Source organism: Hypanus sabinus, chromosome 11, assembly GCF_030144855.1.
Source record: "Hypanus sabinus isolate sHypSab1 chromosome 11, sHypSab1.hap1, whole genome shotgun sequence".
Classification (NCBI taxonomy): domain Eukaryota; kingdom Metazoa; phylum Chordata; class Chondrichthyes; order Myliobatiformes; family Dasyatidae; genus Hypanus; species Hypanus sabinus.
Window position 1 is genome coordinate 75,151,391 of NC_082716.1, and position 72,089 is coordinate 75,223,479.

General features: G+C 41.2%; 1 protein-coding gene across 1 annotated transcript; it reads right to left on the reverse strand.

Annotated features, from left to right (window-relative positions):
- Nucleotides 1–14,382: 14,382 nt before the first annotated feature.
- On the reverse strand, nucleotides 14,383–30,598 carry LOC132401507 (regulator of G-protein signaling 21-like). The gene is made up of 4 exons (XM_059983532.1): nucleotides 30,474–30,598; nucleotides 24,202–24,263; nucleotides 20,996–21,162; nucleotides 14,383–14,568 (listed from the first exon to the last, which is right to left on the reverse strand). The coding sequence occupies exons 1-4, from the start codon at nucleotides 30,596–30,598 to the stop codon at nucleotides 14,383–14,385; spliced, it is 540 nt and encodes a 179-aa protein (XP_059839515.1).
- Between the last annotated feature and the right edge of the window lie 41,491 nt (nucleotides 30,599–72,089).

A 72,089-nucleotide genomic window follows, 5' to 3' on the forward strand; every position in this document is an offset into this window, starting at 1 on the left:
GGATTGTCATCAGCTCATGACAGAGAGAGGCTTACAGGATGTGATATACATGTAGAGGACAAGGAAGGAGTAGAGATTGAAAGAGTTGCAATCGCATTCCCAGAGCAATGAGTGCACAAGTGGCAGAGCTTGCTGCTATAGCTGTTGTTGTCAGCCATCCAGGGAGATATCCTTCAGTGGCAATCATACACCCAGGCAGTATATATGTTTGTAATAGTTTGACGGATTTTTTACTGTTATGGGAATGTAGAGGCTACATTTCAGCAGATCATATTCATTTACCATCAGCACACTTGTTGAAGTATACCGTATATTTGAGAGGGCAAGAGGGAACACTTAATAAGTAAAAATGATGGAGGCTCGCTCAAAAGTATCTCTGGAAGGGAACATGAAGGCAGATGAGTTAGCCAAATTCACAGCAAAGTGTGGGGAGAGACAGAATCCAGATACTGAGGGAGACTTTGGTAAATTGGTGGAATGCTCAGATGCAGCAGCCTCCCCAGGGCCAACCAAATGTGCTTTTGTCTTTTTTATGTTTGATAGACACTACTGGGCATTAAGAACTTCAATTACTACAGGTCTACCCCATCAGCAAGTTGCTCGTTGGCGGAGGAGCTGAACTTGATGCGAACCATGTTGCTTCCCACTAGAGAAAGGCTTTAGTGCCAGTGTATGCTGTCTAACAGTGAATGATTGCCTTAGACACTTTTCTTGTGATCACAAGACCCTGTTGGCCTTTGGTATTGTAGAATACTGCAAGTCCAGTTCACCGGTGAGATCAACGGTGGGGAGTTGCGTGGTCTTTGTTGTGACATGACATCCATGCTGGACTAGGGGGGAGGCCCCTCCTGTAGGTGCTGCCCTCCAGTGTTCACTCAGTGGAAGACAAGTTGGATTGTGTGCGTTCATCTGGACTGATGAGGGCTGGTTCTTGCTGACAACATTCACGCACCATCAAGCTATGGAACGTGTCATTTTGGGACTCGGGCTATATTTTTCTGTGTGACTGAATTTTACTGCTTATTTATTCAATTCAATCAGTTCAATTCAAGTTCAATTATCATTCAATCATACATGAATAACCATGAATATAGCCAACCGAAACTGTATTACTCAGGGACACAGTGCAAAACACCGAACCAACAGTCACACACAGCACCAAGCAGACATTGCATTTACAGGACAGCCAACATATGTAAGACATCAGTAAAATATCACCATGTTAAACAAAAAATACTCCAGATCCTGAGTCTATGAATGTAGCAGAAATCTGCAGTCAACTAGAATACAGCTTGTCTTCTTCCGAGTGAACACTGGGGGGCAGCACCGGTTCCAGCCTGGACACCACACCACACTGCCACTAGTGGAACACACTGGCTTTACCGCCTTATTGGTGCTATATACGCCTCATGCTGTGTATGATTCCTAGTACTGTGTTTTGCAACTTTGACCCAGAGGTATGCTGTTTCATTTGGCCGTAATCATGCGTATTCATGTACAGTTGAATGATAATTGAACTTGAACTTGAGTGAAGACACAGAGAGCAGCAAAGAGTAGACCTATAGACTTAGTCAAGGTATAGCAACAGGTTCAGGAGTTAGCAAAGGAGAGAATTTTGAAGAGCAGGGGAAAATATTCGGGTATACAGGTAAGGAATGGGATTTTAATAATGGTAGATTAGTGGTGCCAGAAGTGAAAGGAACCAGATAATATATTGGTATCATGACATTTTTGGGCATCAAGGAGCAGATAGAGCTACGGAACAGTTGAGGAATCGGTGCTGGTGGCCAAAACATGGTTTGATCTGTTCCCAGTATAACTCATATAAATGGGCTGGAGAAACAGTTTTCAGACACACATACCCTGTGGAAGGGCCATAGGTTAACTTGCAGATTGATTTTGTGAGACCTTTACACCCACCCCCCGTAGAGCTGAAATATATCCTAATGATAGTGAATACTTACACCAAGTGGATAGAGGCTTTCACAACTCAAAATAATACCACTAAGGTAATAGCTAGGATTTTTTTTGAGAGAGAGTTTTTACCTATTGGGGATTGCCAAAGAGTCTAGAATCAGATGAAGGTTCTCATATCACTGTAAAATCTGATGAAGCTGTTTGGGCAAAAATAGAGGTTCTGCATCCCTTATTGACCTCAGTCCAGTGGAATTGTTGAATGGATGAACAGAACTTGAAAGACAATGTTGCCTAAAATGGTTAAACAGCACAGAACCTTATGGGTCTCTGTCTTACCCTATGTCCTTATGATAATCTATACCAGCAGAGCTTCTTCAACTGGATTAACACCTTTAAATTGATGACTGGGAGAGAAATAAAAGTGTTAGGATTCCTGATTGGGCTAGATTTATCAGAGCCTGAGTATGATGGTATTGTAAAGGAAAAATGTGTACTACAATTAATGGACAGTATCAAGGAAACCCATTATGTTGCAGCCCTCAATATGGGACAGAAGAAACAGCAGAGTAAAGCTTACTTAGACATGCAAATAAAACATAGGGAGTTGGAAATAGGACAGAAGGTTATGATCTCAGTACATTAGCCAGGTTCCTTGTCCTCTCCAAGGTTTGCAGGGCCAGATGATGTCCTTGGCAGAAACAATCCATCTGTCTATCAAACCTAGACTTCTCCTAATAAATTAGGTTGGATAGTATTAGCCAATGTAGCCCCTAGGAGAAAGTCAATGTCTTCTTGTAGCTGAGGTCCATAAAGCACACTGTCAATGGGATGTTCTGGACAGAGATGATAATTATCTTAGACTTATTTTTCAGTCAATTGATGATGATGAAGATGAAAGAGCAGTTGCCCCACTCAGTGAGTTGAGCAAGAGATGGAAGAGTTAAATTTAGAGGAAGTATCAGATAGTTAGACAAATGCAGATTTTTTTTTTCCTGGCGCTCTGAAGTGATTTGTGTTGATATACTACTGATGAGTGGCCTAATCATAATTTCAATATATTTCTGAGGAAGTGACACTTCTGAAAAAAATTGCTGTCCAGTGTAATCAGGGGCAAGTAATGGTGATATGGGGGAAAGATGGGAGTGCTAGGCTAACAGTGGGAAGCTATGTTTTTTGTGTGTCCTATTTCAGGAAAAAGGGAGCATATAACTTGTTAACTTGTGAATGTAATAATACTGTTGGCGTGGACACAAATCAGAAATGAGATCATCGGTTAACATGTGCCCCAGGCAACTCAATCCCAGTTGCTCTAGAGCCTTGAGATCTTCCATGTATAGCTTATCCCATGACAGAGTCGACAACAACTGATACCACAGCCATTGAGTGCCAAGTGTTACTAGCGCTATATTGTGTGTTGAGCTTCAGACATAAAGAAAGGGAGTTGCATTAGAAGAAACAGAAGATTGAATTATTCAAGTGCTGGGATAGAGATATGTGCAAGTGTTGTTCAACTTGACTTCACTCCAAATTCCTAGCTGGTGTAGATTAAGACTCTAGGAGCTTTCCCAACATTTACTAATTGAACAGTTTACCCATTCAGAATTTAAAACACAAGAGAGGTGAAGAAGGGGGCTTATTGAATTGGCTGTTGGACTTTCCACAATAAATACACTAGATATTGCAGAAGTAAACTCTCAGTTAAACTTCTCTAAGGCAAAAAAAAAGTGAAAGAAATTTAAAATCAAGATTGTGAGACTATGGGAGGAGTTAGCACTTTAGGTAAGCTACAATCAAATGTAGTTTCGGAAATCCTCCATATTTTACAACACTTGGGAGATATGACAAGCCAAATTATTGACAGAATTAACAATGAAACTACTCAACATATGTTGTTCGTCCTTAGGAGTCGATGACAACCATGACTTCTGTCAGGTGGAGGGTTTGTGACTGTGGGTCCGGAGGTGATTGGTGAGGCCAGTCTGGGCCCTGAAAGCTCACCCACATGTGTAGCATCTGGTGCTCCCTGTGTGGTCTTTTGTATATTGGTGAGACCTGATGCAGACTGGGAGACCGTTTTGCTGTACACCTACGCTCAGTTTGCCAGAGAAAGCAGGATCTCCCAGTGGCCACACATTTTAATTCCATGTCCCATTCCCATTCTGATATGTCTATCCACGGCCTCCTCTACTGTCAAGATGAAGCCACACTCAGGTCGGAGGAACAACACCTTACATACCGGCTGGGTAGCCTCCAACCTGATGGCATGAACATTGGCTTCTCTAACTTCCGTTAATGCCCCTCCTCCCCTTCTTACCCCATCACAGATATATTTAGATTTTTCCCCCTACTCCCTTTTTTTTCTCTCTTTCTGCCCATCACTCTGCCTGTTCTCCATCTCCGTCTGGTGCTCCCCTCCCTCTTTCTTTCTCCCTCGGCCTCCCGTCCCATGATCCATTCCCTTCTCCAGTTCTGTATCCCTTTTGCCAATCACCTTTCTGACTCTCAGCTTCACCCCACCCCCTCCTACTTTTAAATCTCTTGCTATCTTTCCTTCCAGTTAGTCCTGACGAAGGGTCTCCGCCCAAAACGTCAACAGCGTTTCTCCCTATTGATGCTGCCTGGCCTGCTGCGTTTCACCAGCATTTTGCGTGTGTTGCTTGAATTTCCAGCATCTGCAGATTTCCTTGTGTTTGCTTTTCAGATCTAGCTAGTGATGTTTTGCAGAATCCACCCTTCTGGAGTAAGGTTTGGAACTGGCATCTGAATGCTAATATATATTCTTGGATTAATTTTATTTAACATGTTATAGTTCTGCACTTTGTTTTAATGGTATCCAACGTAATTTGCTAAGTGGTTTTCAATGGCAACTAAAACAGCTTAATTGTTTCGAATCAAGTCTCCTTTTGGTGATTTTGTCTGACTTTGCACCATGATGTTGTCTTACATAGTACCATGTACTTATACATCATTATACTTTATTCATTGTTATATACGGCAATGTATGGTATGAAATTAGGTATCATGTTTTTTTCCTTCCTGACGAAGGGTCTCGGCCCGAAACGTCGACAGTGCTTCTCCCTATAGATGCTGCCTGGCCTGCTGTGTTCCACCAGCATTTTGTGTGTGTTGTTGATCATGTTCTTTTATATGCTTTGGTACTTATATTATTTCTAAATATGCTGGCTTTGATATTTATGCTTTACATCTGTGATATTTTGCTAGTATCTTTGTCAGTATTATTTGGCATTGTCATGAATGCTGGTGTTCCTTCTGTTCTGTATTCACTCAGGCTCAAACAGTAGTGTGTTCCCTTACATTTTCTGTGGATCAAAGGGTGGGGGGGAGGAGATCTTGGCCATGAAGGAATTGAAATATGAAAGAAAACATCTAACTCAGTTGAGTCAAGGATAATGGAAGTAGACAAAGCAATTGTCTTCGTTTTTGCCATGTGGTTGAAGGAGTGGTGGCTGCCATTTTGTGGAGCTGCTCTGTTATCTCCCTTTTGTGAACTGGAATAGTTGTATCAACGTATTTTAAAGTGGACATAATGGTGATCCTGATAATCTGCTGAACTACCAAACATTTCTGAATTACAAGTTATTTGTGAGGTGTTCTTTGCTAAGATAAAACATGCATTTATGAATAAGAGAGTCTGTGTCTGACCTGAGTAATCCGAGCTTGGTAACTGGCTGGTCTGCCGTGATTCAGAACAAAGAGACATTAATTATGAGTTATTATTTGTGAGTTGGGCAATAAAGTGATGCTAGCTTGGACCAGAGCCAATGGAAAGCTGATACATGTTAGCCGGGTAGGCCAGGGCTAATGAGATGGAAACACAGCATTTGAACTGATAAGGAAACTGTATAAGAATGAAGGGATTCAAATGTGAAGTGGCTAGAACTCTAGCGACTAACTATCACAAGGAAGACCCCCATGCCGAGGGCTGGGAGAAGAAAGATCAGTCATTTGTCCAATGGGAGATCCCCTTTTTCATCATTATAAATTGGAGAAATGGTCTGAGTGAGAGTATTGGTATACAGGGAACAGTAGATTGCTGGTCTGGGGTTCAACATGGTTATATTGATGTTTGTGCAGAGGCAATAAAGTTCAAGCTTTAATTAATTGACAATAAATTTCAGCCTCTAATTAACTAAGAGCTGTGTAGTGAATCACTGTTGATGATAGTCAACAGTGGAGGATGTGAAACTCTACATAGATGCCGTTGGCGATCAGCAGTGAGCTGGGTTTCAGATTTGTGAGGCACCAATTTTCCAAACTGCATCACAGTGCCGCCCATGCTTTACTGAGGGTTTTACAGAATGAAGTCAATTGAAAATGGTCTAACCCCAATGCAAATTTAGGAAGATCTCTGACTAAGAGCAGTAACTGAGTCAGCACCCTCTCTTCCTTCCTCATCATATCTCGTGAATGGCACATTCGGTGCCACACTATCAGGTATGATATTCCCTTGTGACTGGCCCTCATTTCAAAGTCGTGATCTTACAGAAGAAAGTAAGTAATACAGAAACCCACTCCCATTAATTCGGCACTAAAAGGAAGCATGGAATGAAAGAAGTTCTCTTACTTCATCATTTTGCATTTTTTCTACAGCCAATTTCGTAGACAAAACATATGGTGAGGAAGCAGCAGCTTCAGACCACTGATCACTGAAGACCCATTGACACAGATCCTACACGCATCTGATTTCACTCGCTTCTTGTTTTAGGGCACTGCATAGTACAGAAGGTAGGGCTATTATCTCACAGCTTGAATGATACAGCTTCAATTCCGACCTCCGGTGCTGTCTGTGTGGAGTTCGCACATTCTCCCCGTGACTGCATGCGTTACCTCGGGGTGCTCCAATTTCCTCCCACATCCCAAAGACCTGTTCGTAGGCTAACTGGCCATGTAAATTGCTCCTCATGTGTAAGCGAGTGAGAGGACTGGCAAATGCTAGGATTAGGCTACATAAGTGAATGCACACTAGAGGAGTGTGAGTGAAAGGGAGGAACACACCATCAGTTAAACTGGTGCAATGCTGACCCATCCACCCATCCCAGAACCGCAGGTCCAGAAGCTTTCCCCTAAAATGAACAGTATATATTATCATTGCCCTAATCTACCCAGCTTCACTGATATAAAGCATATCTTGAATGGGTTTGAGGAGAACCATTGATGTTTTTTGTGTTCATCAAAGGAAAAATCAATGCAACTACTCCAAAGGCAGTGATGTAACTTCTCAGAGAATATTGTATTTTGAATTTGATTCTCAAACTGAGCCTTCACTACTCATTGAGGGCTCACTATGATCACCTTTTCCTAAGGGCATTTTGCGTCTAGTCTAGAGGATACAGGTGCCAATGACATATCAACTCTTCAACCTGCCAGACAAACCCTGATTCCATCTATGCAGTTTATGCATCAATGTGAGTGTATGTATATTCATATAGGTAGATAGATAGATAGATAGACAAAGGCCAACTTCTGACTGGATATCATCCAAAGCTATTTCATTATCTGAGTGGGAAACATGAAGACCAGAACTTGTCAGTTTCCATTATTTGTGAGCTATAGACAATGTCCAAATAGAAAAATGATGTTTGTCGTATCTATGGAGCGATTTCCAGTGACTGCCACATCGGTGAACAGTCTGCAGAAGTGTGTAGGATCTGTCAGCACTAATTAAATGTTACTGCACACTATTAACATCAGGAGTATTGACCATGATTTACGCTAGGCTTACTGCTTACCGTTAGCATAATGGTTACAAATATCATTGACAGTGGGGCTATTACATATCATCAGTATTATGATTACAGAAACCTAATATTGTGATGAATATACTCCATTAGAATTGTGATCACCAAACAACATTAATATCAGGGTTGCAGGAAACCATGAACGTCTGGTTTACAGGAATCCATTAATAACTTGAGCTAAGAGGGTGTAAGGGTTCATATCACAAAACTACTGCTCTTAATAAAAAGGATTTGAAATTGCGATGTTAAACTGGTGAAGTGGGAAGTGGTTTGTTAACGCTGAGCAGGGTGAAAGGACATCTGATCCACACGTAATGACAGAATCAACTCTCTCAGTGTCATATTGGGTTATGCATGGCATTTAGAAATGGGAAAAAAACATTACTGTCACCAACAACACATTGTGGTTACTATGCCAACTGTCGAAGTGAAACAATAATAATTCAGACATTAATAGCTGTCTACAATTCAGCAGATATAATTTGGGAAGTAAAATTAGAACAGTGCCTGCAAAGGGTGATCATTACTTAACTTGCAGCCAAAACAAGTGGAAGTCTTTCACCTGACTTCTCCTTCTTAAACCCTTGCACATTCTCAGGGCTAAATATGATGCTCCTCATGAACTTGATTTATATAGGTATATTATGGAAAATCTGTAATGAGAAAACTTATAAAGAAAAGTTCATTCAATATGTTGAATTTTAGGTTCCTAAACAGTCATCAAAACCTGTTCCCCTGAAGCGAAGTGCATTGTGAATATTTTAGGGAGGGTGATTTGTTTAGTTAAATCTAAGCCATAATTCATAAACATAACAACTCGTGCAACCTACAACAAAGTTTCTGAAGTTCACTCCAGGCATTGATAAGTGCAGCTATATGACAAATGGTTTTCATATCTGTGTCACTTGTGGCTCGTTTGGTACCACTCTTTCTTCTCTGTGTGAATGGATAGGTAAGGTTTGCAGGGGTTCCCAAGCTGGGGTCCACGGACTCCTCAGTTAATGGTAGGAGTCCATGGCATAAAAAGGTGTTGGGAACCCCTGGTCCAGAGGGTTATGTGTCAAATGCAAACAAATGGAACCAGCTCAATATGATGGATTGGGCTGAAGGGGTTATTTCGGTGGTGTGTTATTATGACTTTATGAAAAACACAGGATTATTATAATTTATTATGTGAATTTTTTAATGGTTTGTGTTTAAAGCAAAAATTGTTTTAAGTTTTTCTTGGTGTTAAGTTGATTTAGGATTGAAATTCATAAAGTGAAAGGCTTTGCCCCCATCTGTTCAGGGTAATTGGTTTAGTTAAGTTATATCCATGGGAATGAGTGCAGTAGAAATAGAGGGACATGTAGAGCAACGTAATGGAAGCCAATAGCGATGAAAGGCTTGATGGGCATCTTCAAACTGCTACTCATGTATAATTCCTGAATTTAACATGGGTGGCCATTATATAAGTGGACTCTGAGGTGAGAAAAGCATCTCAGAGAATTGACCTGCAGATGACGTCAATTCCAAAGCTTCATCATCACAGTCCCCGGTCAGTGTTCATTATGAAACCCATTCTTGAATGAACAACTGAAGTGTTGTTCAAGTTGTAATTCAAAATTTCCACCAGAGAGCCAGCAGCTCCATGTGGAGTATTGGGAACTTCATGAATTTGAGGTGGAAAACCTACCTTGGCTTAAAGTCCCTATTCATTTCAGTAGCAAAGAGTGACTGCAAGAGGAAAAGGAGCTACAGGCAATTTACATTTTCAATAACTTAATTGAGTTAACATAAGTCTTTATAGACTTTAATATCTTACTTTATATATTTTAAATGTTGGAACATTTTTAATACATTATTTATTTCTTCACGGTTTTTTTTTTAATACTTGTGAGCTTTAGAAAACACTTACAAATATTTCTGTCCTTTGCTACTTTAACAGGTGGATCAGGATAGAGATATAATTCAACTGGTTGTGAAGGCATTTCTACAGCATCTTGATAAGTTTGCCCTGCATAGCCTGAAGCCTCTTCAAGCAAGTTAGGATAAGCTGTTTTGAGGCAGTTCTTACTGTGGGTCATATCCTCTTCCCATTACTATCATCTGGAAGGAGGTACAGGATGTTTGAGGTCCCACACGCAACAATTTAGGACCAACTCCTCCTCTGCCATTAGATTTATGAACAGTTTGTGAAACCACAAATACTACCTCATTAGTTCTTCCTTTGTGTTATTTATCTTGTTTTGTAATTTAGGAAGAAGGTACAGGAGCCTCAGGACTCACACCACCAGGTTCAGGAACAGTTACTACCTCTCAGCCATCAGGCACTTGAACCAAAGGGGATAACTTCACTCACTTCACTCAAACCATCACCGAACTGTTCGCACAACCTATAGGCTCACTTTCATCTCATGTTCTCAGTACTGTTTATGTATTTATTATTATTATTATTTGTTTCATTTTGTATTTGCAAAATATGTTGTTTTTTGCATCTGATTGAATGCTCGAGTTCGGCAGGTCGTTCATTGATTTTATTATGGTCACTATTCTATAGATTTATTGAGTAAGAAAATTAATCTTAAGGTTGTATATGATGACACACTACATTTACTTTGAATGTTTTAGATTTTGCATTCATGTCTTTCCAGTGCATTGCTGCCGTATGGCAACAGATTTCATGTCATATAAGACAATGATAATAAATCTGTTTCTGATTCTCCATAGGTAAGAGTTGGCCTCTGGGGTGGGTGATTAGTGAACGCAATCTATAAGCTGCCCTGTGGAAGTGTTGAACCATTTAATGCGGTTCTACCATCCACCAATTGCAAAATGTAGAAGAAGGAATTAAACATTACTTAAATCAAAACAAACTCAAAGTAACAATGCAAATTTGAAGTACGATTTTATTCTGTTGTTGAAACCAAAAAACATCAAAAGCAACTTTCACAAAGTGTATATTTTGAAATGAGGGTAGATGTTGAAAATAGTAAACTAAAAGCTGATGCTCGTTGTAAGTGATTTACAGACCCAGTGATGGTAGTAAACCAATGTGCATGTACTAGTCCTTCATTTGTCTTTCTCGGTAAATAGCTACTTTAATATTTTCATTTTATTTTAGAGATAAAGCACAGAAAAGGCCATGCCAGCACTTCAAGCTGTGTTGCCACAGCGGTCCTGATTTAACTCAAACTTAATCATGGGACCATTTACAAAGACTGATTAACCCAGGATTGGGCCAATTGGACTGTGGGTGGAAATCAGAGCACCTGGAGAAAACCCATGCATTCAGTGGGGAAGACATACAGACTCCTTCCAGAAGACATCGGAACTGAACTCTGAACTCTGACCCTTCAAGCTATAATCGCATTTGCACTAACTGCTATGCTACTGTGACACCCTTTTACATTTACTCTCCCAAATCACCTAAATGACATTATCATTAAATTTACTTTTTTCTGATACCTCTCTATTACTATGTTGAGTCTTTGTAACTTAAATAATTAAGTGCAGAAAGTAAACACCAAAAAAAATAGAAAGGAAGGTGCTGTTCATTGTGATGGATGCCTCTGTTTACAATGCTATGACTGAGTGCTACTCTTCTGAATTGTGCCAGGCTCTGAGAATATTGCATTACAAATCTGAGTTCATTTCTCGTAATCAGTGTGGTTGTCTCGTTAATACAAGAGGTTTATATCAATGAGCCAGCTGAGATTTGAGCCTGGATATCCTCAAACTTCATCGCTCTAACTAATACAAAATATTTTCTTCTGTGCTTCCTGGTAAAACTTGATTATTTTTAAGTGCTGAACTTAAACATGCGATCCAAATGAGGAGATCTACTTCACGCTCCTACATAACATGACTAAACACAAGGGTTATCTCTTTATTATTTAGTGTCCAGTTCAGTCTTGGTGAAAGAAATCCTCACAGTCAAATCATCTGAAAGTAACTAGGGTGTAGAAATTTGTCTTTGGTCCTGGTACTAAATGGGTGCTAATGCATCCAGTGCCTGGTATATCTCTCTTCCGACATGCAGTCATATTTTCAATAATGAGCAATGGAATTGAATATAGGCTGTCTTGCATTGATACTAACTGTTCTGTGCCATTTTCATATCCGTTTCTACTTCTAAGTACACTCTTCAAGATAGAGAAAATTCAGTAGTCCAAACCTCAAACCTTTACCATCATTTAATATGATCATGACTGATCTATGCTGCCTTCAGTTCCTCTTTTGTGCCTGTTCTCAACATTCTTCTAGTCCTCCATGGATCAAATATGTATATACAGATCCATCTCTACTTTAAATACTTCTAATGATCCAGCTTCCATCACCCATTGGGCGGACTTCCAAAAATTCACCATTCTCTTTAAGAAGAAATTTCTTTGTGTTCAGTTTTAAATGACCAGTCTCTTACCTTTTAGCTAGGTTACCTTTTTGGTGACTCTCTCACTATTGAAAACATTCAAATCTTTCACTTTTCCCCAGCACATCCGACACAAGTGATGCATTTCACTGTGCGAATAAACAGTTCACGGGCTTCCAGCCGGGTACAGGTATCGATTTTAATTGATGTTTCGATGAAAAACTCCCCTACCTTCATCAGGGGTGATACCTAGGTACAACTAGTCCAGCGGAGGTCAGTGGAGGTGTATCCTTTTGGGTTACCCAGAGAAATTAGTAGTGGCAGAAAATTGCATTCCCAATGGCCATAGGATTGACTTTGGTGGCACAAACTGCTGTGTCACGCCAGTGGCTTTTGGGACTGCCTGGTGAAGGAAGCCATTGAAATAAGACTAGAGAAAAGGAATTTTAACAAAGCCAAAGGTCTTGGTTGAAGTAAGAGCTGAAATTCAATTTAAACAAAGTGTGACAGTGGAAATTTGATTGGCTGAAAACTAACCAATCAGAAGGGATGGAATAAGGGGGTGTGTATATACAGTACTAATTTCTGCCTAGGATCATCCCTGATGAAGATGGTGGGGTTTGTCATCAAAACATCAGTTAAGATCAATACCTATACCTGGCTGGAAGCCCAAGAGGAATTTATTCATCATACACGGCAAGAAAGTACTGAATGCTTTTTCATTTCACTGTATGTTTTGTTGTTTCAATGTAAAGTACATGTGACAAATAAAGCTAACCTTTATAATCTTTCTTTCTGTAGTACCTTATATTTTTAAATAAGGTCTCCCTTTGTTCTTCAAAAGTTCAAGGAACATAGGTTGAAACTATTTAAGTGTCACCAGGAATTAGCCCTGTGAATCTCCTATGTACTGTCATTAATCTTCCTGTCTCTTTTTCAGATAAGGGGACCAAAACTCTGCACAGTATTACAGGTGAGGACTTGTTGACACCTCACAACTGTAACAAAGCCTCCCCATTCTTAAACTCCAATCCCATTATAATGAAAGCCAAAATGATGCTTGGCTTCCCAACTTCATATTGGACTGTCTGCTAGTTTTCTGTGATTCATGGCTTAGAACACTTTGATCCCTCAGTACTTCACTCGTTTGCACTCTCTCTAGTTATATAATTAGCCTTTTTGTAACTCTTGCCAGATGGTAAAATCTTATACTTCCCCACATTTAACTCCATTTGTCAGTCATTTACCCAATTGCTCAATCTCTGCCATTTATTCAATCATCCAGTTTGGAGAATGTACGCCTCAGGGACCGCAGCAGTTCAAGAAGGCAGCTCATCACAACCTTCTTAAGGGCAACGAGGGATGGGCAATAAATGCTGGTTTGCTGACGATGTCCACATCCTGTAAATGAATAAATGAAAAAAAATCCCTAGAAATTCCTGCACAGCCTGCACAACTTCAGATGTAATTTCTCAGTTGTGAAGTCATAAGGTACCTCATACTGTGATCAGAATCTCTAAGCCCCAATCAGACAGTGTTGCGGATGACATAAGGTAGCAGCACAGAGCTCTGAACACGTAAATGGATGGTTATGGGTTCGAAGAGTTTAGGAGAACATTAATATTTTGATGGTTGTCAGGTACATGAAATAGGAGACTGGCAATGACTGGAGGGTGGGGGGTGGACTTGGGCATCGGATAGGAGGAGGCTGCTGGGTTGGGAAGTGTCATATTGGGGACCATGGGATCTGGGACTCCAGTCATCATGGGATCACAGTTTTCCAGATTTGGAGTGGGAGCATTGTTTGCAGTGTGTGTTGCAGGGGATGAGGGATAGAGTTTTAGAATGAAGTGGTAGGCTAGTGATTTACATGACAGATATGTCACTCTGGCTCTTTGATAGGAAGACTATGTTGAGCTATGAGTGGCTAGGCTAAGCATTGCACAAGAAATTATACTATTCTCATCTCCATTGATGTAGAAACCACATCAAGTGTATGATTTGACTCATAACCAGAAGTTCTTAATCAAAAGTTTAGTAAATGCAAAACTTTCTAGAAGTGGTTTTTTTTAATGCATTCACTCCAGAAATCCAAAAAATTCTATTTTATTATTTAGAATAGCAATATTATATGGTTGGATTTTTAGGCTGAGAACGTTGAGAATATTTTCAGTGTACATCTCAGGAATAAATGTGTAAAATGCTCAGCAGGTCAGGCAGCATCTATGGTAGCAGAGACAGAATTCATGCATTGCTAAGCATCTTTCTTCAGAAATAGAAACTGTGAAAGATAATTTACACCTCTGACCTCTTTACCCACTAATTATTCAACATGACTGCGAGAGATGCATGGCTTCACTTCTGTTGGTTGTTTTTCTTCTTGTTTATCAGCTCCAGGTAGCTGTCTGATTTCAGGAACCTGGGGTAAGGGTCCTTTGCCATCAGGCTATAAATGATATTCTGCGCTGCATCAAAGCTGGACTGTGTGGGCTCATTGATGCCTTTGGTGATATTCTCCCGTGTTGTAAAATCAATGTTAATCTATCAGAAAGAAAATCGAAAGCATGAGATCATTAGCATTCGAGGTACTTTTCCTTGGCTTATCTATTGATCAGGTTCAAAGTTTCCTGAAGATATCCTGTGATGTGTGTATACGAACAAGTGGGAGCGTGTAACTGCAAATTAAGGAGCTACTCAGTTAGGACTCCGGTGTGTAGAAATTTCCTTTTGTGGAATTCTCTGGAATGCTCTGCCCTGTGTGGTGGAGGTTGGATTATTAGCTGTATTTGGGGTGAAATAAATGAATATCTGAAATATTAAGGAATTGAGCACGATGAGAAACTTAAGAAACTGAGGCCGGTATGGATCAGCCATGACAAATTAAATGGAGGGTCCTGGTGACCTATACATGTCCAATATTTTCTTAAGTTATGGAGTCATAGGTTCATACTGCTCAGAAGCAGGCCCAACTCGTTAATGTTAAACAAGATTCCCATCTCAACCACAATAGTCCCATTTGCTCTTGTTTGTCCCATGCCCTCTAGATCTCTCCTATCCGAGTACCTGTCCAAATCCTTACGGAAGACATTCAGATATTTATTTGCTTTCAGGTTAGTTCTGGTTGACTGCATTGCTACAATTCTAAGATTGTTTGGTGACGTCTAATGTACTGTTTTGCTTCAGTGGCTAATTTGCAGGAAGCATCGAGGTGCTGGTGTGAGGGTAACATGAGTAGACAGCAGCTTCCTGCTCAGTAGAGCCATTGTCATTCTGCAAGCCCAAGCAAAACAGACCCAAGAGACCAAGAGATGGGTTTGTTGGCTTGATTACTGAACAGTTGTGATGTCGTAGAGCATAGGACATCAAAGAGTACAGCATAGGAACAGGCCCTTTAGTCTGTTGTGCCTGGCCAATTAAATTAATACTCATGTCCTTCAATCCTTTTTGATTTCCACAGCCAGGACAGCAGCAATCTCCATTTTCTCTGCAACGTACTTGGATTACTTGTGTTGCACTGCAGGCAGAGACAGATTATGGCGTTGCCCACCACTTCTGTCCCTGAAAGAAGACTTCCAGCTTATGCAGAAAGCTTTTCAGGAGACTAGCACTGAACTGTTATCAGCTTTTGATATTTCAAACTAGTTTTCCAGCAAGCTTCCCAATGTACAAAATATGTCATTTTGCACTCCTATCAGTCTTCAGTAGCTTGGAATATGTCAAAACCCTGAAATAAAATGCTAGAAGCACCTAGCAATCCTCTGTGCATAGTGAAACCAATTGAACATTTTGAGGACCTTTTGTCAGATTGGGAAGGACCATTGTGACCTTAGTTTTTATGGTGTCTGTATTTGAAACCAAGGACCAAAATTATTAACATGTTGCAATCTGTATGTCTATTTCTGGGGTTATTTAATTATGTGTCCTCTACATGTCTTCAATTTTATTAGCGAGTTTTAACACCACAAAGAAAGATTATGATGTTTGGAGGAGAGGGCTTATGTGCTGGATTCTTTCATGATGCATTCAACCAGAGCTGGCTGTCCTAACTGATGGCTGTATGGATGTTACACCATCCTTTCTGGCAGAGCTGAGATGTACACAACAGAGAAAGCTGTGGTCACTTCTATATTGATTCTATCTGGCCAAGTGACCCTATCACATTCAGTTGTTTCCCATGGCTTTAACTCCCCTGCATTTTTACCCCTTACTTGCTTTGATGAACTAAAACAGGCAGATCAATAATCGTATCTTCAAACTTTACTTCACCACTCAGCTAGCGAAAAAGCTTCACACATTTAAATACATATAACCCAAAACTCCTTTCAATATTTAAAGATCTTTATCATTAACAATAATAATTGGAGTGGAATTGCAGCTAACATTGGATATTTTCCTCTGTTATTGGAGCAATGGGATCTTTCTGCGCACAAAAAATGAAGTGGCTCCTCCAAAGGGTGTGGGTCCTAAGGCAGGATTAACAATATCTCTGACTATTCACTAGATAACAGAGATTCTTAATCAAAATTGTATTTTTCTCTTGAACTGTTATGCAGACCTGCACTGGGAAAAACTCACAGACTAATATTTCCAATGCCTAATATATGCCTAATTTGATCATTAGTTCTACTTTAATAAGATTTGGGGAGTTGTGAATGTCAATACTGGATGTAGAATCCTAGCTGGAAGTCAGCCTACTACAATGTTGGAAATTGCATTAAGGACTACTATGTGGGGAGATGCTTGGAGATTTGAAGAGAACAGATCACTAAATACCCATGATTCTTGGAGCGGATGAAATTTGCCAGTCATTTCTGTTTCTTCCAGCTGCATGTTGAAGAATCTTTTTAATGGTACCCTCCAGCAGTCTAGTGTTCTGGTGGCTCTCAGAGAAGATTCAGTAGGATGATTCCTGGAATGCAGGGACTAACATATGAGGAGCATTTGTTGGCTCTTGGGTTGTAGAATTAGAGTATAGAAGAATGAGAGGGGATCTCATAGAAACATTTCGAATGTTGAAAGGGTTGGACAGAGTAGATGCGGAAAGGCTGTTTCCCTTGGTGGGTGAGTCCAGGACACGAGGTCAATCTTAGAATTAAAGGGTACCCATTTAAAACAGAGATGAGGAGAATTTTTTTTAGCCAGAGGGTTGTGGATTTATGGAATTTGTTGCCACATACAGCTGTGGAGGCCCAATCATTGAGGGTGTTTAAGGAGGAGATTGGTAGGTATCTAATTAGTCAGGGTATCAAGGGATATAGGAAAAAGCCGGAAATTGGAACTAGATGGGAAAATAGTTTAGCTCATGGTGGAGTGGCAGAGCAGATTTGATGCTCCTTTGTCGGGTGATCTTGGGATCTCCCTGTGGGTCTTCGTTGTTTTGTAGTAAAGACCACATGTATGTGTGTCACAAATTAGTAACAAAGATGGAAGATCAGTAAAAGGTAAAGTCTGTCACTGACTGTGAGTGAACGGTTTGTAGACTGAGTGAGCTTAGGACCAGTGTTACTGTGACCTTGAGCAAGAAGTTGTTTAGCCCTACAGGCACAAGATTTGAGTGAAACAAAGATATGTGGATAAAAAGAAATGACAGAAATAACACCATATATATCATTATTCTCAAGCAAACCTGCTTTAATATAGGAGCAGGAAAATATGAAATGATAATTTAAGTTCAAGCAGGTTCCATTGGGAGCTTCAGTGCAAAAAATTTAATGCATGAATCTTTTGGGATATACTCAGAACATTATTTTTTACAACAAATGACATAATGAAAATTAATAGTAGTGTTGAGATTGTGTCTAGTGAAATTTATACCATGGATGAGAAAAATAAAATCCATTTTTCTTACTCAAGTTATGCCACAGAAAGAAGAGGGTGTCAGCAGAAGTTGCAGGATTACCATTTTGATTCTTAAACCATCAAATATTATACAGAGCTACAAGATTGGATAAGGATCATAGGTCAGGTGAGAGAATCAGTAAATAAGTAGTCTCTTTGACGTTTCTGCCTCAGTTATAAACAATTGACATGACTTTGTGCTGCACGGCAGTCTTGTTTGTGGCTTAAACAATGAGTGTACTAAATCAGACACAAAATCTCTCCCATTTGCTCTTGCAGGCTAAGTGGTTTTGCTAGGGAAATGGCATCAAGGAATGGTTAAAATAAATTATCCAACGCAAGGTACACCAGCAACTGCAAAATAAAACATGAGCAGTAAATACTTTACAGGTCAGGCAATATCTGTTGAAAGAAAAAACAGAGATAACAGTTTCGGTTGAATTAACATCAGCTTCTGTTTCTATTGCAGGCTTTCAGAAACTGCAGTACTTTAACTTATGTCAGCGATTGTAGCTTATTGTTCTGGCACAGCATTGCACTGGAGTGGAGAAGCAGAATGTGAACTATTATGTATGTGTGAGATGAATTGCGATCGTTGATGTAATCAAAGCCACCTGCTCGTTGTATATTTGTTTAATGCAAAATGGCAATATATTTCTGATGTCAGAAAAGGGGTACTTAGCTTCTAGCATGCAAATCTGATGCCAAGATTGTTGTTAGTCAAAACAATTCTAGCAGTGTAATCTCCTTATAGAGAAAAGTTTTTATGGTCACAAGCCAAGGGAAGAAGTTTCCACAATATTGAAACCAAAGTGAGAAACGTGGACTGCTTTGTGTTGTGTTTTTGTCTCAGGTCTAGTTGAATGGTCAGGGCAGTGTACGGCATCAACACAGAAGGAGATTGCTTAATTATGGACAAGGACATATAATAAAGGAAGTTCAATTAGGTGCCACCAACAGAGCACAGAAGCAAGAGCAAGCCACCTAGCTCTCCAAAATAGTCCTCATGTGGGTAAATGTGATCAGTTCAGCATGGGCAAGGTGGTGCAAAAGGCTGCTTCTGCACTGCATGATTTGATGACTCTGTGCGTAAGAGTGGCTAATGGAACAAAGTTTTGCCTAATGGGAACACACAGTCAAAACGGGAACAAACATATCAAAAAGACGGATTTTGGAAGAACTTCACTCTGAACATTCCAGTCATGAAGCCAACTGATGAAAGTTTTGTTTACTGGCTAAGCTAAGGGAAAGATCTCGATGAGCTGCTGGACAAACGTACTACCTGTCAACCTTGCAAACCAACTCAGGAAAGAGTTAGGAACAGAAAAAGAGGGCTTTGCAAAGAGTATTCTTTGGAAAGAATATTGGGGGTGGTATGGCAGCAGAGAGGTTGGCATACGGCTAGTACAGTGCCAGCGAACCGGGTTCAATTTTGCGACAGATTGTAAGGAGCTTGTACATTCTCCACATGGCTGTGTGGGTTTCCTCTGGTTGCTCTGGTTTCCTCCCACATTCCAAAGACATGCAAATTAGTAGGTTAATAGGTCACATGGGTGGCACAAGCATGGTGGGTCCGAAGGATCTGTTACTGTACTGTATCGCCATATAAATAAAAATAAATAAATATTCATTGCTTGTTGTGTGGAGGAACTTGAAGATATCTCCTAAAAGAAGTCGCTGGATATGAACTGATATGAATCAGGCTGGGTCCTACAACAGAGGACCCTATTAAGGAATTGAAATCCATTATCTCATCCTGTCTTACTGGAAGGTCTGGGAAAATGGCCCTTTGTTATGTTCACTCCTACCTGGAAACAGTGGCATCAAACCCTTGCAACTTCCAGGCAAAAGCTTGAGATACTGACAACATTTGACAGTTTGTCATTCTCTGCTGGGTCGGTGGGTCAGCGAATCCATTCTAAGAAAGCTGACTGTTCTTTATACCTCTTGGCAAAGGGTGGCAAGCACTGTGATGCCATGAAGACTGCAGGTACAGCATGTCATTTTCTGGGTATCGCTAATCAACTCTGGAATAAACCTCACACAAAATGCTCCAGTTTGCCCTGTGTCACCATACCCAAGTTGGTCCAGATATTCTGGCAGTTGTCATGTGGCCTTCAGACTGCAGTGGTCGGCTGTGTTATCAGGACAAACGATATTTGACATTTGGTTGCTAAAGGCTAGCTGCTAATAACTGGGTTCTTGACCTTGATATGTAAGCCATGCATTTGTGGGTAATGCATTCAAAGAATGCCATATTATCATTGCAAAACACAATGCACCTTACCACTGACAAGCTCCAATGATGATTTTGCTGCCTTGACTGTTTGATGGACCTGCAGGCACAAGGCCTCATTTTTTAATAAATACTTGTCAGTGTGCCTCTCCTAGATATATTTTTGCTCACACCCTGAGGTAAGATGGTGAGTTGGCATCATTTATGAGTATGTATCTCCTGATCCTCTTAGAGGATTAGAATCCATGTCCCACCCCTCTCTATGTGTGGTTGGAAATAGACAGCTTCTGCTCTAGGCACCGTATGTTGAGGGAGGAGGCTGCTAGCTGCATGCACTTCCAAGGATGTTGAAATAATCTGTTGAGCAATTTCATGGTTTTCAAATTTTGTCAAGCTGTAACTTGTTAAAAAAATGCAAGTAAATATAATTCCCTTACATAACACAGAAAATCGAAACATACAACTTCCACTGAGATTGAACTTTTGTTTTGTTAAAATATCCCGAATTTCTTTAGATACTTAATGGAAATATATTTTAGTGAAAGAGTAAGTAAAGAAAAGCTTCAGGTGGGTAGCTGGCTCAAAGAATGAGGGGTTTAGGGAGCATCTTAAAGAGGAGGGAAAGGTGAATAGACATGTTGGAGAAGGAATTCCAAATCCAGCACCTGTCTTGCTGAAGGAATGACAACAAAAATGGGGTAAGTGACGCAAAGGAAGACAAGTGGCTGAAATTCATAGACAGTTGTTAGTTCAGTGGCATTTAGAAGGAGTGATGGAGAAAACTGGATAAGGATGTAAGTTTTAAAACTGTGAATTTAGAACAATGTGATAAAAAGACTCCACTTGTTACTTCATTTGAAGTTAGTGCTAAAGCAATCAAACCAAATTCCATACCTCTTTAGGGGCCTTAACTTTTATGAATTCAGAGTAAATCTTCCTGGCAGTAGAAGCCATCTTCTCAGGAGAATTGATCTTCCTGTAAGCCTCACAGGCAAGCCAGAAGTCAATGTTCTCCTCACTGAATTCTTTCCTGAGGAAGTTTCTGAAAACCACCTGGCCAGCTTGAGAACAAGGAATAAAGACTTAACAGAGTAATAGAAATGTGACTGGACATGCTACAAACAAAAATGGAAGGTACTGGTCACTTTCTGTAAGTCACTGTTCATCTGTGGATTCAAAATGTAAGTTCCGTGCATCTATAATGTTAGCTGTGACTCATTCAGTAGCACCTAGTCTTCTGAGCCACAATCTGCCTCCAGATAGATTTTGTGCAGTGGAAAACATTCTCACTAGTTGCATCTTGGCCTGCATGGAAACTCCAATGACCATAAGTCCATTACGGAGCTGGATAAAGTTGATTGGAATGGGACACTAGTAGGGATGATGGCAGAACAGCAATGGCTGGTATTTATGAGGGAATCTTGGAAGGCACCAGAAAGATACATCTCAAAGATGACAAAATATTCTAAAGGGAGGATGAGGCAACTGTGGCTGACAAGGGCAGTCAAAGACACCATAAAAGCCAAAAGAACCCATAAAATATTACAAAAATTAGTGGGAAGGTAGAAGATTGGGAAGCTTTTAAAAATCAACAGAGGGCAACTAAAACAGCCATAATGAGAGAAAAGTTGAAATATGAAGGTAAGCTAGCCAATAATACAATCGAGGATACAAAAGTATAGAACCCCAGGGATCTGAAAGAGGTGGCTGAAGAGATTGTGGAGGCATTAGATTGTGGATTCTTTTAAGAATCACTAGATTTTGGAATGGTCTGGAGGACCATATAAATTGCAAATGTCACTCCACTTGTTAAGAAGGGAGGGAGGCAGAAGAAAGGAAATTATAGCCAGTTAGCCTGACTTCAGTGGCTGGACAGATGTTGGAGTCCATTATAAGGATAAGGTTTCAGGGTAATTGGAGGCACATGATTAAATAGGCCAAAGATAACATGGTTTTCTCAAGGAGAAATCTTGCCTGACAAATCTGCTGGAATTCTTTGAGGAAATAAAAAGCAGGACAGAAAAGTACAAGTTGGTGGATGTTGTTTATTTGGATTTTCAGAAAGCCTTTCACAAGCTGCAACAAGTCAGGCTGCTTAACAAGATCTCATGTTGTTACAGGAAAGGTTGTAGCATGGATGTATAATTGACTGATTGGTGGGAGGTAAAGTGTGGGAATAAAGGAGACCTTTTCTGGTTGGCTGCCAGTGACTAGTGGCGTGCCACAAGGATTAGTATTGGGACTGCGTCTTCTCATGTTATTTGTCATTTATTTGGATTATGGAATTCATGGCTTTGCGGCTAAGTTTGCAGATGATACAAAGATAGTTGGGAGAAACAGGGTGTCTGCAGAAGGGCTTAGATTGGGGGAATGGGCAAAGATATAACAGATGGAATATAATGTAGGGAAAGGTATATAAATATTCTATATGTGCGTGTATATGTGATGACTGGGCCTCAAACCCATGGGTTTGCCTGGTGGGAGTTGGGCGTCAGGATGAGGACTGGGTCTCAGAGCCATGGTTTCACTTAGCAGCCATTGGGGGCCAGTTAACAGGCGGGCTCAGGGGCTGCAGACTGTATATGTACATGCATAATCTGTGTTGTTGTATCTTTACTGATATTCTCTATGGATTGACTTGTATACATCAAGCCATGATGACATGGGGGGGAGGGGGAGGTGGCCCTTGGGACCCTTATTACATGATTGTGATCTTGTATGTGACTGTTGGTAATATGTCTTTGCATGTTGTCTGGTTTGGCTGTATTCATGAGTATTCATGGATGGTTAAATGGCAATTAAACTTGAATTGAAATGGATTGAATTCTATTGTGTTTCTGTGTTTGACTGTGAATGCCTGCGAGAAAATGAATCGCAGGGTAGTATTTGGTAATATGCATGTGATTAGATAATAAAGTTATTTTGAATATGAACTTTGCACCTTTTTTATTAACTGAGCTTTTTCCCAACAGGTCACAAGGATGTGTGGTTGGATGTGGGACTGTATGTGGATTGGACTGATGGGAGATGGGAGAAGAGCTCTGTTACTACTACATGACATAACTGAATAAGATATACCTTTCTCAGGCTCTCTGTTCTTACCAGTTCCTGCACGTGTTTCCCCTGTACCATTCTCCTTTAGAAATTCTGCTGTTTAAGTTCTTACAATTAGATCACCTGCCTCCCTTCACAGGTGCTGCATGACCTGTTGAGTATTTCCACCGCTGCAAGCTTTGTTTCAGGTTTTCAGCAACAGTGGTAATTTTTTTTGTTCCATTTCTATTGAGTGCCTTATTGCAAAGAAATGTGAGGGTGTGGACAGGGTGTTAGGTGCACAGCAAAGTGTTAGCAGGGAGGGAAAGATAAAGGAAGTCCATAGTACGAGGGGTGATTGATCAGCTTGTGGCCTAAGGTAGGAGGAGACAATTTTAGAAAGCCTAGCACATTTATTTTTCAACATAGTCCCCTCCTACATTTACACACTTAGTCCAGCAGTCGTGGAGCATACGGATCTTGGACCTCCAGAAAGTGTCCACAGCAGGGGTGATTGATAAGTTTGTGGCCTAAGGTAGAAGGAGATGAGTTATACAGCTCTCTTTACATGCATGTGTAGTTCAACTCTGAGTGATTATGCAGAAAGTTTGAAGTTAATAACTCATCGGGATGATTGATAAGTTTGTGGCCTAAGGTAGAAGGAGATAAGTTATTAACTTCAAACTTTCTGCATAATCACTCAAAGAGTTGAACTGCAAATGTAATAAGAGCTGTATAACTCATCTCCTGTATCTCCTTCCGCCTTAGGCCACAGACTTATCAATCACCCATTCGTGGACACTTTCTGGAGGTCCAAGGTCCGTATGCTCCACGACCGCTGGACTAAGTGTGTAAGTGTAGGAGGGGACTATGTTGAAAAATAAATGGGCTAGGTTTTCTAAAATTGACTCCTTCTACCTTAGGCCACGAACTTATCAATCACCCCTTGTGATTTACAGGAGGAAACCACTCTCTAAGAGCAAACTTATAAAATGCTTTTAACAAGCAAGAAAAGAAATGAACTGTATATTCTCCATAGCTTTTCATAGTGGTTAATCTTCGCTTACCTTTGTGATAAAGTACATTATCCACAGACTCAGACCACAGCAATGCCTCTTCAAGAGTCACCCTATTAGATGAGAACAGGTTACAATTGCCAACTTTGAAACTACTTCCTCAGAAAAACCAAAATATAAACTAATTTTTGATCCATGCATCCCTTAATGGTAACAGAATTTTGGTATGATCATTGCATATGATTTATTCAAAGATACATACTCATCTTTCAAACAATAACACTGAGTCAGCAAATTTCTTTTGAAAGTGTTGCTTTATCAGCATTTTTTTGTGGTGATGATAGAACACTTGATGATGAGCATAAAAAACATTTCAGACTAGTCGCACGTAGAAGTCTGGAGACACAAGAAATTAACTTTTATTGAATATGATGTGTTTAATTGCATAATGGCGCTGATGCGTTGCAATAGTTCAACTGAGCTAAAATGTGTTATTGATGATTTTCATTTGTACTTGGTGTTAGTGTCTTCTCGCTTAAATGTCCAACAATATCAGCCAGCATTGGTGGATTCTAGTTGCCCTTATTACCATTTCTCCATGATCACATTGTCCCAGTGAAACTTTTCACCATGCTTGTCACTGACATTGCCAAGATTTGTAGCGAAGAAATCTAAATGATGTAGTAAATTAATCTTTAGTGACATGTTGCACTTCATGGTTTTGTATGCTTGAAGCATGTTGTCAATCAGCTGTACGTAGATTGTTGATCTGTAATTGCCATGAAATTTTTCAGCAGCATTCTTGAATGCCTTCTATTCAATTTTCTCTGGTCTCACTAGAGGTTTATCGAAGTGCCTGTCATTGATGACTTATTTGATTTGTGAACCAGCAAAAATGCCTTCCTTAATCTTGGCATCAGATGTTCTGGGAAACATTTGTCTCAAATATAGAAACCCTTTACCTTCCTTGTTTTTTCATGAGGAGGCAAAAATATTTCTGTTGGGTCTACAAGTGCCTTGTGTGCCACACTTTTCTGCCCTGGAACTATCTGCTTAATGAGTTTTTATCCCTGGTGACAGCAGATTTCATCCTTGCAGTCTTGAAGCCAGTAATTCTGTATTTAACAAACCCAAGTCTCTGTTTGCCCAGGTCATTTAACTCAGATTGCATTATCAGATGAGCCTCAGTCAATATAAAGGGTTCAAAATCTGCAACATTATCAGTGTTGTTTTCCATTTCTGGATCGTGCATTATATGGCATCTTCGTCTGCCTCTTCTGGACTCCATGTCTCTGGTGGCTTCAGTACCGGAAAACTATCACCATTCAGCACAAGTTTTATGGCTGAAGGGAGATTTGGCTATTCAATGGATTTCTTGTTTTTAGCAGAGAAACCAGACACATGGGTTAGACAGAAGTAGCAGTCTGTCACATAATTCTTCTGCTCTCATCATATCATCAGACAATGAACAGCATTGACTTCCAAGTACCTCTGAGCCAAGCTCTAAGATTGACAGCTCATGTTGCACCACAAATGTGAGGAGCCCAGGCTTTGTCTTGGTCGCCAATTTACACCTAAAGTAGAGCTCATAGGCTCTGTTAATAAGGGGAGTCAAGCTCTGTCTTACAGATTTAAGCTACAGATATAAGAGAAAGTATCACAGCTATTGCAACATTGGTGAGACAGTTTGCTATCAGAGATATTCCTGAAAATACAATTACTTTATTATAATGAATACACGCAATATGCTAAGCAGGCAGAGCATGTGCATCAATGTGACTGCAAACCAATATATGTAAACAAAATTCATAGAATGGTGTGTGTGTGTGATACTTCTATAGGCTTTCTAAAACCTGTCCTGCTCTGCAGCATCTGCCCTGTCTAAGCACGCCCAGGCATATATGGACAAGACAGAAAACTTTTCAGCTTATATTGTGGGCAACATTTTAATTGACGAATTATGAATTGAAATAACAAATACAGGCGATGTTTTAAAAAAAGGTGTGTGATAAGGAAATTTCATGGTGATTTTCATGATCAACAGGGAAGAATCCATATGATGCAGCCAAAAGTATTCAGGAAGCAACATCTTTATTGTCCAGTGTACTTCATGTAGAGGAAGAGTGTTAAGATAAATGCTGACTCACTCTATTGCCATCTTCTTAGCCTTCTCTTGGTCCTTAAGCTGAAGAGGCAAACCACTTGGCTGAGTTCTGTGGATGTAAAAATTCAATGTGTTTAGTCTTCAACCCTCACTTTTGTGATCATTTAAATATTAAATCTGCTGACTGGAAGTAAAATATTCACCTAACATTTTATGAAATGCACCCAGAGGAAGTAATCCCCGGTAAGTGAATATAGTAGCTGGATTTGAAACACATTTAAGGAACATTTAATGCGTATTTTATCACCACAGGAGACTGTGTATTGTGGATCATTTCAAAAAATTATGTTGAATTGATGCTACAAAAATAGGTCATTCAAATTGTCCTCTGTCCTATTTACTGTCCATGTGAGGTTCTTCCTGCCCCTACCTAATCTAATTTAATCAACATTTCATTTAATTCTTGCTTCTATCACACTTGCTCCTTTGTTGCATCATCATCATCATCATTAATGCTAAAATAGAATATGGTAATATAGAATATGACATTTCCAGACAGGGTGAGTGAACCAGGACGGTGGATGAGAGCTGGGTTTAAATAGGATGCAGATGATGAGCTGGAAACACACCACAGGTGACTTTGTTAGTTGGGTGGGGACTGTGAGGTGCCTGAGTGTGCAGGTCTTACAGGGACAGAATGGGTTTGCTCATCTAAAGGAAATCATCCGGTGGCACGAGCACACGATCTAGAATCGGTAGGAAACCATTAACCATCTGCTCATATTCTCTTCCAACCCTCCCTCAATACGGTAACTGCATGACAGTCAACCTCCTCCCTCCGCCCTGAATTCTGGTGCCCATTGCTTCAATGGATCCCCAAACTAATGCTGCAATCTCCAGTCCCAGTGCATCTTACACTTCGAGCTCTAGCCATTTTCGTACTCTGTGTGCTGAGCCAAGATTGCCTTCATCACCTCTTTCTTGACTGGGCAAGCTCTAGCTTGGACCACTGCTAACTGGGACCATAAAAGTACCATTTGCAATAAATATGAGGAATATACCAAAGAGTTACATTGTGTTTTTGATCATCCAGGAGCTGGAAAGTGGACGGAGGAACAGATACTCCGTCTGGATCAAAGTTCACGCTCGTTGCTAGATTACACCATGGAATTTTGCACCCTTTTAGCGGTGTGTGGCTGAAATGGAAGAGGGCCGATAGTCCCTTACCATCTCGGCTTCTCAATGCACTTGAAAGTCAAGCTATCCACCCAGGGACGCCCTTGACCTCAAAAGCCTTATCACTCTGGCTCTCCAAATTGTCCAGTGTCTTATGGAACGACCCTCCAGATCACCAGCCAGAATCACAGTTCCATTCCCAGAACCATTCCATGCTGCAGGCCTCCAGAACCCATGTAGTTAGGGGGAGCTCCCACAACCCCACAAGAACACCTGCACCATTGGAGAATCAACTTGTGCGCTTACTGTGGAGCCGCTGATCACCTATGCATCAAATGCGCCACCAGGTAGAGACTAGGGACCTTCTGTTCAGTAAGCTCCACTTGACCCCTCATTTCAGCACCATAGCCCTACTCACTCTCTCTGTCCTCCTCCACACTCTGACAGTTCTCTGCACACTGGAGGTGCTGGCAGATTCTGGCGCAGCAGGCAACTTTCTGGGCTGGAATCTGTGTGTGCAGCACGGACTGCCTACTGAGCCCCTTCTATATCACAGTCATTGGCGGAAGTCCCTTGGGGTCTGGGATGGTCAGAGTGCACAAGCAGTCTGAGCACACGAGCATCGTGGAAAACCACGAGTCCGTCAGATTCCTCTTTACCAACTCACCCAGAAGTCCTCTCATCTTGGGTCTCCACTTATGAGCCTCACTTTGCCTGGTCATCCGGTCCACCGCTAAGTTAGGGACCCACCTGTCTGCAACCTCTGTTGACTTCACCCTGTAAATCTGTGGAGATGGAGAAAACCCTTGACCTCACCATACTCCCACAGGAGCACCTCAACTTAGCCATGGCCTTCAGTAAAAGGGAAGCCAGCACCCTGCCATTTCATAGACCACATGTCTATGTGCTTCACCTCCTCCTGGGCACTACCCACTCCTCCCCAAAGTCCTCTGTTTTTCCTTTTCCCTCCTGAGACCCAAGCCATGAATGACTACATCACTGAAGTGATACAGTATGGCTCCATCTGACCATCCCAGTCCCCAGCTGGTGCAGGATTCTTCTTTGTCGAAAAATCAGATGGGCGTCACCATTCCTGTATTGACTACAGTGTGAAGCAACAAAATCACCATTAAGTATTACTACCCTCTCTCCTTGATGGATAGTGTATTCAAAATACTCCACAGGGCCCAGATCTTCACCAAGCTGGATCTGTGGAGCACGTGCAACCTGATCCACATCTGCCAGGGGTGGTGGGGGGGGGGGGGGGTGAGTGCAAATCCGCATTCATAATACTCACTGACCACTATGAATATTTGGTAATGCCATTCAGTCTTTCCAGGCTTTCATTCATGAGATTCTCTGAGACATGCTACAAAGCTATGTGTTTGTCCACCTTAATGATACCTTCATCTTCTACAAGGACTTCCAAGACCACATTTGTCATGTCCATTCAGTCCTTCAGCATCTCCTCGAAAGCCAACTGTACTGCAAGTTAAAAAAATGCCGGTTCCAATTCCCAGCCATTCTTTCCTTGGCTATGTCCTTCTACCCCAAGGCATAACCACAGAATCAGAGAAAGCTTGTGCCTTCATTAAATAGCCCTGATTACACTCCCTCAATCAACCAGAGTACTTCTTTGGCTTCTCCACTTCTACTGCTGCTTCATCAGGAACTACAGTCAAATCGATGTGGGTGCCAGGGCCATCCTCTTCCAACAAGATTCGGACAGGAAGATGCACCCTTCTTCTCATGCAGGTTCAACTCTGCACAGTGCCATCATGGAGTAGGAGACAGGGAGCTATTCAGCATTAAATAGGCCTTGCAGGAATGGAGGCAATGGCTGATTGGAAACACCGAGCCCTTCCTGATCAGGAGTGGCCAACAGAACCATACAACAGACCTGCCGACTCAACTCACGTTAGGCTTGCTGGCCCCCTTTATCGAGCAGTTCAACTTCACATTCACCATCTCCTATCGATCCAACTCCAAGAACATTAAGGCAGATGCCCAGTCATGACAGATTGATCCAGCTGAAATGGAGATCCACCCTTAGACCATCATTCCATCCTCGCAGATCCTTGCCTTGATCAACTAGAATCTTGAGAACCAGATCCACCAATCCCTACCGTCTGAGTCTGCTCTGGTGACACATCTGACACTGCATATACATGCTGGCCTCACCCCTCTTCAGCCAATCAGGTCCACATCGGACCCTGGATTTCCTGCGATGCAGGAGCTGGCGGCCCACCATGATTACAGATGTCAATTCCTCACTTCTGCCCTGAATGTACTTAGTCCAGTTCCTCCAACCAGTGACCTTCTGGGCTTTTGCAACCCCTACTGTTCCCCGATGCCCATTGTCCCACATTGCTATCAATTTCTTCACAGGTTTGCTACCTTTTGATTGCCCATGGTGATCATGACAGTGGTGGACCAGTTCTCCAAGGTTCCCCACTTTATTACCCTCCCCAAAATTCTGACAGCCATTGAGATGACAGTTCTGGTTTTCCAAAATGTAGTTTGCCTCCATTGTTACCCTCAGGACGTTGTGTCAGACTGGGGCCCACAATTTGTCTTCCACTTCTGACGAGCCTTTTGCTACCTCCAACGCATCTCAGTGAGTTTGTCCTCTGGCTGTCATCCGCAGACCATCAGTGGGCAGAAAAAGCCAGTTAGCAAGTAGAGAAGATTCTGCGATGCTTTGCTGTCTCGAAGCCTTCCACATGGAAGGCGTATCTACTTTGGGCTGAACTGTTCCTCAATCTATACAGCTCCACTGGCATGAGTATGCCACCCTTTGAAGTGCTTCATGGCGCCCAGCCTGCAGAGGAGCCAACAGTGGATGCTCCGTTCATGAAGGACTAGGTTTGCTGCTGCCAGAATGCATGGAAGTGGGCACAGAGAGCCTTCATAGGTGCCAATTATGCTTGCTGCCACCAGGCCAACCATTGGCAGTGCCCTGTCAGACTAGTCCGGCCTGTGAACTGTGTCTGGCTGTCCATTCGCGATCTGTCCCTGCGCACTGACTCCCACTATCCCTCACCTCAGTTCATTGGTCCCTCCAAGATTAACCATCACATCAATCCAGATACTTCCCATCTCCAGCTGCCACCGTCCTTCAAGTTCACACTTGCTTTCCAAGTGTCCTGCCTCAAGCTTGTCGTCCATGGACCAACCAACCCACCTGAGCCTACACCCCTGGAACCTAGGATGGTAGAAGGTGGTCCAATGTGCGTGATTTGCTGGTTGATGGATTCACATCAGCATGGATGGACTGTGCAGTACCTCATTTGCTAAGGAGGGATAACGTCCAGTGGAGAGATTTTGGGTGCCATCCAGTTTCACCTTGGATCCATCACTCCAGGGCTGTTGGGTGCTGGCTGGAGTGGGGAGGGGGCTCCTGTCAAGCCTGAATAGGTAGACCCTTCCCCATCTCCACCCCGCTAACAGGAGCCACCTGCGGCCTATTTAAACCCAGCTCTAATCCACAATCCTTGTTCACTAATTGAACTAGACAGCCTCATCCAGTTGCTCCTAGCCTTTAGTTACCTTGTTGCCTGTGAGTTTTGTATCTGTTTTCTCTTGTGGCCCCTTGGTGTTTGTTATTTTGCAAGTATCGTTTACTGCTAAATTGTCCTACTGCTCTGCTTTTTTGTGAAAACCCCTCTACATTTCCTGACACAGTGTGGGTTATAGAAACTGATGCAAAATTTCAACTTCTGCAAATACAATGTGATTATAGAATATGTTAATATAGAATATCAGCAGATCAAGCAGGATCAACAAGACGGAAAATGGAGTTGAATGGGGATCCTTCATCAGAACAGGGGAAAGTGAGAAAGCAAGTCCTGATTGATGCTTTGAGTTAGTGATATGAGTTAGTGTTCTTATGTTCAGAGTGGGTTTACACAATAGCAGAATCTGTAGTGAATGGGGCTCAGGAGCTCTGTGTGGATGAATGCATTATAATGGCCCTGGCAGAACCTGCCAGTGATGACATTGTCCTTCCCCAGCAAAAGTGTATCATGGAGCAAATTTATCTCCGTCATAGAGGTTTCACTTGTTGCACTAATAGTTAATATGGTATGTACAATTATCAAGATTATTGATCATTTATATTAAATAAAAGAACAATTATAAGGTGCTGTGAGGCAAAATTCATGCTTGGTAATGTCACCTGCTCATCATACTTTGCTTCTAAAATTCAAGTCATGTAATTTCAAAACATGTTTTATACTTTTAACCTTTAATGATCTTTGAAGAATAAGTTACTAGCACACAATAGTGTCAAGGGAATTTAGGGCTGACAAGGTTTATAGTGTACTGGGGAGATGCCTATGGTTAAAGCAGCATGGAATAACAAAGCAAGCATTCAATGACCATCAGATATACAGGCCCTTTTGGCCCACCAGGTTCATGCCAGTCTATTACTTTGACATACTCATAATGGAGTTCTACCACATGAAAAGCTGCCATTGGAATGCAGTCGCCGTTCAGCAAAGGCCTAGGCAGATTGGACGTGGCAAAGATGTTTCCAGTTGTGAACTCTAGAACTAGAAGGCACAGCCTCAAAATAGAAGGGGGTCCCTTTGGAACAGAGATGAGAAGGATTTTCTTCAGCCAGAGGGTTGTGAGTTTGTGGAATTCATTACAACAGATGGCCGTGGAGGCCAGTGCTTTGTGCATATTTAATGCAGAGGTTGCTAGGTCCTTGATAGGTAGGACATCAAAGATTATTGGAGAAGGCAGGAAAATTGGGTTTAAAGAGAAAATAAGTTAGCCGTGATCAGATGGTGGAGCAGACGCAATAGTCCAAATGGCTTAACACTGCTCCTCTGCCTTTTGGTCTATGAAGAGGTCTACGGTTTTATTCAGTTATAAGGGATTGGTTGGGAGCAGAACGACAGAACTTTGAGGCTTCATTATCATATGAACAAGTAATGATACGAAAAACTTCTCTTCATCAATTAATATGTCAACAACTGATTTTGAACAAATCAATTCACCCCATTGAAAGAGCAAAAAGAATTGATATGAGGCACAATAAGTGGCCATATTGTCCTACAGATTTTGCTGCTGGTCAGACATAAACCTATATCCTTCAGAACAAAAAAGCGTCACCCACTGGTTTGTTGGAAGTTAAAACTCATAACCACAGGAACATTGAAGGAAACAGAATATATGGGCCTTAGTGAACCAGATAACCAATAACAATAATTCCCTAAGCATATGTTGGGGAACAGTGAGAGAATTGAGAAGAACAGTAGGAGGAATTATACCAAATTAAATGTAGGAAAAGAGATAAAGAGGGGGAAAAATTGGATTAATGTGCACTGCTTAATATTTCATTAAAATCTTTGCAGTATTCTGTTGTTTTACAGTCGTCACTATATAATTGCATTAATTATAAACGTGTGTATTGTTTACTCTTTAACTTTCACATGAGATTTGAATCTCAGTGCACCCTCGTATATATGAAAATAAACTAATCTAACAACCAACCTCTAAATAAACCTACTGTCTGAAAAAAAAGTCACATTATTTGTTCAGGTATCAAGAAATGCAAGATAAAAGACATAAAAATAGGCAAAGTTTGTTGATCTTTTGCATATTATGTTAATTTATATATTATGTAAATCATTTTAAATCTATTTTTCCCCACATGAATTCTGTAAGAGAGAATTATTTTTATTGTTTTGCCAATAACAGAACAAACAGGATAAAAACAAACAGACAGACAGGGTCACCATAGGCGAAGTAAAATCTATATCTTATAATAGAGAAAATGAATAGAGAAATGGGTTACATTGCTGTATGAAGGTTAACCAAACTCTTATGTCCATAATTGTCCTTCAAAGTCTCAGGGGACCTTAAGATCCATAACTTTAAAGTCCATTCTGCAGGTTCCCTCATAGGAAGAAATAAAACAAAGTTCTTCAAACCAAATAAATGTACAGTGAAGAAGTCATTTCGGGTTCAAATAAAATGTCCAATTTTCCCAGAATCTTTCAAATTTTTTAGTGGCATGTCTCAGAGAGAAAGGCAATCATTCCATAACATAAATTTCTTGAACTATTTCTATCCATTTGCTTAGCAATTTCTTAGTAATCACTTTCTTACTGACTGCTAGTAGTATTTGTAACAAATATCTTACATGCTTTTTGAGCCCATTTGGTACATTACCCAAATAAATAACGTTAAAGTCAAAATTAATCTCTGGGCTAATTATTGACCTTATCTCTGTTACCACATCTAAACAATAAGACAAAATCTTTGGACACTCCCAGAAAATATGAAAATGATCAGCCAACATATTATCACACATTCTCCAACATTGACCTTGTTCAGGTCTGCTACTTTGTAACTCCTTTATTTTTGGCGTTATGAAAAATCCTAAGGTATTCTTCCAGGTGAATTCCCTCCGCAGACCTGAGCTTGAAGTAGTCGAATGTGTTCTGCATAGGTTTAACTTTAACCGATCATCTTCTGTCAATTTTATGTTGGCTTCTTTCTCCCATTTTGATTTAACATACATTGTGGAGAGACCCCTGTTAGACTGTAAAATCGAGTAAATCCTGGTTATCAGTTTTTTTAAGATAGCCTTTATACACATCAATGAATATATTAATCAGACTTAATCCTTTCTCTCCAATAGTTTTAATATTTTTATTTAAATATTGTCTTAGCTGAAGATATCTGAAGAAGTCTTGTTTCTCTAAGTGAGATGTCTCTGTGAGTTGTTGAAAGGACTCCAGACCCTTAATGGAGGGTATTGTAAGAGGGAATTTTATACTGTATCTCAGATTTTTAGGTAGTAATTTGTGAATTCTGTAGGGGTGAATTTCTGTAACGCAAAAGGTTATGCAGCAGGCTGTTTGTACTTTGTACCCATGACACGGATTCAGCGACTTTACATTAATTGATGAATTTCAAGGTAAGCCAGATGGCAGAAGCTGTTTTCTGACATGATCAACAAAACAGCATAAATTATACATCGGTCTTTGCACATTTATTCACATTTAACTGTGCTGAAATAGCTGCAATAATTATGCATAAATGATATGGGGCAGTACTGCACAGCTGGCAGTGTCATTTGGCTGAATATACTTCAGTATAATCTTCAGCCATTGGATACTAACAAACAGAATAGTAAATGAGTAAAAGGGAGACGTATTTCAGAACCTCTTGTCATTTCCAGTAACGTGATTATATTCTGACATTTACTTGTCCGGTGTAATGTATGCTGACAACAACCAATGCCTCATTCCTATCAGATCTGAAGCCAGGAAGTCAAATTCATTGTGAGAAGCAACACATCTGGGCTGGAAAGGATGGGGAAGCAATTCACAAAGCTGCTGCTGGCCCTGGAGGGCTTGTGTTGTAACGAGAGACTGGATAGGTGGGGACTGCTTTACCCCCATTGAAGGAGGCTGAGAGGTAATCTGGTTTAGAGGGCACGTGCTGGCATGAGAGGCTGGACACTTGGGTTGTTCTCTTTGGAGCAGTGTAGGCTGAGGAGAGATCTCATTAGAGGCTTATAAGATATGAGAGGCATAGATAGAGTAGACTGGGAGTATCTTTTTCTCCAGAGTAGTAAGAGGGCATGCATTGAAAGTGAGAAGGGATAGGTTTAAAGTGGATATGAGGGGTAAGTTTTTTACTCAGAGAGGTGGATGCCTGGAATGCACCTCCTAGTGAGGTAGTAGAGGCAAATGCATTAGAGGCTTTTAAGAGACATTTAAATAGGCACATGAATATGACAAAGATAGAGGGATATGGACTTTGTTAGGTAGGAGAGATTTGTTTTTGGAGATTTATTCATTTAACTTTTAGCTGGTTCCACACAATATTGTGGGCCAAAGGGCCTTTCCTTGTGCTGTACTGTTCTTACAGAGGTTTATTCATTCACCATGGCCATAGGTAAGGTGAATGGTCGCACTCTTCCCATGGTAGTGAAGCTTAAAACTAGAGGGCATAAATTTAAGGTGAGAGAGCAAATATTTAAAGGGGACCTGTGGAGGAAGATTTTTTCACATAGAATGTCAGAACTAGAATTAGAATCAGGTTAACTTTCATGGACATGTGTGGTAAAATTTGTGGTTTTGCAGTGGCAGTAGAGTGCGAGACCCAGAATTACTATAAGTTACAAAATAAAAGAGTGCAAACCACAAGTATTGAGACAGTGTTAATGGGCTCAAAAAACATTCAGAAACAGGATGGCAGTGGGGAGGAAGGTGTTCTCAAAACACTGGGGGTGGTGGGAATATAGAAGCAGAGGAAGTGCTAGAGGCAGGTACAGTTCCAACTTCTAAAAGACAAAGACATAGAAATGTTTAGCAAGACACTGGACAAATGCAGACAAAAGGGACTACCTTAGGAAGGCAAACATGAGGAAATCTGCAGATGCTGGAAATTCAAACAACACACATAAAATGCTGGTGGAACACAGCAGGCCAGGCAGCATCTATAGGGAGAAGCACTGTCGACGTTTCGGGCCGAGACCCTTCGTCAGGACTGCCTGATCAGCATCGATGAGCTGGGCAAAGGGGTGGCTTACATATTGTATCAGTCCATGATTTTACGGTCTATGAAGCATGCACAGAATACATTGAACTAAGTTATTCTAAAAAAAATCTCTATTTATCTTGATAAAGGAATTTTCCTTAAGATTGGAACATAAAAGCTTATTATGCATTTACCTGACTGATTCAAATAGTTTGAATTTTTGAGATCATTTACAAAATATTAATTCTATTTCTTTTTTTCAGATGCTGCCTGATCTGAGGTTTCCAGCTTTGTTTATTTATATTTTGGATTATATTATTTCTTTTCATTTCGAGTCATTGCTTTGTGCCTTTGTTATTTTGTAGGAAATGATGGAATGTGCAATCCATATCTGGCTATGGGTTTAGTAAATTTATAGCTTACTCAGAACCTATTTTACCATTTTTGTCAAAGTAGTTACTAGCCTGTCTTGATTGTTGACGTGGCTTCCAAAACAGAAGTACGGAATGTTCTGTCGTGCTTTTATGAAAAGCCTCAATAGTGATATTGAAATGAGTAATTCAATTTAAATCGAGTCAAGACAAGTTGGCTTTATTTTTGTGTGGACGGGTAGGGTGAGAGAAGGGTACAGTGAAAATCCTGCTTATAGCAGCATTTGTGCTTATGGCACAAACACACAGAATATAAATTATACATAAAAAACATCTAAAATCAGGAGAGAATGACTCTGAAGTTAAAACATGCAATTTATGAATTATTTTAAGGTAACTTTGGGTGTTCTTTTTCTTTGTTAGCACTTAAAATATTCATTTTGAAATAATTTATTTCTGCTTTTGATTTTCATTTTCACAAAGGTTAAATTTTGTCTAGTTTCAATTTTAAGTCGGAACCTTCAACGTTGAAGTCCTGCTCCACAAGATGGGTCACAGAACTTTAGGATGATACTTCTGTGCAGGGTCGAAAGAATTCTGCACCGTGGGTGATACTGTCCTTCAGAAGGGACATTAAATCCAGACTTCACTTGCTTTGTACTGTAGATACAAAACATCTCCTGGTACCATCATAAAGAAGAACTAAAGAGATATTCCAAATGTCCTGGTCAATCTTTATCCCTCACTCAACATTGTTTAAAGCAGATTATTTGGTCATAATTACATTGATGTTTGTGGGTATGAGAAGTTAATTGTAGCTTTTTTAATGCAACAATAGCAACAGCACTTAATTAATACTTTTTGGGTTGTCTTGAGAAGGATGTGAAAGGCACAATATAAGTATTAGTTTTCCTTATTTTCTCTACTAAATTCAACTGTTTTAGTCAGCTTTATTATAATTTTTCAATAATATAGAAGCATAACACTAGAAAGAAGAGTTGCATCTGGTTCATTGGGTTAAATTCCATCTTGTCACACTACTGAATCAATCCTAGGTTGGGTTGCACCTAATTTTGGTCTGATAAAGATGGTGTGAAATGGAGATATTTGAAATTCATCTATTTGGCTCTGCAGCATTTGAGTAAGAGCAGACAGAAGGTTGTCCCTCAGCACCTTGTGGCACGCTGAGCAGCAATCTTGCCATTTTTTCAGTACTTGTCTATATTTTTTATGAGGCTGAGTTGCTATGTTGATGCTCAACCCAGCACAGATGGAAAGCATGCAAAGAACCAGCCGGATTAGAACCTGGGACCACTCGCCTCGAAGTCCAGTGCAGATGCCACTGCACCACTGGCCAAGTGAGGACAGAGGTGTCTCTCATTTTTTGCAACTAAAGATGTTTCAGTAGCTTTCACTGGAAGTAAAAGCAAAATCAAAACAAAAACCTCAACAGGTCAGGTAGCATCTATGGAAAGAGAAACGGTTAATGTTCTGGGTGTGAATCCCTTTATTTCAGATATCCAGCGTTTTCAGCTTTCTGTTTGATATCTACTGGAAGTACCTGGGATGAATCACTTGGATTCAGTGCTGAAGGCATGGGTGCTTAACAAATCCATCATATATAAGGAATCCCAGGATGAGCAGTAAATTGCAGTAAATGGCTGACCTTGTGGAACTCCAGCTGAAGAATTAAGCCATGGGATGAGGAGAATAGGGATGGGAAGCAAGCAGAACTAGGTGACAAACACTTTCTAAATTGTAGTCCTTTAAAACACTGACCACACTATCTTGCAGTTTTTGCTCCTCACAGAGGTAGCAAACCAGGTCACTTGCATGGGGAAAACAATTGAATCATGCCAAATTGCTCTCTTACAGTTCCTGTGGAAGCAATATCAAAGGACATCTCAAAAATTTACTTCATTAATATAACGATCCTTCAAATCCTGGTGATATTTCAAACATTCAGCAAAAATACAAGGAAAAAGCTAACATGTTCTAAGTAGTGTTGCAAAGTTCCAACCTCCGCATAAGGGAATTATTAGTGGATGGATTTCAATGGATGCATCATTACAAAGTTTATGATGAAGAATACTGAAATATTTCATAATCTGTCACAATATCAGAACCAGAATTTGTAATATTTTACTGTAAAAATTGTCTTCCTCTTTGTAATAACTAAACAAATTATAGAAATTGAAAAATTCACTTGACCAAAACTTACATGTTCTTCTCTCGTCCAGCCCTCAGCCTGTCTGGTGAAGACAATGCCTTACCTGGATAAGTCTGATGCAGCTGGCAGGTTTATCTGCCCTTTAGTTGACAGTGACACCTCTCCACTTTAACCCTTTCACATGCCAGACCGAACTAGTCATTCCTTGGCACTGATAATTTATGGTAAATGCAATCCAACCTTTGACACTGGGGTGGAAAGGGTGAACATGAGGTTGTGGAATTGGAGCTGATCGAACCAACAGTGGAAAGTAATGCAGTATTCAATATGCATTTTCCCTCTGAAAGGATGTCCCCTCTCTCGGGTTCAAGGTTAATATCGCCCCAAAATAGCGAAGTTGCTGCTTCATTTGGAAACACTGGTGTTTGTGCAATGAAAATAAGCTGTCACTGAATGAACTGAATGCAAATATTTGATGATATTGCTAACCTTCCAATTTGCAGGAGATATGGTTAAATGCTCTGGTAAAGATTTTGATTGTCATATTTCCATATGTTGAAGAAAGAAGGGATTCAAGCTATCGAGACTATACTGGTTTTCAGAGCAATTTCATTGCTCCTTTAGTTCAATGTAACCTATTACATACATGGCCATGGGACTGCAGGTAAAAATAATCCTTCTGTTTGCACTACCGGGCACGACTACCTTGTTAGGACCCATTTGCAACACAAATTAGTAAATTGGCACAATTTTAGATTCAAAGATGAGGTAAACAACAGAACAAGACCTTGAGCTCAAACATTCAATCTGTTGTGTCATGGCTACATGTGAAACAGCTTAACACTGTTAACAGTGGTTACATATTATACAAGAGGTGCTTTGATATTACCTGAGGATTTTCCCACATTTCTTTAATTTGCAGAGGAGACTTACTGTGCATTGGTTCATCACACGATTCAATCTGCCACCAGATTTTGATGGTTTATGATTGCTTATTAGTACCTGAACACCATGAGTGGCACCAGTCTTCTGCTGAGCTCCAAATGATTTTCCCTACAGATGTGCCCCCAACTTTGTTCTTCTCAATAGAGCAGGAACATAGCCATTTGCCCAGCAGGTTGTTGATCACAGGGAACCTGAAATAAACCAGTCGCCTTCTCATGACCCCAGTTTTGCAGCTGTCAGGCAGTGAAATCTGTCCACAGACCCACGGCAGGTTGGTGGAAATCAGGGTAAAATTGTAGCCATAGGAAACCCAAAGCCAAATGCTAGAAATAATCAAAAGATCATGCAGCACTTTCTGAGAGAGAAATAGAGGACTGGTTTCAGTCAAAGACCCTTTGTCAAACTGATGGCAAATTAAACAGCACAAACTTGGCAAATTCACTGAAATTAATGGGTGACATTGGCTGTCTGAAGAATGGTCACCAAAGCTCTTCATTTGACTTAAAGAATTAGTTCAAATAATTCAGCAGTAGACTAAGTGTGCACCTGTGTGGATGCTTTGAGTGTATGTGTATGTTCATGTGTGCATGTATTCATTTTTACATATTGTGTATGCATTCATTTTAATGTGCTTCTGTATGTGCTTGTATGCTTGTATGTATTGTGTATGTATGGCGAGCGTATGTGTATGTTTATGGTCCTTGTGTGTCTGTATGTTCATGTGTGTGGTGTGTATCTGCATGTGTGTGTGTGTGTGTGTGTGTGTGTGTGTGTGTGTGTGTGTGTGCCTTTGTGTAACATGTGTTATGTTTGTACTTTAAAAAAAAGTGGTCTGGGTTTTCGTACACAATATGTGCATTTCTGTAGGTGTGTGCAATTGTGTATGTGCATATTCTTGTGTGTGTTTACCTGCACATAATCATTTGCTTTTGTATGTTTCTGTGTAATTGTGTATGTGTGTTTGTGTATAGTTCATGCCTGTGCGTAGTTGTGCCTGTGTGTTTGCATGCATAATTTTGTTTGTGTGCATGCGTGTGGTTTCGTATGTGTAGTGAGTACGTGTGTGTGTGTATGTGTGTGTGTTCATATGTGAGTGTGTTTCTGTGTCTATGTGTATGCATGACTGTGTGTGTTCTTGTTGTAAGTGCTTGTGGCTGTCTATTTATTGTTTGTCATTTATAACTGTGGCTTGTGTGTGTTTGTGAGTGTGTGTGTGTATTGGCATACACTTGTGTATGTTTCTGTTTTTAATTTGTGTATGTGTTCATTGTTGTGTTTGTGCATGTGTGTGTATATTTTTGTTTAGTGGATGCTTTGGGTATGTGGGTCATAATTAAGTATGGGTGTTGTGCATGTTGTGTGTGTATATGTGTATGGCTTATGTCTGTGCTTTGTGTACAGTATGTGGCTTTTTGTGTGTTTCATAGCGTGCATGTCCAGTTATGTGGCCGTATGTGTACATATCTTTGTTGGTTCGTGTCTATGTTTTGTGCGTTTGTATGTGTATAGATCTGCAAACAGGAACACAGTTCTACAAAGATTCTTTTAAGCTCATTAAAGGTCTCTTCACACTGGAGAAAAGTGGAACTTTGAAAACATCAAAGCAGGAACTGGAAGAGCATCTGAAAAAGATTCACACCGACTTGAAAAGGCAGCAGTGTATGATTATTCCATCGGACAGCCCACTAAGTCAGCCCCCCCCCCCCATCTGCCATCTGGATTCTGACCCTGCGAAAAGAAGAGAAGTGGAGAAGACAGTTTGATGGCAAGAGTGGCAATTGTTCCTGGGCCTAATGGGCTACAATATAGGCTTTATAAGAATGCACCAAATGTCTTGCAGTTTCTCTGGAGGGGCATGTGGGTAGTGTTTCAGCACTGGTGGTGTCCTGATTTCAAAAGAAAAGGGTGTAGAAAACATCAGTCAGTTTTGCCAAATCTGCCTTCTGAATGTTGAGGGGAAAATCTTCTTCACTGTAATAACACAGAGGGTGGGCAGCTACCTGGAGAGAAACAGGTAGATACATCTGTACAGAAAGCAGGAATTCCAGGGTTCTCTGGGTGTTAGGCATGATATGGCACCAGATCCAAGCAGCCAGGAAGGACAAAAGAAATCTCTGTGATCTTCCTGGATTCAGCAATGCATTCAGCTCAATTCCCCATGTTCTCCTCTGGGAAGCATTTGATTCTTCCAGATATCAGAGTCCATCACAACGCTGGTGAAGTTGTTCTTTCTAGACCTGCAATTGTGCCTCACAACAGCAGATTTTACCACAACGTGGCATAGACTTGAAGGAAGCATTATGACAAGTTGCACTCTACCACCCCTGGCCTTCACAATGGTCATGAGGTCATTATCAGGTCTTCAGGATGGATGGTGGGCAGTGAAGGCACAAGTACTGGACTTCGCCTTCCTCCTATCTGGGTGTACGTGGATGATAAAACAATAGAGACTACCACTATAGCATGCACCAAGCAACTACTTGGAAAGCTGCAGGAAAACTTCAAGTGGGCCAAGTGAACATTGAAGCCAGCAAGTCACGAAGCATCTCCATAGTCGAGGGAAAGCTGAAGACAAAGTTCTTCATCGGTGATGACCCAATTCCAACAGCGTCTGAACAACCTGTTAAAAGCCTGGGTAGATGGTACAATGCCAGCCTCACGGACAAAAACCAGGTGCAGCAACCAAAGCAACAGATTGCCAATGGCCTGGATAACATCGACAAGACAATGCTGCCTGGAAAACTGAAGCTCTGGTGCTTACAGTTTGGACTCCTGCCCCGGGTGATGTGGTCGTTCACTGTCTATGAGGTCCCACAAACAACCATGAAGAAGCTCGAGCAAACCATCACGTTGCTCGTAAAGAAGTGACTCGGTGTCCCAAAGTGCATAGTAACATCAGTCTCTATGGTAAAGGAGTCCTTGGACTACCTTTCACTGGCCTTACAGAGGAATTCAAGTGTTCTAAGGTACGTCTACAGATGACACTCAAAGACTCTCATGACAAGGTCATCAGTGGTGCTGCATGGACTTTGTCAACAGGGCAGAAGTGGACCCCAGCAAGCAACGGCAGCCCTTAGGGATAGAGACGTTGTGGGGCAAGTCCAAAAGGGCAGGGGTGGCTTTGGTCTGGCAGCAAGTGGGCCCACCTGGCACAAGGCCACAATTCCAGAGGGAAGGAAGATGGTTGTTGAGGAAGTGCGACAACAGGGAGAGTCAGAGGGAATTGCAAAGGCTGTCTCCCTGGCTACGCAGGGGCAATGGAAGCAGTGGGAAAGCACTGAGAGGAGGAAATTCAGCTGGACGGACATATGGGAGATGGAAACAAACAGACTTAGCTTCTCATCAGAGTTACATATGATGTGCTTCCCTCACAAAAAAATATCTTCCAATGGTTCAGTGAGAACCCAACTTGTGCCCTGTACCCGATTCCAGCAACCCTCAAGCATATCCTGGCAAGCTGCAAAATCAGCCTCAAGCAAGGCAGATAAACCAGGCCTTGAAGAGTCTGGCATTGGCAATTGCGACCAAGAGGATACCAACCAACTCCTTGCCCCCTAGAATGACTAATGCTCTGACACCAACAGCATTCGTTCGTTCAGGAGGGAAAAAACTAAATAATCTCCCTCCTAAGCCAGAACCAGGACCAAAGAACATAGTCCGTGACTGGAAAATGCTGGGGGATGTCAATAAACAACTCAGTTTTCCACTGGAAATTGTTACCACCAACCTCAGGCCAGACTTGGTTCTCTGGTCCATTCATTACAGATCGTCTACATTGTGGCTGAAGTATATGAATGGAAGAGCTATGTGGTGCAGATCCAGCAGCTGAAGCTCAGAGATGGGACTGGAACATCAAAGTTTGTCCCTTGGAAGTGGGTTGTAGGGGATTTATAGCCACAGCCACCATTGAACTGCTGAAGGAGCTGGGAATCTGTGGTCAGACTCTACAACAAACTATCAGAGCCATATCAGAGGCGGTAGAGAGAAGCAGTCACTGGCTTTGGATCAAGCAAAAAGATCCCTCCTGGGCTCCAAGAGAGCATCAAGAGAGTGGGAAGACACAACGGGAGGTAATTCTGGGGCACCAGACGTCATTGTCAAGTCCTCCAGAGATGTAGTGGGCTAATTGATGGAACATCGAGGAAGGAGGTTGCCCACGTGATAACCCCTGTGTGTCAACCCTGTGCATCAAGGCAGTCTCGAGCGAGTGCTCATGACCTATTGGCATGAGGGATACCTTAATGTGTGTGTGTGTGTGTGTGTGTGTGTGTGTGTGTGTGTGTCTAGGCATTTTTTAAAAATACTTTAATTTCTGTTAATATTATAAATCTTCTGACAACATTTAATACTTTCACTAGTCTTGAGTGATCTGGTTGCCTGCGGATGCTGAGGCAGTTTCTGACTAGCTACAAAGCAGCTCCATAAGTGAAGCTGGTCACCCACCGTTGAAGGCAGCAGTCTGGGCTGATATCTTGGGGTAATGAGGCACACTCCAGCCTGGAGTGATCAGCCCACAATCTGCATATCAATGATCACCTTGTTGGATCCACTATTGTTCAAACCCATTGAGCGAAGCAACTCAGAAATAAGTGAGTCTTTGTCCTACAGAAGCTGCACCGAATTATAGGAAAGATATCAACAAAATAGAGAGGGTATAGACAAGATTTACTAGAATGTTACCTGGGTTTCAGCACCTAAGTTACAGAAATAGGTCGAACAAGTTAGGTCTTTATTCTTTGGAGCGTAGAAGGTTGAGGGGGGACTTGATAGAGGTATTTAAAATAATGAGGGGGGGCAGATTGAGTTGATGTAGATAGGCTTTTTCCATTGAGAGTAGGGGAGATTCAAACAAGAGGACATGAGTTGAGAGTTAGGGGGCAAAAGTTTAGGGGTAACATGAGGGGGAATTTCTTTACTTAGAGAGTGGTAGCTGTGTGGAATGAGCTTCCAGTAGAAGTGGTAGAGGCAGGTTTGGTATTGTAATTTAAAGTAAAATTGGATAGGTATATGGCCAGGAATAGAATGGAGGGTTATGGGCTGAGTGTGGGCCAGTGGGACTAGGTGAGAGTAAGCATCGGCATGGACTAGAAGGGCCGAGATGGCCTGTTTCTATGTTGTAATTGTTATATGGTTATAAAGATAAGTGTTTGAAAGAGCATGGAGCATGTACACAGAGCATGTGAGGAATCACATTGCATGCTGGAGGTCACAAAATAAACAGAATCACATTCTAATTTGAAACTATAAATTTATCATAGTTAAGGGTCTTTGATAGTCTGTCTTACAATAGCTTGATTATTCAATACAGAATCTAACACTACAGTGAGCAATTCTGAAGCAGTGGGACTAATCAAGCTGCCCTACACACATTCATTATATTATCCTCATGATGAGAGTCGACTGCTTTTACAATTTGTCAGCGTTTCAGAATGAACAGCGTGTTTTTCTTTACTCCACTTGTCAATGTGGATGCAAAGTTCATAACAGAGTTCCAAAGTTAGGAGTTATCCACTTTTATTCATGTGAATCTACCCTTGCATGCTGTTGCGGTCTCATGACTCACGAGTATAGTCTTAATCCAAGCACATTTGGGGTTCATTAGTGCAGCGTTTAGACCAATAACCTGTACAAATGTGAGCCCACATCCCTGTGTGACAATTTGAGAATTTGAATTTAGTTTAAAATCCAGGAATTAAATGCTGCTATTAATAAAGGTAACGCTGACGAAGCTGTTAGATCATTATAAGAACTCAATGGCAGTCAAGGCCTCACAGTACTTCTACTTTTGCAGGAGGTTAAAGAAATTTGGAATAAACTCTTTTACTCATTTTGGTGGTGGAGGAACAGAGGCCTCTTAGAGTTGGGTTGTTGCTTAAAAAGAGAGGAAGGAATAAACAAGGGGAGTTAATTTAACTTCAGTGGTGGGAAAATTTTTGGAATCTAATTTTGAGGGACTATATAAACCTTCAATTGGAAATAAGCAGGTTAATCAAAGCTTGTCGCATGAGAAGGAAAGGTTTGGTGAAGTAATTCAGAGGCAGTGCATTTTAAGTAATCTATACTGTTCCTATCGAGAGCTCAGCAAAGGGAATTAGTTCTTTCCCGTGGAGACCAAAAACCAGGAACAATAGATTTAAACTAATTAGTAGGAGGACCTACAGGGAGCTGAGCATTTTTTACGTCTTAATCCATGGAGTGGCAGGGTCTGGGAATTCTCTGCCTGAAAAGATGGCGGAGAAAGAAAGTGCTGGTTGATTTAGTAACTTCCTGGATCCGTGCTTGAAGAACCATCGCCCACAGGACCACAGATCAAGTGTAGGAAGGTCGGATAAAATGAAAATATTATTCTCTCAGACGAGCACAGAATTTGGTTAAGTGGCTTCCTCCAGATTGTACCTTACCATAATTTTATTTTCTGTGATCCTACTTATAGCAAGCCAGGTAGATACAGTGGTTAAGAAAGCATATTCTGGTTATAATCTAAACTTGGATAAGAGGGAATTATTCCCTTTAAATGCGCAGACTTTATTGAATGACAGGATACCATTTAAAGTAGTTACTGATAACTTTATCTATTTAGGTATAAAAATTACCAAGAAATATAAAGATTTATTCAGACTGAATTTTTTACCTATGCTTCATCAAATTCAACAACTTACTACAAGATGGTCTCCCTTATCCTTATCATTAGTTGGTCGGATTAATGCTATTAAAATGATGATTTTACCGAAATTTTTATATTTATTTCAAGCCTTACCAATTTTTATTCCTAAATCTTTTTTTGATAACATTGATTCAAAAATGTCCTCATTTGTGTGGCAAAATAAAAACCCCAGGTTAAGTAAAAGGCAATTACAAAAATCTAAAAAAGATGGTGGTTTAGCTTTACCTAACCTTAGATTTTACTATTGGGCGAATAATATTCGAAACTTAATATATTGGAAATTAGATTTGGATTCACCATTGTGCCCACAGTGGGTAAATTTAGAATGCAATGATGCACAGGGATATTCTCTATTCTCCGTTCTTGGTTCTTCTCTTCCTGCTGATTTAGTTAAATTCAATAAACAGATATCCAACCCTGTTGTCAAACATACATTACGAATTTGGTTTCAATTTCGTAAGTTTTTTACTCTGAAAAACTTTGTTCTTGATAGCCCTATCTTACTTAACTTCTTTTTTAAACCTTCTTTGACAGATCAAGCTTTTAGCATATGGAAAAGGAAAGGTATAAAATGTTTTCGTGATCTTTTTTTTGAAGGTAGTTTGATGTCTTTCAACCAACTTTCCAACAAATTTAAGTTACCTAAATCTAATTTTTTTAGATATCTACAAATCAGAAATTTTTTACATAAAGTTCTACTATCCTTCCCCAATTCACTTTGATAGATTTTTCAGATTTGATTTTTACCTTAAATCCTTGTCAGAAGGGATTAGTGGCTCTTATTTATAATATGATTATGAAGATACAACCAGAAATATCAGGTAGAATTAAACAAGAATGGGAAAAAGAACTTCAATATAATAAATCAACAGAAAAATGGGAAAAAATTCTACAAATGGTTAATTCTTCTATATGTGCTAAACATGCTTTAATACAATTTAAAATTGTACATAGAGCTCATATGTCTAAAGATAAGCTTGCTCGATTCTATTCTCATATTAACCCTCAATGTGACAGATGTCATTCAGATGTGGCCTCATTAACCCACATGTTTTGGTCATGTCCCACCTTATATAACTATTGGAAGGACATATTTGCTACCATTTCCTCAATTTGGAATATTGATTTACAACCTCATTTTATTACTGCAATTTTTGGTATACCAAATGAGGATGGTAATCGGTTTTCCCCTTCAATTAGACGAATGATCACCTTTGTAACATTAATGGCCAGAAGGTCTATATTACAAAATTGGAAAGAAGTAAATCCTCCTACCACGTTTCAGTGGTTCTCTCAAACTATTTCTTATCTGAGCTTAGAAAAAATTAGAAGCACTACTTTTGACTCATCAATTAAATTTGAAGAAACTTGGGGACCGTTCATTCGACACTTTCATATGAATTAATCTGGCCTCTTCCAGACCTTTTCTCTTTTTATTCTTGTTTTGGTATGGAGTTCCGGAGTTTTTGACACTATCATACACATATAAACTGTTATTATTGCCCATGTTAGTTTAGTTTAGGTTTAATTTTTTTTTCAATATATATTTTTTTCTTGTATTTTTAATTTTTTTTTTCTTTTGATGATTATTCTTACTCTTTTTCATGTATAATTAATATAGGTTTGATTGATTAATGTACTATTTTTTTGATGATATTTTAATAGGATATTGTTATCTTATTACTAATTCAACTTCAAGTCTAGTGCACTTATAACCTATTCAATATTATGTTATGTTTTTTTTTATATATGAAATTCAATAAAAAGATTGAAAAAGAAAGAAAGAAAGCATACAACATAACATATAGTTATGGTGCAATGAAGTAATAGTGGAACTGAGAGCAGCACAAGTCTTTAAAGGTCTGTATAGAGTTCTGAAGAGTACATCACAAGGAGGAGTGATGACACTAGAGAGGATGCCAACTGATGAAGAGTTTCCCAGGGCTGTAAGGAATAGGTTTATAGAATGATTTTATTTTGTTAGCATACAGTGTGGAATAGCTCCTTCTGGCCTTTTGAGCCACACCACCCATCAGTTCCATGATTTAACCCAAGCCTAATCATGGGACAATTTACAATGACTAATTAACCTGCCAATTGGTACATCTTTGGGCTGTCAGAGGAAACTGGAGCACCCAGAGGAAACCCATGTGGTCAAGGGAGAGCAGACAAACTCCATACAGGTAGTGGTGTGAGGCTATGGACATAAGGTTTGGAAGAGTGCTTTTCCCTAACGGAAATGTCGAGAACTGGGGCCATGGACGTATGTTCTGCAGGAGGTAGCCTAGTTTACAGATTCTAGACTGGTTGAGCTTGATTTCATCCCTGTGTGTAAAATAAGATGGTCTGAAGAATTCACCACTGTGTACTTACTGATACAAAACAATAGTGCATGCCTATTTTACAAGAGAAGTTATTTCTGAGAATCATGAGGTAGTTGTGAATTTAAGTGTCTTCGCAATTCAGCTTCTGTGAATTCCTGTCTCCTCAAATAGGACATGACTGTTGTGTGCTGGGATTTAACTCCTCTCTTTTTTCATGGCTGAAGGATTGATCAAGTTTCCCCACAGTCAATCTGCAAAAACATGTGAAGTCTTTTCCAAGTATACCTGGTCTGTGTGGTTCTCGAGATTTGCGACCGTGGTGGCTGACGAGAAGGACCTTCTCTTAACTTTGTGCAACCTCATACAGTTTAATAGTATTTCTCTCATATTTCAGGTTTGATATGTTTAAACTATATCATTTCAATTTGTTATTTGATTTATTATTTCAATTTTTGCTTTGTTTTTCATTCATCTAAAAGCAGGAAAAACAATACAACATCATGTATTTATATTGAGCCAATGGAAAAATATCCCACAAGGCTTAACCAAAAACCAAACTCGCCTGCTGAAACAAGGGAGGTATATGACCAACTGAGGGTGCATGGAGTGGCTTTTAAGGAGCGGTTATGGTGAAGAAGGAACTGGAGAGACAATGGGTCTTAAAGGTGGATTACACCAGGCTGCTGAATCTGTATGGTCAATCAGGCTTGTTCTACTAGGATCCAGCAGAGACTCCGGTGGGCCAAATTGATTCCTTCTAATGGGTGATACTTCAAAGAGGCCAGAATCAGATGAAATGGTGTGGCAGCAAGCAGGAGGTACACTCTGCTGCCTGAGAACGTGCCTTCACATGAAATTGCAATGAGATTCTTGGCCATATTTTATTGCAGGACACATGGTAATGCTGCACTTTGTCAGTTACAAGCTTCTTGAACTCGACAGTTCCATTCAGGACCTTGATCCTGTGCAGGTCTCACCCGGGCAGCCTAAAATGTTGGTGTGTGATGTGGCAGCACTTTCAAGCAATAGTGGGGGACAGCCTTCTTGTCATCTGGTTTGGTGAACATCTCCCCAAGTTTCAGCATGGCTGTCAGTTGAAAGCCACCTATATGCACGGTCACGCACTTTGGTAGTAGAAATTAAATGTGCAGACTGTTTTCTAAATGGAGAGAAAATCCAAAAATCTGGGATGCAAAGGGACTGGGGAGTCCTTGTGCAGAAAACCCTAAAGGTTACCTTGCAGTTCGAGTCAGTGGTGAGGAAGACAAATGCCATGTTAACATTCATTTCAATAGGTCTAGAATACAAGAGCAAGGATGTGATGCTGAGGCTTTATAAGGCACTGGTGAGGCCTCACCTTGAGTTTGTGAACAGTTTTGGGATCCTCATCTTAGAAAAGATGAGCTGGCATTGGAGAGGGTTCAGAGGAGGTTCACAAGGATGATTCCAGAAATGAAAGGGTTATCGTATGAGGAATGTTTGATGGCTCTGGGCCTGTACTCAGTGGAACTCAGAAGAATGAGGGGGAATCTCAATGAAACCTTTCGAATGCTGAAAGGCTAGACAGAGTAAACGTAGAAAACCTACACCACAATACTGGTCCTTCAGCCCACAAAGCTGCGCTGAACATGTACTTGCTTTAGAAATTCCCTAGGGTTACCCCTAGCCCTCAATTTTTCTGAGCTCCATGTACCCATCCAGGAGTCTCTTAAAAGACCCTATCTTATCTGCTTCCACCACTGTCGCTGGCAGCCCATTCCACCCACTCGCCACTCTGTGTACAAAACTTACCTCTGACATCTCCTTTGTACCTGCTTCCAAGCACCTTAAAACTGTGCCCTCTCGTGCTAGCCATTTCAGCCCAGGGAAAAAGCCTCTGACTATCCACACGATCAATGCCTCTCATCATCTTATACACCTCTATCAGATCACCTCTCATCCTCCGTCGCTCCAAGGAAAAAAAGGCTGGGTTCACTCCATCTATTCTCATAAGGCATGCTCCCCAATCCAGGCAACATCTTTGTAAATCTCCACTGCACCCTTTCTATGGTTTCCACATCCTTCTATAATGAGGTGACCAGAACCGAGCATAGTACTCCAAGTGGTGTCTGACCAGAGTCCTATATAGCTGCAATATTATCTCTTGGCTCCTAAACTCAATCCCATGATTGATGAAGGCCAATGCACCATATCCTTTCTTAACCACAGAGTCAACCTGTGCTGCAACTTTGAGTGTCTTATGGACTCGGACCCCAAGATCCTCCACGCTGCCAAGAGTCTTACCATTAATACTATATTCTGTCATCATATTTGACCTACCAAAATGAACCACCTTACCTTATCTGGTTTGAACTCCATCTGCTACTTCTCAGCCCAGTTTTGCATCCTATCAATGTCCTGTTGTAACCTCTGACAGCCCTCACATTATCCACAACACCCCCAACCTTTGTGTCATCAGCAAATTTACTAACCCATCACTCCACTTCCTCATCCAGGTCATTTATAAAAATCACAAAGAGTAGGGGTCCCAGAACAGATCACTGAGGCACACCACTGGTGACCGACTTCCGTGCAGAATATGACCCATCTACAACCACTCTTTGCTTTCTGTGAGCAAGTCAATTCTGGATCCACAAAGCAATGTTCCCTTGGATCCCATGCCTCCTTACTTTCTCAATAAGCCTTGCATAGGGTATCTTATCAAATGCCTTGCTGAAATTCATATACACAACATCTACTGCTCTACCTTCATCAATGTGTTTAGTCACATTCTCAAAAAATTCAGTCAGGCTCATAAGGCTCGACTTGCCTTTCACAAAGCCATGCTGACTATTCCTAATCATATTATGCCTCTCCAAATGCTCATAAATCTTGCCTCTTAGGATCTTCTCCATCAACTTACCAACCACTGAAATAAGACTCACTCGTCTATAATTTCCTGGGCTTTGTACTCCATTTCTTGAATAATGGAACAACATCTGCAACCCTCCAATCCTTGGGAACCTCTCCTGTCCCCATTGATGATGCAAAGATCATCGCCAGAGGCTCAGTAATCTTCTCCCTCGCATCCCACAGTAGCTTGGGATGCATCTCATCTGGTCCCGGTGACTCATCCAACTTGATGCTTTTCAAAGGCTCCAGCACATCCTCTTCCTTAATATCTAGATTCTCGAGCTTTTTGGCAGATGTGAAAAGGATGTTTCCCATGGTGGGAGGGTCTAGCACAAGAGGGCACAGCCTCAGGATAGAGGGGTGCCCTTTCAAGACAGAGATGCAGAGAAATTTCTTTAGCCAGAAAGTGGTGAATTTGTGGAATTTGTTGCCGCATGCAGCTGCGGAGGCGAGGCTGTTGGGTGTGTTTAAGGCAGAGATTGAAAGGTTCTTGATTGGACATGCCATCAAGGATTGTAGGGAGAAGACCGGGAAATGGGGTTGAGGAAGAGCAAGAGAAAAAAAAGGATCAGCCATGATTGAATGGTGGAGCAGACTCAATGGGCCAGATGGCCTAGTTCTGACTATTCTTATGGTCTTATATTATCTCACTGGTTTTCTAAAGTGGTTCAATGGACCAGCAGAGTTGTTAGCAAGCCAGTGAGTGGGAGGGAGTGCATTGGTTTATGTCTAATGAAATACATGAAAGCACAGGTCTGGAAAGGAATGGTGCTGTTACTGTTTTTATAAAATTGACTGGAAAGCTAAAGAATGAGCTTCCTCTGAACTAATTACCTATTTTAATGCTGATCACCCTGCCAGAATTAAGTGAACCAGTTTCTTCTAAACTGTAGTCTCATGTTCTCTGAGAAAAGGACAGAATGTTTGAAATAATCTTAATGTTCTTTTACGTTGGAAAAGTACAGATAACATACTTTGGCTCTCTGGTATCTATGTGGTTCTTTTTCTGCTTGACACTGTTTTGAAATCTCTGAAGCAGTCAGATAAGACTTCTGATAGAATAACAGTTTGAAGCAGTAATGTCGTCAATGCTGGCTGATTGAGTGGTTTGGCAGATATCTCAGCTCATCAACACCCTCTGAATCAGTGCAATTTCAGAGAATATTTTTCATACTGCTTGTATTCAACAGAGAGCCGACACGAATAGCCAACTGTGAGAAATTCCATCTCTCATTTCGTTCGGTCGTGACTGAAGCCAATTCATTGCAACTCAGAACCCAAGAAAGCTGCAACTTGTGTCCAGATGTTGGTTTTGCTCAGTGGTAGCATTCTGTTCTGTCTTTTGAGTTTGGTAGGTTCAAAATTCCCTTTATTTGGAAGAGGAGATACCCAATAAAGTGGCCATTGAGTATACATTCGTTGCCTTCTGCCGCTGTCTCCCATCTACTCCAAGGCTCCCCATGTTGTGCGTTCAGAGATGCTCTTCCTCACACCACTGTTGTAACATGTGGCTATCTGACTTACTGTCACTTTCTGATCATCTTGAACCATTCTGACCTTGCTCATTAACAAGGCACTTTCACTCACAGAACTGCCACTCACTGGATGCATTTTTTTGTTTTTCACACCATTCTCTGTAAACTCTGGAGACTGTCCTGTGTGGAAAAAAAAACAGGAGATCAGCAGTTACTAAGCTACTCAAACCACCCCATCTGGCACTAGCAAATATTCCACGGTCAAAGTCACTTAGATCACATTGGTCTAAACAACAGCTGAACCTCTTGACCATGTCTGCATGCTTTTATGCATGAAGTTGCTGCCACATGATTGGCTGATTAGATACTTGCATTAATGAGCAGGTGCAGGGGTGTACCTAATAAAGTGGTCACTGAGTGTGTAGTGAAATGCAACTTGGTACTGACAGCAGCAAAGAATGAATGGCAGTACAAAGAAACTGGAAGTCAAAGTGGAGTTTATTGTTATATATGCAAGTACATGAACGCACAGGTGTAATAACAGCATTATGTAAGCAGCATTCACAAAAAACATAAACTGAGCATAAATTATATTGAATTTTTACTAGAAAGAACATAATTGAGACAAAAAAGGTTCATTTTAGTTCAAAGTGATCAAAATGGTTATAGTTTTGCTGGTTGGTTTGAGAACCAAATGGTTGAAGGGAAGTTGCTGTTCTTGAACGTGATGGTGTGGAACTTCAGGCTTCTGCATCTCCTGACTTACAAACAAGCTGGATGAACTCAGCAGGTCGGGCAACATCCGTTGAAAGGAGCAGTCAACATTTTGGGCTGACCTGCTGAGCTCATCCAGCTTGTTTGTACATCTTGATTTGTCCACAGCATCTGCAGTGTACTTTGTGTTTACTTCTGCATCTCCTGTCTGATGGTAGCTGTCAAAAGGCGACGTGGTGATCTTTGAATTGATATTACCTTCTTGAGCAGCTCTTCCTGTAGATGCAACCAATGGTGGGGGAGGGTTGTCGTGCCCGTGTGTATTGGGCAGAGTCCACCACTCTTGGCAGCTTCTTACATTCCTGCACATTCAAACTGCTGTAGCAGATCATGATGAAATCAGTCAGGTTACAAATTGAACCTCCTTAACCACTACAACTAGAGATCATAGGCTGTGAGTGAAACTGAAGGGCCTGATTCTGTGTTGTAGTGCTCTATGACTCCAAAGAAGTTCAAGACACTGTGCTTTCCTTATTATTGCATCAATGAGCTGCGTTCATGACAAGTCTATATGTTAAAGGCTGGGAATTCAATGCTGTCGGTTCGCTCCACTACTGATCCGCCAATGTAGACTGGTGCATGTTTGTCTGTATCTCCCTTCCTGGAGTCACCAACCTTTAGGTTACTGATGCTGAGTAAGAGGCTTTCTTGCTGAACAACACAACCAGATGTCCTACTCACGCAGGTAAGCTGATTCACCGCCTGTGATTGGTCCATCGATGGAAGAGTAAGACAGGTATGTGTAACGTTGTCTGACAATTTCCTACTGTCTGCTCACTTTGCACAGAGCCCCAGCTGATGCATCATTTCTGCACTTCATTGCCGAAGAGGATAGTATCTTTTCATTGTTATGGTATACTGAACGCCAGCCTGTCCCTTCCTGATGAGGAGAGATAGGGTAACTACAAGCAGGTTTCTTCCGCTGAGTTTGGGTGAGACTAGATAGATAGGTTAGTGGTGAAAGGAAAACTGAGGTGAAACCTCATTTTTCTTGGAGAGTGGAGCCAGTGGAAGTGGAGGGTTCAGGTTTAATGTCATCATTGAAAAGAAATTTGGATAAGTACATGGATTGGAAAGGTCAGAATTCCTTCGAGTTATGGCCTAGAAATTCAACTGCATGTCTGGTGAATATGTAATAAAGAAGTCATCCACGGTTTGTGAGTGAGGCCTCTGTCATTCGGGGTCAACCATGGATGTTGTGTCCTAGCTGTCTAGGTCTGTAAGCCTGGGCAGTACGATATAGACAGCAAGCTGTTACCCAAGTAGCAAGCTCCTCCTCTTCGTGCCTTTGATTGACCCAAAAGTATAGCAGAGACCAATACAGTTTGGTACTAGCAGTACACAGGAGTTGCCAGTCCGTGTTGAACTCAACATGGGACTGCATTAGGGGCTCCAGCTATGGATTTCACCTTCAGGATTTACTCCCAAAACCTTCCCCATAAATGGGTATAGCCACAAGGAAGTGGAGGTTTGAGATCAGAGTTTTCCTTCTCCTAGCTGAGCTGCCAACCTCGGCTGACAAGCCCCATCTGCTCGGGGACTGGTTTGAAGGCACCAGTAACCTGCCTTTGCCCTTTCTCCTGTCAGTAGAAATGGTAGCTAAGCCACACATTAAGGCCACGAGCTGGACTTGGCTGTCAGAGGCTGTTTGAGGCGCACACCTTTGGGAGCATTTAATAGGTCGTGGGAGCTTGTCTCCATTACCATCCCTGGCTATAATAGCCTTAAGGAACCACAGTTTGTACACTGCCAATAAAGGTGTGCTTCATGAATATAGAGAACTTGGCTCCAGCATTTCTCTCTGCCTGACCCACCAGAGTGCCTAAAGTGAGAAGTCATGATCAGAAACATATTTAGAAATAGGTTCATCATCACTGACGTAATCCATAAAGATTTTTGTTTGGCTGCAGCACTACAGAACAAAACATAAACATTACTATGTTACAATTTAGCTCCTTTCCTTCTCCCTGATGGAGGTAATGCGAAGAAAAACAAACAACTAAATATGTCAGGGATAGGGTAAGATGGGGAGGAGGGGCATTAATGGAAATTAGAGAAGTCAATGTTCATGCCATCAGGTTGGAGGCTACCCAGCCAGTATATAAGGTGTTGTTCCTCTAACCTATATAGGTAGGTAGGCTGGGTAGCCTCCAACCTGATGGCATGAACATTGACTTCTCTAACTTCCATTAATGCCCCTCCTCCCCATCTTACCCCATCCCTGACATATTTAGTTGTTTGTTTTTTTTTCTCTCTCTCTGCCCATCACTCTGCCTGTTCTACATCTCCCACTGGTGCTCCCCTCCCCCTTTCTTTCTCCCTAGGCCTCCCGCCCCATGATCCTTTCCCTTCTCCAGCTCTGTATCACTTTTGCCAATCACCTTTCCAGCTCTTAGATTCATCCTACCCCCTCCAGTCTTCTCCCATCATTTCGCATTTCCCTCTCCCCCTCCTACTTTCAAATCTCTTAGTATCTTTCCTTTTAGTTAGTCCTGACGAAGGGTCTGAGTCCAAAATGTCAACAGTGCTTCTCCCTATAGATGCTACCTGACCTGCTGTGTTCCACCAACATTTTGTGTGTGTTGTTTGAATTTCCAGCATCTGCAGATTTCCTCGAGTTTGCATGATTGCATCAACGTCTTTGGCCCAGGATAGACCAATTAAGAACTTAAGAACTAAATTGGATTGAAGTATATTTGTCAAACTTTATGGACTAAAACAGGCCAATCATGATTTAATTAGGCAGCAGAACATGTCTCCAGAAGTAGCCTCCTCCTGTCCCCACATTCCACTCTGCTGTCTGTTGATGTGGGTGTTATCACAAATCAAAGAGCATTACCTCACAGGAGAGTGAGCAGGATGTTCACATTACATCAGCATATCCAACATGTATTAAACACCTGGGATTTTTGAGTGAGTTCCAAGGACTAAGTGTTCACGCCATGTAGCATGGATATCTTTATGAACTGAAATAATTTAGGGCAGGCACAGCAACAAAATAAGTTACGTGAAGTTATGTTCCATTTCATTCTTTATCTGCCATACACATTCCATTTAGTTTCCTGTCTGTTGTTATCGAGCCTGCACTACGTCTTCTTAATATGTAAGGCGGATTACAATCACGTTGCTTCAGTTGCCTGCCAGATCAGTGATATTCTCCTTATGTTTGGTTTATCTGACCTCCAAACACAATGGGTTAAATCTTGTTGCCTCTGGTCAGTAGTTCCAAAAGGAAATGGGGACATCACACAACTCATCAGAAGTAAGTAAGTCATGGTCTTGGGCACTTCCATCGTGACTCCAAGACCAACTGAATGACAAATGGCTCCACATCTGTCAGCATGTTCCGTTGCTGAGTTTTTCATGGGACCCACTTATGCTGGCATTCCCTGGCATTATCCTGGGGAAACCTAATTCAAAAACTGAAATGGCTGGACATACTCAGGAAGTCAGGCCACATCTGTGGGAAAAGAAACAGAGCTAATGATTCAGGTCAAAGTCTCATCAGAACTGGAAAGGGGACAAAACTAGCTTGTGTGGAGGGGATGTTGAAGGGGTTTTAACCTGAAACATTAACCCTGTTTCTCCTTACACAGATGTGGTTTGACCTGTTAAATATTTGCAGGATTTTATATTTTATTTTAATTTGCCAGCATCTGCAGTTTGTAGTGATTTTCCCTCACCCAGGGGAATTGCCTCATGTGCTCTGCAGGTCAAACTTGACATAGTATCCATGACACCATCGACAAAAAGGTTTCTTGGTCGGATTGGGAGATAAAGGGATCATCTTAATTGTGTTTTCTAACTTAATTACTTTTAATGAATTTTAAGTTAACTATTTCTTAAACTATATTAATTTGAGACCCTCCATTGGTCGGAGTTGACCATGGATGTTGCATTCTGTCTACATGATATGCAAGCCAGCATGCAAACCAGGGCAGTATGATATGGAGCGCAAACTATTGCCCATGAAGCATGTTCCCCCTTTCTATGCAGCTGATGAATCCAAAGGAATATTGGGACTGATACAGTTTGGCACCAGTGGCATCGCAGGAGATGCCGGTCAAAGTTGAAGGCTAGGAGCTGGAGTTGGTTGTCAGAGGCCATTTGAGATGCGTGCCAGTAGGAGCATTTACTAGGTAGTGATAGCGTATCCCCGCTACAATCCTCAGCTATAACAACCTTAAGGAACCACTACATTAATTTTTACACCACCTTATATTTCTAAAAAGTGTTTACTTTGGCTTTGTTAATGTTCATCAACTCTTGAATGTCAGAGATATAAATTGTTACGATCACTTTGACGGGACAAAAAGCTCTAATCCCAACTTTCAAAGGCTATTTGGGTACCAGAGGTCTGATTGCTTCTCCCCCTGTACCTTGGCAGGGGGCAACCTGACTCAAGGGCCAATTGTATTAGCCCTCCACATCCTGTCCTGGTCAATGTGTTTTTATAGGGATCACAGGTGATGAGTCCAAGTGCTGGACTAAGTTCAGGAAGTTTAGCTCAATGTCCACTCTGTTCACCACTGGGGCATCCATACTAAGCCTGTTTGAAATGAACAGTTGTTCTTCTGCATTCAACTTCCCACCCCCATTCTGTAAAGTCACCTCCACTGTGTCTTTCGGCTTTGATTTACCAGGGCTCTCATTTATAATCCCCTTATTGGTACAAGGTAACTTTATTCAGTTACATGAGGCCACCCAGAACATCTAAGTTGCTGTGATCTCCTTAAGCAATTTAAGCAAGGTCTGAAGATGGAGGTGACTGCAGAAGAGCTCGGTGTCATTGCAGCTGCAGAACTCATGAAGGTATGGGCGCAGAGTGACAACGGTAAAGCCCTGCTGAGGACAGAACTGTTTCATTTCTTTTTGCATATTTATACATTTCTCTTTCAGGATCAATATTGAAGTCTATCTCCTCCTTCCTGTGCCTTCCAGATAATAGTGTGTGAAAGAAGTTTGAAGCCTCCCCTTTTTGACAGCCTATTCCTCATAAGACCATAAGATCATAAGAGATAATAGCAGAATTAGGCTAATCAGCCCATTGAGTCTGCTCTGCCGTTTCATCTTGGCTGATCAATTTTCCCTTTCAGTCCCATTCTCCTACCATCTCCTTGTAACCTTTCATGCCCTGACTAATCAAGAACCTATTAACTTCTGCCTTAAATAAATCCAATAATCCGGCCTTCACAGCTGCCTGTGGCAATGAATTCCACAGATTCACTACTTTCTGGCTAAAGAAATTCCTCCCCATCTCCATTCTAAATGGGCATCCCTCTAATCTGAGCCTGTGCCCTCCAGTCCTAGATTCCCACACTATAGGAAACATCCTCTCCACATCCACTCTATCTAGGCCTTTCAACATTTGATCGGTTTCAATGAAATTCCCCCATTATTCTAAATTCCAGCCAGCGCAGGCTCAAAGCCATCAGACATACTTTATATCATAACACGTTTATTCCCAGAATCATCCTTCTGAACTTCTGCTGAACTTTATCCAATGTCAGCACATTCTTTCTTAGATAAGGGGTCTCAAAACTGCTCACAATACTCCAAGTGATGCCTCACCAGTGCTCTACAAAGCTTCAGAATTACACCCTTACTTTTGTATTCTAGTCCTCTCAACAGTACATTTGCCTTCCTCACTACCATCTCAACCTGCAATTTAACCTTCAGGGAATCCTGCTTGAGCACTACCAAGTCCCTTTTCACATCAGATTTTTGAATTTTCTCTCCATTTAGAAAAAAATTCTACCCCTTTTATTCTTCTACCAAAGTGCATGACCGTACACCTCCCAACATTGTATTCCATCTGCCATCTTGTTGCCCATTCTACTAATCTGTTTAAGTCCTTCTGTAGCTTGTCTACCTCGTCAAAACTACCTGCCCCTCCATCTGTCTTTGTATTTTCTGCAAACTTGGCCACAAAATCATCAAATCCATAATCTAAGTCATTGACATGTAATGAGAAAAAACCAGTCCCACCACAAACGCCACTAGTCCACGGAACATCACTAGTCACCGGCAGCCAACCAGTAAAGGCTCCCTTTGTTCTCACTCTTGGTCTCCTGCCAATCAGCCAATGCACTATCCATGCTACTATCTTTTCTGTAATACTGTGGGCTCTTTATCTCATTAAGCAGCCTCGTGTGTGGCACCTTCATCTATTCTGCTAGATGTTTCTTCAAAATCCAACAGTTTGCCAAGCAATATTTTCTCATAAAGGAATTCATTGCACCATGGGTGGCTCTGCGGCACAGGAGGGAAGGAAAAGGAGTGGGAGAGCTATAGTGATAGGGGATTCGATTGTGAGGGGACTAGATTGGCATTTCTGCAGCCACAAACGAGACTCCAGGATGGTATGTTGCCTCCCTGGTGCAAAGGTCAAGGATGTCTCTGAGTGGCTGCAGGACATTCTGGAATGGGAGGGTGAACAGCCAGTGTCGTGGTGCACATAGGTACCAACAATATAGGTAAAAAACGGGATGAGGTCCTACAAGGTGAATTTAGGGAGTTAGGAGATAAACTAAAAAGTAGGACCACAAAGGTAATAATCTCTGGATTATTACCAGTGCCATGTGCTAGTCAGAGTAGAAATAGGAGGATATTTCAGATGAATACGTGGCTTGAAAAATGGTGCAAGGGGGAGGGATTCAAATTTTTGGGGCATTGGAACAAGTTCTGGGGGAGGTGGGACCGGTATAAACAGGACGGTCTGCACCTGGGCTGGACTGGAACCAATGTCCTAGGGGGAGTGTTTGCTACTGCTGTTCAGGAGGCTTTAAACTAATGTGGCAGGGGGAATGGGAACAAGTGCAGAGAGACAGAGGGGTGTAAAATGAGGGTAGAAGCAAAAAGTAGTAAGGTGAGAAGTAAAAGTGGCAGGCAAGCAAATCCAGGGCAAAAAATAAAAAGAGCCGCTCTTCAACATAACTGTATAAGGGCTAAGAGTGTTGTAAAAACAAGCCAGAAGGCTTTGTGTGTCAATGCGAGGAGCATTCGTAACAAGGTGGATGAATTGAATGTACAGATAGTAATTAATGAATATGATATAGTTGGGATCACAGAGACATGGCTCCAGGGTGACCAAGGATGGGAGCTCAACATCCAGGGATATTCAATATCCAGGAGGGATAGACAGGAAAGAAAAGGAGGTGGGGTAGCATTGCTGGTTAGAGAGGAGATTAACGCAATAGAAAGGAAGGACATTAGCCTGGAGGATGTGGAATCGATATGGGTAGAGCTGCATAACACTAAGGGGTAGAAAACGCTGGTGGGAGTTGTGTACAGGCCACCTAACAGTAGTAGTGAGGTTGGGGATGGCATTAAACAGGAAATTAGAAATGCGTGCAATAAAAGAACAGTAGTTATAATGGGTGACTTCAATCTACATATAGATTGGGTGAACCAAATTGGTAAGGGTGCTGAGGAAGAGGATTTTTTGGAATGTATGCGGGATGGTTTTCTGAACCAACATGTCGAGGAACCAACTAGAGAGCAGGACGTTCTAGATTGGGTATTGAGCAATGAGGAAGGGTTAGTTAGCAATCTTGTCGTGCGAGGCTCCTTGGGTAAGAGTGACCATAATATGGTGGAATTCTTCATTAAGATGGAGAGTGACATAGTTAATTCAGAAACAAAGGTTCTGAACTTAAAGAAGGGTAACTTTGAAGGTATGAGACGTGAATTAGCTAAGATAGACTGGCAAATGATACTTAAAGGGTTGACGGTGGATATGCAATGGCAAGCATTTAAAGATCGCATGGATGAACTACAACAATTGTTCATCCCAGTTTGGCAAAAGAATAAACCAGGGAAGGTAGTGCACCCGTGGCTGACAAGGGAAATTAGGGATAGTATCAAGTCCAAAGAAGAAACATATAAATTAGCAAAAAAAAGCGGCACACCTGAGGACTGGGAGAAATTCAGAGACCAGCAGAGGAGGACAAAGGGCTTAATTAGGAAAGGGAAAAAAATTATGAGAGAAAGCTGGCAGGGAACATAAAAACTGACTGTAAAAGCTTTTATAGATACGTGAAAAGAAAAAGATTGGTCAAGACAAATGTAAGTCCTTTACAGTCAGAAACAGATGAATTGATCATAGGGAACAAAGACATGGCAGACCAATTGAATAACTACTTTGGTTCTGTCTTCACTAAGGAGGACATAAATAATCTTCCGGAAATAGTAAGGGACCGATGGTCTAGTGAGATGGAGGAACTGAGGGAAATACATGTTAGTAGGGAAGTGGTGTTAGGTAAATTGAAAGCATTAAAGGCAGGTAAATCCCCAGGGCCAGATGGTCTGCATCCCAGAGTGCTTAAGGAAGTAGCCCAAGAAATAGTGGATGCATTAGTGATAATTTTTCAAAACTCTTTAGATTCTGGATTAGTTCCTGAGGATTGGAGGGTGGCTAATGTAACTCCACTTTTTAAAAAAGCAGGGAGAGAGAAACCGGGGAATTATAGACCGGTTATTCTGACATCGGTGGTAGGGAAAATGCTAGAGTCGGTTATCAAAGATGTGATAACAGCACATTTGGAAAGAGGTGAAATCATTGGACAAAGTCAGCATGGATTTGTGAAAGGAAAAGCATGTCTGACGAATCTTATAGAATTTTTTGAAGATGTAACTAGTAGAGTGGATAGGGGAGAGCCAGTGGATGTGGTATATTTAGATTTTCAAAAGGCTTTTGACAAGGTCCCACACAGGAGATTAGTGTGCAAACTTAAAGCACACGGTATTGGGGGTATAGTATTGATGTGGATAGAGAATTGGTTGGCAGACAGGAAGCAAAGAGTGGGAGTAAACGGGACTTTTTCAGAATGGCAGGCAGTGACTAGTGGGGTACTGCAAAGCTCAGTGCTGGGACCCCAGTTGTTTACAATATATATATATTTAGACGAGGGAATTAAATGCAGCATCTCCAAGTTCGCAGATGACACGAAGCTGGGTGGCAGTGTTAGCTGTGAGGAAGATACTAAGAGGATGGAGGGTGACTTGGATAGGTTAGATGAGTGAGCAAATTCATGGCAGATGCAATTTAATGTGGATAAATGTGAGGTTATCCACTTTGGTTGCAAGAACAGGAAAATGGATTATTATCTGAATGGTGGCCGATTAGGAAAAGGGGAGATGCAACGAGACCTGGGTATCATTGTACACCAGTCATTGAAGGTGGGCATGCAGGTACAGCAGGCGGTGAAAAAGGCAAATGGTATGTTGGCATTCATAGCAAAAGGATTTGAGTACACTAGCAAGGAGGTTCTACTGCAGTTGTACAAGGCCTTGGTGAGACCGCACCTAGAGTATTGTGTGCAGTTTTGGTCCCTTAATCTGAGGAAAGACATTCTTGCCATAGAGGGAGTATAGAGAAGGTTCACTAGATTGATTCCTGGGATGGCAGGACTTTCATATGAAGAAAGACTGGATTGACTAGGCTGATACTCACTGGAATTTAGAAGATTGAGGGGGGATCTTATTGAGACGTATAAAATTCTTAAGGGATTGGACAGGCTAGATGCAGGAAGATTGTTTCCGATACTGGGGAAGTCCAGAACAAGGGGTCACAGTTTAAGGAAAGCCTTTTAGGACCGAGATGAGGAAAAAGTTCTTCACACAGAGAGTGGTGGATCTTTGGAATTCTCTGCCACAGGAAACAGTTGAGGCTGGTTCATTGGCTATATTTAAGGGGAAGTTAGATGGCCGTTGTGGCTAAAGGGATCAGGAGGTATGGAGAGAAAGCAGGTACAGGGTTCTGAGTTGGATGATCAGCCATGATCATACTGAATGGCAGTGCAGGCTCAAAGGGCCTATTTTCTATGTTTCTATGAAATCATGAAAACTTTGGCCTATTTTATCATATGCCTCCAAGCATTCTGTTACCTCATCCTTAACAATCATCTCCAACATCTTCCCAACCACTGAGATCAGCCTAACTGGCCTCTAATTTCCTTTCTTCTGCCCCCCTCCATTCTTAAAGAGTAAAGTGACAGTTGGAAGTTTCCAGTCCTTAGAAACCATTCCAGAATCTAGTGACCCTTGAAAGGCATTACTAATGCCTCTACGATCACTTCAGGTATCTCTTACACAACTTTGTGGTGTAGTCCATCTGGTCCAGGTGACTTACCTACCTTTTGGCCTTTCAGCTTCCCAGCACCTTTTCCCTAGTAATAGTAATTACACTCACTCTGCTCCCTGACACTCCCAAATTTCCGGCACACTGCTGCCTTTTTCCTTAATGAAGAGGGATGCAAAATACTTCTAGGTTCATCTGCCATTTCCTTGTATCCCATTACTACTTCTCCAGAGTCATTTCCCAGCAGACCCTCACCTCTCTTTTACTCTTTATATAACTGAAAAATATTTTGGTATCCTCTTTTATATTATTGGTTAGCTTATCTTCATATTTCGTCTCTTCCCTCTTTATGGTCTTTTTAGTTGTCTTCTGCTGTGTTTTATAACCCTCTAACTTCCCACTAATTTTTGCTCTTTATATGCCCCTTCTTTTGCTTTTATGTTGTTTCTGACTCCCTTGGTCGGTCCTTCCTTTAGAAGACTACTTCTTTGGGATGTATCTATCCTATGTTTTTTTGAATTTTTTCCCAGGAGTTCCAGCCATTGCTATTCTGGCATTATCCCTGCTAGTGTCCATTTTAGGCAGGCTAACGTCATCTGACAGAGGCTGGATTCTGAAGCAACAGCCGTATTAAAATCAACTAACCAACATGGATTAGAAGTTTAATTAAGCATGCCTTTTTATCTAGATATACATATACACAGAGCACCTTCAATGGTAAGCGTGCACAGATGGCTTCTCATAACATAGATTGCATAGATTGCTTGCTCCACTTGCATCACCTATTGCAACAGTGGCAGATGCAGACGTGTAACCACATTGGGTGTTATTTTGCAATTGTGGTGTGGCTTTAAGGTGTCAGCCCGAGGAAGCATTCTCATGTCGGGGTTAGAAAGCTGTGAACTTAGATCCCATATGTCAATGAGTGATTGGGTGGGTTCATTCCAGAGAAGAGGAGATGGGAGAAGGAGAAACAGTGGGCCAGATGGCGCTGGCAGAGACTTGCTGGCCGTCATCACTGCTATGCTCCATCCCCAGACCAAACCTCTTGCCGCAGATGTGGAGGGACTCCAACACTGAGCTTGAGCAGCAACAGAACCTTCCATAATTGGCTGAAGAAGCCCTTCACCAAGGCCTGAAAGAAGTTAGTCCTGTGAGAGTATTGCAAAATATAAAATAAAATAGGAATGTAGATTTAAAGAACACATTTTAATATGATTTAATTTTTGTTTAATTTATGGTTTTTTGTTCTTGAGCCTGGGATGCTGCTGCAGGGTTTTCATTGAAACAGTGCATACATGTATTTGTGCATATGACAATAAACTTGACTTTAATTTTGGCATTGATATTAAACAGTACAGAAATAGGAGTTACTTACCTGAATTTGTTTGATGTTGGATCTGAGTGTTTATCTCAGTATTGAGGTAATACTGAATGTCATGGAGTGTGATTGGTTTGATGGAAAACACTCCTAAGTTAAAAAAAAATATTTGTATTTTCCATGTAGATGATAGACAGTATAACGAGAAGAGCTGTCATCTCATAGTTCCAGCAACCCAGATTTAAACCTGAAATCTAGTGTATCTATGCGGAGTTTGATTGCTCTCCCTGTGACTGCTCGGGATTCTTCTGAGTACCTCATTCAGTGAAAGGATGAGAAACGCAGTGGATTCAATGGCCACTGCAAATTGCCCCTGGTCTAAGTAGGTTGTAGAGCTCAAAGTCAGGGTTAAGGTTGTTGTCATCTGCACAATTACATGTATGCACAGGTCCCCGGAAATACTAACTTGTAGCAGCCTGGGCACATAGCATCAGATGCACAACATTCATAAGCAAAACTTAAATTACCTTATACATTATACAAAATCATACAGCAAGAACACAGTTCAAAGAAAAAAAGTCGACTGTAGTGCATAGTGGTCAATGTGGCCGTAGTGTTGCTGTACTGAGGTCGTGATTATGTTGTGCAGTTTAGTTTCAAGAAACACATGGTTGAAGGAAAGTAACTGTTCTTGAACCTTGTGGTGAGGAGCTTCAGGCTTCCGTAGGTCTTGTCCAAAGGCAGCTATGAGTACAGTGCATGACCTGGATGGTGCATATCTTTGATGACAGATGCTCCTTCTTGGAGCAGCTTCTCAGGTAGAAACTTTTGATGCTGAGGAGGGATGTATTGGATTCAGTCTACTACTCTTTGCAGCTTCTTGCATTCTCGTGCACTCGAACTGATGGGAGGGTGGGAGAGTAGGTTAAAGAGGAAGCCGATACCATTTTTAAAGATGGGGCATAGGAGAGGAGATAAGGCCTGGAGCAGCCATGATCATATTAAATGATGAGGCAGGCTTAAGTGGCTGTGATGCCTATTATAGTTCCTTTTCTATGTTCTGATGTTTGATAGAAATAAAATTGGCAAAAAAAGCCATTTACAATGTAATAGCTATTTTGCTTAGAAAAGGTATACATTACCATATGAGAACTAAGATAAAGTCCAAGCCTTTTGTTTAAACCCTAGTGGCCTAACCCAGAAATTGAACATTTCTGATACCTTGTTTCGAACAGTTTGGAGGACGGAGTGTAAGTATTTCCAGCATCTTTTTATAACAATTTTTTCCAACCCTTCATCACTTTCTATCAATTAACTACAGTATTTATTAAAAATAAAATTAATTCAGTCTGTACAATTTAACAATTAAAAAGTGTGCATGGTTTTCTAAAAACAATTGATATTTTAATTCCTTCATAGCAAATTCATTCACCGAGCTTTGCACTATCTTCTCCACATAGCTCACTCAATTGACTATTGATTTCCATTCCAACCATTTGCACTTGAGGCCTTATTTCCATAATGCTTCAATGATTTGAATTGCCCAGAACAGGTGTTGCCAATAGAAAAAGCTTACTGTGCTCTGGACTCCTGTCAATGTAATAAGAATCTTGGCAAATAGTTTGAGAAGAGTCTTCAATTTGCATTCTCATCCTGTACTTAAATATTAGAGGACACATTACAAAAGATATTAATTTGAAAAACTATTTACTTACTGTACAAAGTAACCAGCCATGGTACCAATGAACTTAATAAACACTGTAGAGCAATTTTATTTTTAAAGTGTTTAAACCTGTTAGAAATATCTTTGCTTGGAGACACACTTCTCCATCAAGATGCTGCTGTATTTATAAAACAGGAACTGGTTTTAACACTTAAATATATCAAGGAAATTTGTTTTTATAATGGAACGAATACAAAAGTAAGAATTATGTGTATGGAAGATTTTATATTTGCGTTTACTCAAATTTCATTTCACAGAAACTTGACCAGTAGTCCAACCCGCATGATATTGAACGCAGTCTCGGTACCAGTTCCTGTTGCATTTAAACTACCATGCAGATGTAAAATTAGGGGTAATTGATTCATGTGAGACTTGTAAAAATAGATTAGAACTTCAAATAAAGAAAAGTCTTTTGTTAGTGCCCCTTTCTGTATGTCTTGTGATCAAAACTGTATAGAAAATGGGAAGATATGAGTCAATAGAACGCTCTATGGGCACTTCTATATATGCATTTCAAGTGATTGTTCACTTGTGAAGAAATAATTCATTAAATATCTCAGCCTTGAAGTTTGATGGCATCATGCCAATACAGAGGTAATGTGTGTATCAGCTACCTTTTCCACAATAAAGAAAACAGGCACGATTTGTGTCTATTTTATTTCATTTCCAGCAGCTGACTATGGAATTGGCTTTAAGCAACATTACCAGATTTCTATCAATAAAATATTTTAAATGGAGTTCATTACCTTCCAATATCAGAAAAATTCCAGCAATTAGAAAAATATCCCCACTCACTCCAATGAATACAAATGTCTGAGGGGCACTTTTATTTCTGGTGAACAAGGTAATGTGGCCATTTATTTCTGGTTAATGCTCCGTTAAATCGTGGGTGCCTTATTTAGGTAGATACTTTTGACAAACAGTGAGTCACAGTGTGAGTTCCTAATGGTGCTCAGCAGTTGTGAGTGGAAAATAGAGCCATAAAGTCAGAATCTTTCAGGATAGGAACAAGCTCTTCTGTGCTCCATTTCCATTCCAACTTTTAAGTATTATTATATACCAAACCCATTTTCTAGCACTTGATCTGTAGTCTTCTTTGTCTTGGCAGGAGTCATCTAGATAATTTTATGTTAACGAAGCCTCTGCCTCCACCACCTTCTCAGGCAATGCATTCCAGATTCCGCAAATTTCCTTCTTCAATTCCCTTGGAATATCTTCTCCCTTATCTTAAACCTGCAGTCTTTGGTTTTAGATACCTCTTCTTTGGGAAAAGGTTTCTTCCTATCTAAACTATCAAGGACAATCTTCATTTTGTTCACGACTATTAGTTCCCTCCTTAGCCTCCAAGGAAAACAAATCCAGCAATCTCTCCTCAAAATCAGTCAAAATCAAAGAATTGTGGGAAGGAGAATTGATGCCATTTCAAGGCTTTGGCTCGACTGGCTACAGGCAGAGGATTTAATCACATTAGTACAGTAAACAGAAGGAGAGAATTGGTGTATATGTAGCATAAAGCTCCAATAACCTACCTAAGAGGCTGCTAAAAGATGCTATTGTATCTATTGTATGTGCTTTCACCATTGCCGCCAGCAGTGCATTCCACGCACTCACCACTGTCTGTGTGAAAAACTTACCCCTGACATCCGCTCGGTACCTGTTTCCAAGCACCTTAAAACAATGCCCCTTAGTGTTAGCCATTTCAGCCCTGGGAAAACACCTCTGGCTATCCACATGATCAATGCCCCTCATCATCTTGTACACCTCTATCAGATAACCTCTCATTCTCCGTTGCTCCAAGGAGAAAAAGCAAAGCTCACTCAACCTATTCTCATAAGGTACACCCTCCTATCCAGGCAACATCTTGTAAATCTCCTCTGCACTCTCTCTGTAGTATCCACATCCTTCCTGTAGTGAGGTGACCAGAACTGAACACAGTACACCAAGTGGGGTCTGACCAAGGTCTTACATAGCTGTGACATTACCTCACAAAGACTCTCGAAGACATCCTTGATGGCAGGAATGATTGTGCCCATGATGGAGCTGTCTAAGTCTGCAGCCCTCTGCAGCCTCTTGCGGTGTTGTGCATGGGAGGCTCCAAAGCAACCAGACAGAATACATACATTCACCATATGTCCATAGAGATTTGTAAGAATCTTTGGTGTCATACCAGATCTCTTCAAATAGCGGGGTGCCAAGTGATTGTAGGATTACAGAGAGGCTGGGTGATTGTGACAACTGGAGTTTGGGAAACCACTCTGCGACTAGAGATGTCGGAGGGATATGTGCCGGGTGATGTAATAGATGTCTTTAGTTCATCAGAGAAAGGAGTTGGGGTGGATGGAGGTCATCAGGTTATTGTGGAATAGTTTGGGAAAGATGCTGACCCTGAGCAATTACCAGGATGATTGCAGAATCGGATATAGATGGCGGGCGGAGGGTTAGTCAGTATGAGGACCACATGAAACTCCAAAGAGTTCCATTTCAACCATCTTGAAATCTCTCTGATATGCACAGCTCTGGGGAGACCATGTTGTCTCAGGATTGGACAAAAGTATTTGCCTCAGGTCATGCTCCAAGTTCCCCTGCTGTGCTCCAAAAAGAATACAATATGGGAATGCCATCTTTGCACATATTCCCAATTTAAAAGCTGCATCAAGGTAGCAATAGTGACAGCCTACAGGAAGAGTAGGGCTCATGCTTTCTCACGATCAGAAAATGACAAACGAGGAAACCTGCAGAGTCTGGAAATCCGAGCAACGCACACAAAATGCTGGAGGAACTCAACAGGTCAAGCTCACTCAGTCCTGCCAAAGGGTTTTGGCTTGAAACATTGACTGCTTTCTTTTCCTAGATGCTGCCTGGCCTGCTGAGTTCCTCCAGCATTTCGCGTAGAATAAAGTTCAATTCAAAATTTTCAGGTGTATCTTGTGTTTATGATATTAGTGGAAATATAAATATTGGCCAGTGAACTAAGAGAAGTTCCCCAGCTTTTCTCAGCCTTTCTGCCCCCTGTGTCTATGCAAACCTTCCCTAATGCATTTCTTTAGCCTGCAATACTGATTGTCCTTCATCCTCTGAAGATTCAGAAAGGCAGCTTCCTCTATGTGAGGAATGTTCTGGGAAAGTGTCCAACTTGATGATACTTTCTCTAAATTCTGGTAACTGGCCAGTCTCTTATCACTTCTGCCTATCACCTCTCTTCAATGCCCCTCCTCCTTTCCATAAGACATAGGAGCAGACTTAGGCCATTCAGCCAATCGAATGTGCTCCATCTTTTGATAATGGCTTATTATTATCTCAACCCTACTCTTCTTCCATATCCCAATAACTTCTGACACCCTTACCAATCAAGAACCTATCAGCCTCTGCTCCACAACCGTCTATGGCAATGAATTCCACAACTCTGTTCTAAAGGGACACCCTTCTATTCTCTCAAGGTCTATTCTCTTTTCCTATCAGATTTCTTCTTCAGCCCTTTACCTCTTCCACCTATCACCTCTCAGCTCCTCACTTCATCCGTCTCACCCACCTACCTTCCCCCTCACTTGGCTTCATTGATCAGTTTCTTTTCCTTTCCATCCCCTCCCCACCTTCTTCCCTCTTCCTTTCCAATGTTAATGAAAGGTATAGACCCGAAACGTTGTCTGTTTATCCCTCTCTGTAGCTGCAGTCTGGGCTGCGTGTTCATCCAGCATTTTGTGCTTGTTTTTCTGGGAAAGCTACTCCTCTCTCCTTACCTCCCTCGTCACTGTTTCAATTAATATATTACCCTCCCCTCAACTTCACTAGGTGGTGACGTCACATCCCAGTCAACACACAGTTATTAAAATGTTCACTTTATCATCAGTGACTCCAACCCCGAAAGGACAAATTAGTAATTTAAATTCACTTATTGTTATCACAGATACTGATCCATTGGTATGGATCACTTCATCACATCACTGCATCGAGGTAGGACAAGGGAGAAGCAATGACAGAATGTAGAATATTGTGTTCCAATTACAGAGCAGGTGCAAGGCAGGTGGACAATAAGATGCAAAACCATGATGATGTAGATTGTGAGGTCAAGATTTCATGTTATCAAATAGTGGTCTGTTCAATGGTCTTATACCAGCAGGAGAGAAGCTATCCTTGGGGCTGGTGGTATGTACTTCCAGGCTTTTTGTACCAGGAGTAGGGAATGGGAGAATTGTGAATGTCTGGGGCAGGTGGTGTTTTTAATTATGTTGTCTGCTTTACCAAGACGGTGAGAACTATAGATAGATTCCATGGAGATGAGGCTGGTTTCTGTAACATGCCAAGCTGCGTCAACAATTCTTTACAGTTTCTTGTGGTCATGGGCAGAGCAGTTGCCATACCAAGCCACAGTAAATCTGGAAAGGATGGTAAGACCGAAGAGCTGATTGTGGACTTCAGGAAGGGCAGGACAAGGGAACACAAGTCAATCCTCAAAGAGGGATCGGAAGTGGAGAGAGTGATCAATTTCAAGTTCCTGGGTGTCAAGATCTCTGAGAATCTAACCTGGCCCCAACATATTGGCTCATAGGAAGAATGTGGAAGCCATAGAAAGGGTACAGAGGAGATTTACAAGGATGTTGCCTGGATTGGGGAGCATGCCTTATGACAATAGAATGAGTGAACTTGGCCTTTTTTCCTTGGAGCGATGGAGGATGAGAGGTGACCTGATAGAGGTGTATAAGATGATGAGAGGCATTGATTGTGTGGATAGTCACAGGCTTTTCCCCAAGGCTGAAATGGCTAGCACGAGAGGGCACAGTTTTAAGGCGCTTGGAAGTAGGTACAAAGGAGATGTCAGGGGTAATTTTTTTATGCAGAGAGTGTTGAGTGCGTGGATTGGGTTGCCGGCAATGGTGGTGAAGGCAGATACGGTAGGGTCTTTTAAGAGGCTCCTGGATAGGTACATGGAGCTATGAAAAATAGAGGGTTATGGGTAAGCCAGTGTAATTTCTAAGGTAAGGACATGTTCGGCACAGCTTTGTGGGCCAAAGGGTGTAGGTTTGTGCTGTAGGTTTTCTATGTTTCTATATTGCTTCAATTATAAAGAAGGCAGGACAGTGGCTATATTTCATTAGGAGTTTGAAAAGATTTTGTTTGTCACCTAAAACACTCGAAAACTTCTACAGATGTTTTCTGACATCAATCAAGAGCATTCTGACAGGCTGGTATGGGGGGGGGGGTGTGGGGCTGCTATTGCACAGGATTGAAAGAAGCTGCAGAAAGGTGTCAAATTAGTCAGCTACATCTTGGGCACTAGTCTCCATAGTACCCAAGACATCTTCAAGGAGCTGTGCCTCAGAGCGGCAACATCCATTATTGAGGACCCCCATCACCCAAGACATGCCCTCTTCTCATTGGTACCATTTGGAAGGAGGTACAGAGCCTGAAGACACAAT

What these genes read in the sequence shown, in the direction of transcription:
- LOC132401507 (XM_059983532.1), bottom strand. Translation starts at nt 30,598, where the DNA reads ATGGACGACAAGCTTGAGGCAGGACACTTGGAAAGCAAGTGTGAACTT. An exon ending in GGAGGGACCAATGAACTGAG is followed by an intron (nt 24,264 to 30,473) that starts GTGAGGGATAGT and finishes CTCATCTAATAG; the next exon opens with GGTGACTCTTGAAGAGGCAT. An exon ending in AAGTTAAGGCCCCTAAAGAG is followed by an intron (nt 14,569 to 20,995) that starts GTATGGAATTTG and finishes TCTTTCTGATAG; the next exon opens with ATTAACATTGATTTTACAAC.